At 35.6% G+C, this 72,089-nt stretch overlaps 5 protein-coding genes and 1 non-coding gene across 6 annotated transcripts; 1 reads left to right on the top strand and 5 right to left on the bottom strand.

Annotated features, from left to right (window-relative positions):
* Nucleotides 1-3,896: 3,896 nt before the first annotated feature.
* Nucleotides 3,897-6,976, bottom strand: LOC131612294 (nucleoside-triphosphatase). The gene is made up of 8 exons (XM_058884098.1): nt 6,708-6,976; nt 6,498-6,626; nt 6,286-6,342; nt 6,097-6,189; nt 5,687-5,984; nt 5,383-5,597; nt 5,110-5,302; nt 3,897-4,264 (listed from the first exon to the last, which is right to left on the bottom strand). The coding sequence occupies exons 1-8, from the start codon at nt 6,948-6,950 to the stop codon at nt 4,122-4,124; spliced, it is 1,371 nt and encodes a 456-aa protein (XP_058740081.1). The 5' UTR covers nt 6,951-6,976; the 3' UTR covers nt 3,897-4,121.
* Nucleotides 6,977-24,717: 17,741 nt separating this feature from the next.
* On the top strand, nt 24,718-29,659 carry LOC131609885 (uncharacterized). The gene is made up of 3 exons (XM_058881704.1): nt 24,718-24,967; nt 26,209-28,836; nt 28,924-29,659. Exons 2-3 carry the CDS (start codon nt 26,210-26,212, stop codon nt 29,243-29,245), a joined length of 2,949 nt encoding a protein of 982 aa, XP_058737687.1. The 5' UTR covers nt 24,718-24,967; nt 26,209; the 3' UTR covers nt 29,246-29,659.
* A 10,536-nt stretch (nt 29,660-40,195) lies between these two features.
* LOC131609886 (pentatricopeptide repeat-containing protein At5g15010, mitochondrial-like) lies at nt 40,196-42,846 on the bottom strand. Its single transcript, XM_058881705.1, has one exon. It carries the CDS (start codon nt 42,377-42,379, stop codon nt 40,562-40,564), a length of 1,818 nt encoding a protein of 605 aa, XP_058737688.1. The 5' UTR covers nt 42,380-42,846; the 3' UTR covers nt 40,196-40,561.
* Nucleotides 42,847-43,500: 654 nt separating this feature from the next.
* LOC131609887 (apyrase 2-like) lies at nt 43,501-50,694 on the bottom strand. Its single transcript, XM_058881706.1, has 9 exons — nt 49,910-50,694; nt 49,670-49,798; nt 49,507-49,563; nt 49,288-49,380; nt 45,052-45,257; nt 44,764-44,855; nt 44,337-44,548; nt 44,052-44,241; nt 43,501-43,954 (listed from the first exon to the last, which is right to left on the bottom strand). Exons 1-9 carry the CDS (start codon nt 50,219-50,221, stop codon nt 43,842-43,844), a joined length of 1,404 nt encoding a protein of 467 aa, XP_058737689.1. The 5' UTR covers nt 50,222-50,694; the 3' UTR covers nt 43,501-43,841.
* A 5,110-nt stretch (nt 50,695-55,804) lies between these two features.
* Nucleotides 55,805-59,652, bottom strand: LOC131609889 (aquaporin SIP1-2-like). The gene is made up of 3 exons (XM_058881707.1): nt 59,221-59,652; nt 58,393-58,665; nt 55,805-56,171 (listed from the first exon to the last, which is right to left on the bottom strand). Exons 1-3 carry the CDS (start codon nt 59,533-59,535, stop codon nt 56,016-56,018), a joined length of 744 nt encoding a protein of 247 aa, XP_058737690.1. The 5' UTR covers nt 59,536-59,652; the 3' UTR covers nt 55,805-56,015.
* Nucleotides 59,653-63,718: 4,066 nt separating this feature from the next.
* On the bottom strand, nt 63,719-63,825 carry LOC131615289 (small nucleolar RNA R71). Its single transcript, XR_009287712.1, has one exon. It is a non-coding gene; the product is annotated as a small nucleolar RNA R71 (small nucleolar RNA).
* Between the last annotated feature and the right edge of the window lie 8,264 nt (nt 63,826-72,089).

Genomic DNA, 72,089 nt, shown 5'->3' with positions numbered 1-72,089 from the left:
CATGTTTATTTTCTCAACCCCCTTCACTGACTTGTCTGGTCTAGAAAATCTTGGCAAGTTTGCGAACAACTTTCAGTTGTTAATGAAAAGATTATCCAGCTTAAGCACAAGATTTCTGACTTAACAACGTCAAAAAATCTAGCAAAGACAAATATTCTTGCTCTTTTATCTCGTCCATATAGGATGAAATTCAATATATCTTTATGCTCCTTGAAAAACTTGTATAGCTCCTTTGCCCCCCGTGGAATCTGAGAACTCTGTGAAGAAAATAGTGGTATCCCTATACGGATTTAGATCTTGGAAGTATGAGTTCTCCATGTCCCATATAGCATTTCCCTTACTTAAATGCTTTTAAAGAACCCTAATCCAACCATTAGTTTCATATGCATACTTCTTTCCTTTCTGCATAATCTTAACTCAAGAGGTGAACTAGCTTAAGAAAGTTAGAGAGAAATTGGACTCTCACTACAAGAAACGTGGTCCCCAACGACGTAAAATAGCGACGTAGTAATCATGTTAGTAGTTGCGACGTGATTACTACGTCACAACCAATTTTTATATTAAAAAAATCAAGCCAGCGTTATAATCAGAGAAGTCAGAGTTTGTTTTTTTAAAACAGTTGCGACGTGGGTATCACGTCGCTACCTAAAAGTAAAAAATAAATAAATAAAAACTTTAACGTTGTAGTTGGAGGGAGGTTTGAAATTTTTTGAATTTGAGTCGTGACGTTACTCCCACGTCGCAACATTTTAGTGGGAAAATAACTTTGCCACTGACTTGATTGTTTACAGATGTGACAGAGTGTGTAATTATTATTATGACCGTTTGGTGGTAGCGACGTGCGTCTCACGTGGCAATATTGCGACGTGATGACCACGTCGCTGATTTCTTTATATATCACTTCAAAAAACCAAAACATTTACGTTTCAGTTTAACAAGTTTTCATTTTCTTCTTGTTTCCTTCTCTTCTCCCTCGCCTCGCCCCTGGTTCTTCCCCACCACCATTACAACTCTCTCAATTGCTCTCTCATATACCAAATTAACTCAATCAATCTCTAATATTTCTCCTAACAGGTAACTAAATTTATATTTTATTTGTATAATTTTGTTTTTTAATAATTTTTAAATTTCTGAATTTAATTTAGGGTTTTTTTGTTGTTGAAGTTATATTTTCAAAGAAGATTGAAGAATTGTGAAGAAAAATATATTGGTACTAGAAGATTGAAGGAGATTTGAAGAAGAGGTATTTTAGTAACTTTTTTTAATTTTATTTTTATTGCAATTTATTTAGTTGTTAGTTAGGTTTTAATTGATTTGTCTTTTTATTATATATATAAGTTTAATTTATATTTAAAACAAAATATGTACTTAAATAAATTTATTTAGTTGTTATTGTGTTTTTTTTCTGATTTTTTTGTGGTTGTTTTTTATTTAATTTGATTTTTATGTTTATGAATTTTGTTATTTTTTTAGTATAAAATATATTAAAACAGAATATAAAATATTTTTTTAGTATAAAATATTTATTTAGTATATATATATATATATATATATATATATATATATATATATATATATATATATATATATATATATATATATATATATATATATATATATATATATATATAAAAACAGAATATAAAATATATTAAAAATAATAAAAAAACGAAAAATGTATAAATATATAAATAAAAAATAGAATTATTTTTGCATATATAGAAAATAAATTTTATATGTTTATAATAAAAAGATAATATTTTTATATTATGAATTATGAAAATAAAATATTAAAAAGAGAATATTTTTATACATAGAAAATTATTTTTTTTATAATTATATTAAATTTTTTTAAAAACTGAATATTTTTATGCAATGAAAGTGGATTTTTATGTTTATATAAAGTAATTTATTTTTTTGAAAAATAGAAATATAAACAAACTATAATTAAAAATACATCATTTTTGTATATATTTTATGAAAATAGTTTTATTAAAAAAATTCTAATAGAATATGTTTTACTATGTAATATATATTATTATTTTTAAAAATAGAAATTATTAATAAAAATAATATATATATTAATCTTAATTGATTTAGAAGTTATGTTTACAAAATATTATTAATATTTAAAAATTAAAATTAAAAATAAAATATTATAAATTTACATTTTGTAAATAGAATATATTATATATTTAATAAAATATTATATTTATTATCTTTATGAACTATAATGTTGATTATAATACATTGCTTGCAACTTTTCTGGAAAATAATCCTCAATACATGCCAGCAGAGGGGGAGCCGCTTAACGCTGATGTTGATCACTATATTTGGAGTGAGGTTATTAAAGAAAAAGGGCCTAATGGGTGCTTTTTTGGGGCTGGAAATTTGGCGTTAAGCTATAGAGCTGGTGATCGCAATCTGTTTCAAAGAATTAGAGATGAGAGGGTGGATCGCGTCAACCAATTCTGACACGGGAACAAGCTGAAATAGTAAGGCAATTGGCGTTAAGTGAGGCGAGACGCGAAAATGAGGCCCTGAGGCACCAACAAGAGCAACAGATGGAGATGATGCGGAAGATGCAATCTGATATGGAGAACAGCATGCGCGGCAGATGGAGGGCATTCTGAAGAGGCAATCTGAGATGGAGGAGCAGATGAGACGATTTATGCAAGGTGGTGGAAATTATCGTAATGTTCCTGATCCAGAGCCGGAGGATGACGGAGTGGATGATGATTTTGATCCTGATAATTGTTTTCCGAATGATGATGATGTCTCATAAAAATATTTTGTATTTCATTTGTTTTTAAATTTATATTTATGTAACTTATTTTACATTTTAATTCATTAAAAACTTAGTTTTAAATTTTTAGTTTTATTTAATTGAATTTATTATATAAAATTTATTATATGAATTTATTTTATAAAATTTTATTATATAAATTTTATTATATAAATTATATTTTATAAATTTTATTATATAAATTTTATTATATTAATTAATTAATTAATTAATTATATATAAATACAATTATACCTGCGTCTGTATTTAATTTTAAAAAAAAAAAATTAAAGGTTGCGACGTGAAACTAGTGTCGCTACATTCTGACGTGGTTTCCACGTCGCTAATAAAGTCAATTTATCAGTCTGCCACACCTGCTCTGCGTGCAGGGACATGTTCCCCATATAAATTAATTGCGACGTGGGAATCACGTCGCAACCTTCTGACGTGCTTTCCACGTCGCTATTGCTTTGCCACACGTGTTCCAGCGACATAGGAGCCCACGTCGCTATATTTTGATTGTGACGTGATTTTCAGTGTTGCGGCGTGTCTTCCACGTCGCTGGAGAGCATTTTTTTGTACTGTCTCTCTATAACATAATAAGGGGTATATATGGAAAATAAACTATTAATGTTGCATTGTAAACTAAGGATAATATTTTTTTCTTCAAAATGGGATGATTATTTTAAAGAGCTTAATTGCTATGCAGTGTTAGTGTAAAACTTTTTACCCTATCAATGCATCACAATCACTAAAGTATATTATTTTTTTAAAAAATAAAATAAAAGTCAAACAATTCTAACAAATTAACGGTTGTGATTCACTGACGGTATAAAACTTTTTTACACTGTCAGTATATTCCAATTAAATTCTATTATGAAACGATTGAATTACATATTTTTAATTAAAAAAGATACCCATTCATTTAAATGACAAGAATACGTCAAAAACAACACCAATTCAACGTGACAAAAATTAAAAATAATGTAGATGGGTAATACCATTTTAAAAAATCCAAAAGTTACCTCTCTTGGATAGTAAAAGAGAAGGGATAAAATACTTAGAGAGAAGGTAGAACTTCTCCTTCTAAAAACATTACAATTATTAGAAAAGATATTCATTCATTTAAATTGATAGAATACACCACAAGCAACACAAATTCATCGTCAACTAGCTAGAATTAAAAATGATGTAGTCATCGATTCCATATCAAAAAGACCCAAAAATCATCTCACTTCCATGGTAAGAAAGAAGGTAGGACTTACTTCTCCCTCTAAAAACTAGGGTCAGTTGAAATTTTATTTAGTGGATTGACCTACTTACTATATCTAGAAACTTAAACAAAATACATCAATCGTTCAAATTTAGGTAAAGATGATATGGCTTCTACAGCATTGCCTAGAGGCCATGCAGCTTCCACAATAGCATCTTGGTATTCAATTTCCTTCCCTGATGTAATCTTTTGCAATGGATCAAGACCTGCCAACAAATAGAATCAATTATTTCATGAAAACATAAATAATCACTTTAGTTTACATCTACTCTCATAATCCAAACCAGGCCCGGCCCTGTGGCTGTGCAGCCTGAGCAACAGCACAGGGCCTCATCATTTTGGGGGCCTCACAATTTTTGAGCCACAACACATGTGTTAATTTTATATATTATTTTGTGAAAGTTAAACTGTATGCGTTGATAGATATAGCTGCCCAACGTCAAATATTTACTTTATTGAAATAAGGATAAGGATTGTGGGTTTAACATACCACCACTACATTCCTTCTTAAATTATTTTTTTAGATTTTTGCACGGTGGTAAAATATATCACACACTATTATAAAAAAATTTAATGTATCATTGAGGAATAGAGTTCTTAATATATTATTATATTATTATGATTAAATTAATAATATATTAAACTATTAACAAGTTGTTTTAATATATTTATAATGTTTTATAATTATTTTTACTAATTCAATTTTCTTCATAACTAGCTCCTAGTAATAAAATATACATTTATAAATTGTATATATCAGTATAAAATTTGCTTAAATTTGTCTGATAAAAGTGTAATGGAGTTCTTAGTAGGATATATCTAACTTTTGATGATATCATAAATATAAAAAAATATAAATTTTTAATTTGTGAATTATTATATTATAAGAATAGAAACAAGTGAAATGTGAAATCTAGAAAAAATTATTTGAGACGATTCTATGTATTTTTTGTCATCATTTCTAATTAATAAAATTTTATTTTTATAGGCCCATATTTTTAACTAACACAGGGCCTCCGGATTGATTGGGCCGGCCCTGATCCAAACTTACCAAATCCATCAACCAGTAACACATACTGATATATCAGATCCATGCATACATAAGCAGCTACTTTTTTCTTATCAAGAAACGGATAAACCAATTTTGCATCCTCAAATTTTAATGCACAAGCTTCTATAGCTTTAGTCTCGATATCGACCGGGCGAAGTATGAAATTAGGTGCGCTTGCATCAACCATACCGGTCTAAAATGAAACAAGATTTAAAATTGGTTATCATCAAATCAAAATATTGAAATCATAAATGATAATACATATATACATACATCTTCAGGTAGGTAAAAGAAAGATGAAGAAGCAAAGAGGTTTTTCTGTCCATTTCCTCCTCCACCATTCCAAATTCCACCAAAAGTACAATTCTGATAAGGACATGGAGAATTCAACTTAAGAGCTTTACGAATTGTGTTTTTGCATCTATTAATGTTTGCACCAGAAGTGGAAGCAGTTGCCTTAAACTCTTCTCCGGAATATGTATAAATCGCTTTAAAGACGAAAAAAAAAAAAAACCTAATGTTATTAACATATTTATAATGCAAAAAGTTCAAAGGGAAGCCTGATTTGTGTTATTACCATCGAATCCGGCTAAGAGACAAGGGTTAGGAGAATTCGGAGTGAGCTTCAAAATCTCGGCTCGAGATGCTTCTCTACCGAAGTGTAAGTAACTGTGAACATAGAGATCATATGGTATTCCCTTGAGTACAATTTTCTTGATGTATGGATCTTCTCCATCTGCAACTTTTGGTGCATTTTTGGCTGTTTTCTTTGAAACTGCATATGCCATTTGAACTGATCCACCTCCAAGATCCATTACTCCAACTGTTTTTGTGTACTTTTTTCCCAAATTTTGCAATGCATAGTTAACTGTCACCTATTAGAAAAACATATAGAAACAAACATAGTCAAATGAATGAATAAATGTGACAAAATAGATTAATATCAAACAAAATCTTCAGTTTGGTTAGTTATACACTCATACATACCCATAGATAAGAACCTTCTTGGGTTCCATCAATTATAGAAACTGCATCTGGTTGAACATTGAAGGTACTTCTGTTGCTCAGCATATCCCTTACCTATATAGTAATTAATTATGAACACAAAATTAAGCTTAATCGCGGGACAGAAAACCTGCGAATTATAACATTCGAAAAATAAACTTATAGTTATACCGATTGCAATATCTTTTCAGAAGCATCTCCATTCAAAAGCCTTAAACCTGCTGTTGCCTGCATTATTTTCATATAAAACTCAGTCAAATGAACCCGCGACATTTTACTTTACGTCTGTTTGGATTAACTTATTTGAATTTATCTACTGCTATAAGTTTCGTGATTTTGTTACAGAGAAAATATAAATTTTCAAATATTTTTTTTAAACGCACCCCAAGTCTAACAGGTGTCTTGGGATGAAGTTCGTCAGGGACCACATCTTCTGCTTGCTCTAAAAGTGGAATGAGTGATTTTGCAGCCTGTGCTGGATTATTAGCATATGAACTCAAGCCAGGTGTTATCTACAAAGGAGTACAATATGAGGTAAGTACTTTGTAATAATGAAAACAGTTAGTGATGTTATGTTATATATTGTTTGGTACCTTATTATAATACTCAACACCTTTCCCAATGTGAAGGAGATTCAAGTTTTGGTCGAAATGGTAAACATGAATACGACTACCAGTGCTACCAGCATCAAATACAACAGCATAAGAGGAAATTTCCTCTTGTTTTTGGAAAATCTTTCTATTGGTGAGTAGGTTGTTGTTTCCTAAGTATTGGGAGGAAGTGATAGCAGGAATAGAAAATAGTAGAAAAGTGATAAGTTTAATTAGGAACTCCATTTGTTTGGAAAACTAGGTAGCTACACTGTGTGTTAGGACTTGTTCACAAGCCACTATGTATAGGCGGAAAAAAAAGGAGGGGTGGTAAACAGGCATGCCCGCCCCGTTTAGATATGTCCTGCAAAAGCTCGAAAAAAAATGGGGTGGGGAGCAGACATATTTGAGAGTGCGGATCTAAAACTTTATCCCGTCCCGCAAAAAAGTAAGGGCGGAGCGGGGAAAGCCCGCAGACATTGAACTTTTAGGCCTAAAAATAGTAAAATTATATGAAAAAGTTCATGCCCGCAAAAGCCCAAAAAAAATATGGTGGAGCGGGGCGGACACATTAAAGAGAGCGGACCCAAAACCTTATCCGCCCCGAAAAAAAAATACGGATAAAACGGGCTTTCCCCGCCGGGCCGGGTCTGTTTTGCCAGGAGAAAAAAATGAACATCAAACAATTATTTAATAGACATGTTCAACATGTTCAACTTGTGTTTTGTTTTTCTTTAAATTGTTTATTATACATGTAGCTGTCTAAGAAAGACTAATAAAAAAGTGGGGTATATGCATACTTTACATCAAATTAGCACAATGTTTAATCATGACAGATTTGTTTTAATATTAATTATTTGAAGCATAGTGCTAAGGGCACTTAGGACTCTTTAGAATTAAAAAAGTAAAGAGGGTAATATTAGTTTAAAATAAGAGTGTTTTTTTTTTTGGTGTAGAGAACATTCATATTAGAGAGAGAAAGAGTGAAGGAAATAGTCCTTTACTATTTCTATTTGATTAAAGGACTATTTGACTGGTTTGAACTATGAAGGAAAATATAAGTATAAATTGTTTTGTGGAATGGTAAGATGAAAGGTTGGAATGGTAAGATGAAAGGTTTTCTATTTGTGAAGAAATTTCATTTACCTACTTTGGAATCAAAAGTCAGATTTCACTTTTATAGAAAAATGAGAATTTGGCATCACCAGATTTTTGGTTTTATTCAAATTTAGAAGAAATTATTTACAACCATATTGCTAACAAGACAAATGAAAATACTTAGTAAGATAAGATAAAGTCTTGGTTTGCCTATAAATCATAGTAGAAAATTATTTTTATTGAATAACTTCATAAGTTAAAAGTATATGCAAAAGATTTTTATTTTAGATCATTTAAATGAATTTTTACAAAATTCTTGATTAGACGGTGTTAGGAATGTGTATCAAGTATGTGATGATCAGTTTTATAGATTATTTACATTGTTATTTTTAACACATTTTTAGGTTATATTTTTTGTTTTAATTGAGTCTAGCCTAAATAAAGGATGTGCTCTTTATTTTCATATTATATATTTGTAGCGGCTCTTAGAACAAACAGATCCAACTTATTCTATTTTCTATTTTATGATGAATTATTCATGTTTGTCAAGGCTAAAAAAATCTCAAATCAGGTATATTGCTAACCTTTTGACCATTTTAGTCGTGCCTCATATCTAAATAAAAAAAATTCTCAAGTATCGAGTATTATAATCCTTAAAGATATAATTAAGAGAAGTGATTTTAACTTCTTCGTTTAGAATATGCAAACTCGTTTCACCTTATGAAAAAATGAGATTCTAAAAAAATCAAGAAGATTGAATCTTGCTTAATTTGTTCTTAATTTGATCACATCTTACTATATGAAAAACATATCACTCCCTTAGAGCATCTATAATACCATTGACCAAATGACTAGCCTTTCATCTAGAATGTTAATAGTAACACAAGTATAAACTTGGTGGATCCTCACAAGATTTACTCATCCCAAAATCAGTGGTAACCTTGAAATTCGAAGAGGAAGGATGCCAACACTCCTCTACTTGGAAAACTGTCTGGGACATATTCCAAGAAATTGGTAAGCTTTATGTTAATTTCTTTACTTCATTGTTCTTGAGATTGTATTGAATCCAAAATATATGGTAAAACTTGATTTTCTAATCTATTTTTTACCCAATTTAGGAAGGCAACAATTGACTTAAAATGACCTTTTAGACACTTGCTACAATTGTTTTACTCGAGAAATTTGATAGGTCTTGAAAAATAGAAATTATACTTGGATCTTCTTAGAAAACATCACATTATACCGCATTTTCTTGGTATTCTTCATCTTGTCTTACTTTGACAATATCCGTCATTGGCTCACAAATGAGATACTCTTCTAATGAAGCTCCCTCAACCTATTTTACATCATCATTAATATTAATGGATGTTGTCTCGAGACCCCTACTCGCGCATGTTATGGAGGAATCATATGCAACTCTTCTAGTGCTTGGAAAATAGGCTTTTCAATCTAAACTTAGAATCATGAGATATCCATAAGTCAAATTGGAAGTATCAGATTACTCGATCGAGCTCAAAATTAAGGGAAGAAAAGAAGATAGGATCAACATCAACCATAGAGTTTGGAGGGTTGGATTGCTACTTTTTATCTTATAAACTACATTTGCGAAGGTTAATTTTCATTATTGCAATTCATTTGGAATTGGGGGCAGACGTACCCATAGCGAGGTCGACTGGGGAACGGCCTAAACAAATCCTTGTGTCTTTCACTCTCTCTCTCTCTCTCTCTATCTATCTATCTCTCTCTCTCTCTCTCTCTTTTATGTTTACTTACAAATTGTGAAAATGTTGATTGTGCAATCGATACATAGATATAATTTTCCGTCTAATACTTAAAATTGTTTTCGTTGAACTGATTGCAATCTATGTGATTGTAATTGGTTTCTCATATCAACAAAATCGAAGAAAAAATTGATTTGAATAGGTTGCACACCTAGTGTTTGAAAAATTGCCTAAGTATATTTTTGTTTGATATTTCATTGGAAATTAATTACTATAGTATGATTTATACTCAAACATAGTTGCTGAAAATATATTGATTGTTTCTCTCATCTTACGTATTCGTTTTATCGGTTTAGGCGTATCCGGTCTTTTCGATAGCAGTTCGGGATAGACCATTGTCGATCCGGGATTGTTTTCGCACGCCATAGTTAAACATTTTTTAAAACAGGATTTTTATAAGAAAAATTCATTTACGATCTATTCACCCCTTCTAGATTGTAGTCTATCCTCTAACATTGGTTGTTTTGACATTCTCTGTGATATTATAGAAAGTGCAAATATTCCAAGCTCTTAACTTAATTTTAAGATTTTGAAGCTTCTTGGTTATCACAAACATAGGGCAACCGAAAACCTCCTCCTTCCAACAGGCTTCAATCTAAGTTCAACAATCTTTATGCAAAGCCAAAGTTTTAAGAAGTTTGAATTGAGCACCCACTTTTGGAATGTTGGTTTTAAACTCCAACAGATTATGGAAATGATCGAAACAGAGTTTGGTGAGAGTAGAAACTGAAATCAGTGCACGAGAGTCAAGCCAAAGATGGTTCCCAGTACATCTATCAAGCCTTCTCTCGATGCATTTAGGAAAGGAACGCTTGTTGGACCAAGTGAATAAAGCTTCTTTCGTTAGAATATAAATAAGGTTATTAGCATCAGACCAAGCTTGAAAGTCTTTCATAAGGCATTTAGCTAGAGATTTACTGCCTCTGTGTTCATGTGCCCCCATAATCGCATTGAAATCACCTACAAAGAGCTAAGGGAAACGATGAATGACCAACAGATTGTGAAGATCATTCCACGACTCTTTTCTTTTGGATTGATTTGTGGAAGCATAGACCGCTAGGGAAGCCAAAAGAGTATTATCCATAATATAAGAAAACACCACCAGTTGATTTGTATATTTAATTATAGAAAGGTTAATATCAACCTTGCAAAAACATCATAAAGAATATTGAGGTTTAGAATACCAATTCACAGGAAAGTTATTATAGCTCGTTTTGGGTTTAGCTATGAAAATGAAATCAGGTTTATGAAGGGTAATAAGTCTCTTGAGTGCTAATCAAGATGGAGCATTAGTCACTCCTATGATATTCCAGAACAAGCTCTTCATGAGGAAAGAGTCTTAAGGCCTGCTTTGGACCTAATTTCATACTTTTGGTTGGATTTAGAAGAACTTCTGAGCTAAAGCTTCCCAAGCTTTTTTTTCAAAAAATCTCTATCCAAGTCTTTTCATTGATCCCATTATCTACCATATCTTGAGCTTCTCCCATTATGGGGTTCTTGTATAATCGCCACTTGATGATTGATTAGAATCAGATTCATAACCACCTCCATAAAGGGATTCTACAATCACTATGCCAAAGAAGACTTCAGACAGCGCTTTTTTTGCTTTAGACAGCGCTGTCTATTCCAGCGCTGCTTTAGGTAAAGACAGCGCTTTTTTTAAAGGTAAAAGCGCTGGTAAATACCTCTTCAGGCACCCCTTTTATTTTGAAAGCACTGTTAAAGGCCCCCTTTAGCCAACGCTTTTTTTTAAAAGCGCTGCTAAAGGCCCCCTTTAGCCAGCGCTTTTACTTTGAAAGCGCTGCTAAAGGCCCCCTTTTAGCCAGCGTTTTTACTATGAAAGCGCTGCTAAAGGCCCCCTTTAGCCAGCATTTTTTTTAAAAGCGCTAATAAAGGTCCCATTTAGCCAGCGCTTTTCTGAAACAAAAATTAAAAAATGCCTCTTTACGCAACGCTTTTACTGTAAAAGCGCTGTCTAGAGCCCCATTAAGGCAGCGTTTTTTCAAAGCGCTATCTAATGTCCACGAAATTTTTTATATAATATTTTTCAAAAAAAAGCGCTTTTTGAAATATACAATTTTATATGCACGGATTTAACCATATTTGCACCAGGTTTTAACCACATTTTGCACCTGTATATACCATTACAAATTTCACCAAATTTTCACAAATTGGAACTTCAATCCAATTAAAAACAATACCAAAATATACCACATTTTGTTTGCACTCTTGCACTCTTGTACATATATATACTTTTACAAAAAAACAACACCAAAAGTTATGCCACATTTTGTTTGCACTATTATATACCATTACAAAATCTATTCATCTCTATCTTCTACATCTGCACATATAACCTGAAACAACACCAAAATATCGTAATTCATATCATGATACAAACAAAATATAATTTACCACATGACAAACAACAACAAAATTGCAACACTTGAATATACTCAAAATTCTCATCAATTAAAGTAAGATTACAATATACCTTATATAACTTTCAACTCAATCATGAATTTACACCAATCCTCCTTAAGTTCATCCAACTGAGAACTTGAGTAATAAGCATGCTTGAATTCATCAAAGTACTACATAATAATATAACATAGTATGTTTAAGTTAAAACTATTTAATTATATGAGAAATATATTTTAAATATTAAAATAACTCCTAAGTTAGAAATCCATACCTTGAATGGAATCTCTATTCGATCCATAAGAAGAATTTCTTTCATAAACCTCAACATGTAAAAACCGCAATCTACCTCATTACACTGCCCAGGACACTACACATGAAAAGAAAATATGGATAAGACCTAAGTTTTATCAAGTATCATCACTATTAATATAATCAAAATTGTGATAATTAATTAATATACCTCCACTATATTCCATGTAATGTTGTTGGGTTTACTCTTTGGTACTTGATTACCTTTTTGTGCTCGGAAAACTTGTATGGCACTAAACGCATATTTAGAACAATTCACATAAATAAACAAATAAATATACACACAAATATTTAGAACAATCTCACTTACATGTCACCCATCTTCTTCATAGCTTCGTATGTACTTGGACCATTGTGTAAAAAATCTAGATAATATACAACTTCTCTGATAGGATTAATCGCGACCAACAACCAATGTCCACTGTAAGATTAAACAAATGTGAGATGAAAACTTTCTACACAATTTCAAAATATGAAAAATTATAATAGATGAATTTAGAATAAAAATCTAACCCGTTACCGGTATTAAGCGGTAAAAAAAACAACTTTTCTGAATCTATGTCAGTCATAAAGCGCTTGAGTACATACGCCATGACTTCATCAGGTTTATGTATGATTAACCCTAAGTTGATATTGAAGGGAGCTAAGAAAGCGAATTTTTGCTCCAATCTGGTTTATGTATGATTAACATCTCTTTCTTTTCTTGGTTGAAATGTGAATTACTTGTTTCTTAATAATATCTAAAGCTAATATTTTGTTGGCTATCATCATGAAAAAGAAACATGAGAATCAACTGAGTTAAGCATGAAAATCATTGCCTTAACACTAGAAGCATGTCATCAAGAATTGCAGCAATGGATTATGGCATGAAGAAGGAAGTCTTATTGGAACATAAAGAGCTGCTCAACACACAGTCTATGTCAAACCTACCTTATACTTGATTATAGTTCATGCCACCATATTTTATCAAACATTATGATATCTATTCACTCTCACGTGTTTGTTTTATTGTCACATCAAATTTTTGTTGAAAGCATTCAAAATGGAACTATGGAAGGATTTTATAGGTTGATATCTTATTTTCAAACACAATCGGAACCCGCCTATTGTGGCCTCGCCAGTCTCGCCATGGTACTCAATGCCCTTGCCTTTGATCCTGGCAGAAAGTGGAAAGGTATTCTTATCTTCCTTGCATGCTTACCATTATAGGCTAAAATTTTACATTTTGTTTATTTCACTTTTTCAACTTTGAATGTCGCGTTTATCCAATAGTTTAGTTTATTAATTTAGTTTAGTATCTAGTTGTAATGATTAAGCAACAACAAAGATGCTTGAAGGCACAAATGCTCGAATTTCACTAATTTGTAGTGTAACAGTACCAAATAGGAATCCTGTCAGACGAATTCTAATGCAATTGATGATCAAAGCTGAGAAAATACAGCAAAGGAATTATAGAAGAAAGCCTAAGCATCTATGGAGAAAAGAATGACTCGGGCCAAATAGAAAACTGCAGTAGCAATGTTAAAAGTACCACCATTACAAAACACAAACATCTAAAAAAACCCAACAAAAGCAAGGCCTACAACATTGCTGCAACAAAATTCCCTCTGACTTAAGACAACACCAACTCCAACTTAGTAAAAAGGTCTCCCTTAAATAATCATACTTACACAACATAACAAAGAACTCTACACCAGGAGCTAGCTTCAACTCTAAACTCAAAATAATAAGTTAGAATCAAACTTTTTTTTGTTGAATTTCAAAGTGGCCCTTATTAATTTCATAACATGTGAATGGGAAAACAGGTTTTCATTTTTTGAATTGTTGGTGCCACCAATTCATTGGCAGTGTCCTAGGAAGATGCTAATTTTGATGAACTTTAATTTGAAAAGGTAAATGTTAAGACTTAACTATACTGCCATCAAACATCAAATATATCGTTTGTACTGTGGTGTTGGTAGCAGTGTCCCCTTCAGAGACATAATGATATCTTATATTTGAAGTTTGCATTAGATTAAGATAGTAGTGTGATACTACTAAGATAAAACATTAAAAGATGATTTTGAAAGGTTTGGGAACAAGTCAAAGTTGCGTGTAATGCAACTATAGACAGAGAAGAAGGCGAGTTCATCATTTAGGTCTATAATTACAACCTAGATAATAGATATCTTCCCAAACAAACAAAATCATCGCATACTGAAGTTATAAAAATCATTAACATTGAAATGTTTATATCAGCTCTGTATATTCAAACATGACATTAAAGTTACAATTTCAACTCACAACTCTTGATCAGTTGTTCTCTACTCAAGTATCAATGTCAACACAATATTTTCTATTTATATCTAAGTTCATTTCAATCTATAATCTTCATCATCTTTAGGTTTGTTTACTTCAAGTTTTAAAAGTTTGCAGCACATTCTTCTAACAAAATTCACATACTAGTATGACAAAATCAATAAGTATACTCTGCATTTGAATTAATGGAATTCTAATCATGCATTTATAATCTTCTATAAATCAAAATCATTCTAACTTCTAACAAAGTACTAACAACCAATAATTGAATTAAAAAAATAGACCTGAAGGGTTCTAGGTTCTTGAGCTTCTCAAATGGCCTGAACAAGAGGAGCAGTAGAAAGCGCTTCCACACTCTGATTCCTCAAACAAGTAGTAGAACAACAATCCCTAAACAACTGAAACGCATGATCACAAATAACTACCCCAGATTCAAAATTCCAATGGACATGTATTTAAAAAGCCACAGAAATCCTAGAAATAAAGATCAGAGCTTCACAAATAACAACATAAACCCTAGAAATAGTGAGAATATGTTATCACTTTACCTGGTAATATGAAGAGGAGTAAGATCCTTTGAAGCAACACACACGTCAAAAGCAACCAAAAGAACTGAGTTCAAAAGCAAGCATCCAAGATGAACATCAATCAGAACAATTAAAGATGCAAATAATGATTCAGAACGATTATAAATGCCGTGGTAGAAATTCTTTACCTGAGAACGACGACGGCTATGGAATCGGAAAAATCAGAGTATAGCTATGAAGGATTTTCGTGGGTTAGAGTTCTTAACAGATAGACATAAGAGATTTTCGTGGCAAGAAACAATGGCGTTGGATATAAGAGTGTAGCTATGAAGGATTTTCGTGGGTTAGGGTTCTCAATTTCGTGAAGAAATTTTCAGTTTATCAGCATGAAACTTGTGAGATTTTCGTGAAGAAATTTTCAGTTTATCAGCATGAAACTCGTGAGATTTTCGTGAAGAAAGATGGAAGACGAAAACAGTGGAGAAAAGAAAGTGAGGAGGCACAAGTATAATATATTTTTTTAATTTCAATTTTAATTCACTTAAGGCAGCACTTTCTAAAGTGTGGATTTAGTAGCGCTTTATGTCTATGGCAGCACTTTTTAGTTGGGCCTGTGGCAGCGCTTTTGTAAAGCGCTTTCTAAGGTGAATCTAAGGCAGCGCTTTTGTAAAGCGCTTTCTAACTCCTGCCTTTAGCAGCGCTTTATAAAAGTGCTTTCTAAAGTTACTTTAGACAGTGCTTTTCCTGATAAATATTTTAATGATTTCCGTGTTTTTTTTATTCCAGCTTATAGCAGCGCTTTCAGAAAGAAGCGATGTCTATTGTGTGTTGTCTATTTTCATTTTTGGCGTAGTGGATAGAAACTCTTTGTTTGAGTTTGGCTGAACCTCAGTATCTTTCGGAACTACAATGTAGGGCTTGTGGATGTGGTTGATTGTTTGTTGTTTTGGAGTGTTGTGAGTAGTCTTGTTATTCAACATCTTGTAGGAACTAATGTTATGCTCAGTTTTTCTACAATGAGCACAAAAATCTGAAAGATTTTCATATTCAATATCCGAAAGAAGGCAAAGCCCTCTCTTTCAACAAGAACATTGATTCAGAAAGGACTCAAATATATTGGCCAAAAATTCGGTCAACCCCAAATTTAGAGGAAGCCGCATCAATCAAATCACACTATCCACACTACTTGCTATTGCTAATAAAATTCTGAATTTCCAATATTCTCGTGACAGACCGAAAAATTTACCCAAATATTTTGTTGATAAGATGAATTAAAATCATTTGTCTAGAATTAGGTTGATGGCTGAATGCATTCATTATTACTTCTAGAAAGAAAAAAAAAAAAGAAGTTGGATTTATTTATTAGTACTTTATGTCACACGAGATTCATGAGGAGACAGGTTGATTATTATAAGAAATTTTTTAATATTAAATTGTCATCACATGTCAATGGACCTTCATAAATAACAATTATAAATATCTTTTTAGTATTATACTGAAATTATTCGAACTTATCTTAAGCTTCAATTTATATACCTTCATTCATGCTGACGTTTTAATATTCCATCCTGTTGACAACTGAGTAAAACTTTGTTATTAGAAAATAATAATAGATAATCTATCACTTTCTTCTATAGGTAGAAAAACAAAACAAAAAATTTTACACGAAACATATACATATTAGTGTATTTATTTGTCAATATACTATTCTTAGATTTTAATTTCTGTAAATTTATGATACTTATTTTAAGTTTTCTAATTAAATTACATTTTCTATGCTTTTCGGATTCACAATGTGAGATGCCCCACTGTCTTTCCTGAATATTGAAATAAAATTTGTTGTCGGAGCAAATCAAATATTAGGAATGACTCCAACGACTATAATAATTTAACTAAACAACAGACACATTTTTCTATATACATAATATAATTACTAAGATAACTGTGCTCTCGCACAGAAATTTTTTTTATATTGTAGACACATGTAAATTTAAAATGGATTGATTTACTGATAAATAAATAATAATCATATAAATTCAATTATATAAATAACTATAAAAAAAATTCATGATATAGAGAAAAAAAATAAATGTTAATTTTTGAAAATAAATTTTTTCTCTTAAAGAAAGGTAATTATTGACTAAAATAAAAAAGATATTGTATTTATAATGACCTGTGAAAAAAAATTGATATGATATAAAATATATTTAGATACAAATACAAAATTTGGAAAGAGAAGAAGGATAACGGTAAATACCACACGGGGTGGATGTATAAAGCTTTGGGTGGAGAGTTTTCGCATGTAGATTAGGCAAAAATTCTGCTAAAGAATAATGCTAGACCGCGTGTTTTGTTTATGTTATGGATGAGCCTTTGTAAAATGCCCACAAAGGATAAAGTGGCCAAATTCGATGTACGAGTGGACATGACATGCTGTCTTTGCGACGAGACAGAACTCTTTGAACATCTTTTGTTTGAATGTGAGAGTACAAACAAGCAATCTTTGGCAGCAAGTTCTTAGGTGGATGGAGGTGAACCGAAAACCTCAAACTTGGCTACAGAAGTGGAATGGATCACTAAGGAAACAAAAAGGAAAGGTTTGAAAAGATAAGTGCTCAAGATTGCATTGGCTGAAACTGTGTATAAGATATGGAGGGGGAGAAATGAAGCAATCTTCTCTAACAAGAAAATAGATGAAAAAATAATGGATTTAATCATTCATACTGTTAAAATGAGATGTAATTTGAATAGGAAGTTATGTATACATGTTCAAAAGTATACTAACTTAGATTATCTTGGTGTCCTAGATCCATAGACATCGGAATATAGTGAATGGTTTTTGGTAAAAAAATATTAATGCTTTATTTTCACAAAAAAAATACAAAATTTGAAATAATTTATTCAATTATAAAATGAACAATACTCATATAAAAAGAAGGAAAAAAATTGTGGGATGGAGAAAGAAAAAAATTAATATGTAAAATAAGAATTTTGTCTCTCAAATTAAAACAATAATTAATTAAAATAAAATAGATATCGTGTTAACAGTGACCTGAGAGATAAATAAAAATTGATTATTAGTATATTTAGCGATAATAAATAAATAGAGAAAAAAATTAAAATGAAAGTAAGAAAGTGTGAGAAAATAAATGTGAGACAAATTTGAAATTTTAACTAAAAGAGAGAATGTGTATGTTGGAGGAAATAGTTGATCAATTAGGCCAATAAACATATGACACTTATGAGACAATGTGATATAGAAAAAAAAATTAATTAATATAATTATTATTTATTCATATATTCTTTTATTGATTTAATAATTTTGAACAGAAAGAGGAATTTAGACAGAAAAAAACATGCAATTGATCTTATAGTTAGTTACGTATACTTAGATACAAGATACAAGAAGACTAGATATCGGTATCCCCTTATCTTATTGCATTGGTTCATTAAAAATTTAATATTAGGAATGAGTCCAACGACTATAATAATTTAACCAAAAATATCACTGTTTCAACTTCAATACACAATGGAGTGAATTGTCACTTTAGTCACATGGGGTGATGGGTGTTATAATATGTATTCAATATGGTTTTTTCTTTGGCCACCTCCCTACCTTCTAGTCCACCTCTGGTGAAAAACCCAAACTACCCCTGACTTCGGAAATGCATTTCCGAAATGTAAGAAAAAGGTGTTTTCGAAGATGCATCTCCGAAAGCGCCTTTTTTTTAAAAAAATTTAACTTATTTCGGAAATGCATTTCCGAAAACACATTTTCGGAAGTTCATTTCTGAAATACTGCGCGTTTTGCAGATTAAGCAAAACAGCCCCCTCCCCCAAATCATTTACCCTAATCTTCTTCAAACTCAACCCCAAAGAGATTTTTGTGCAAACCAGTTCCAAGCTACCTCAAAGGCTCCATCTACTTGCTCTATTACATTCTAAAGTCCTCCAATCTATTCAATAGGTAAGCATTTTGATTTTAAGATCTATGATTAAAATGTATATTAGGGTGTTTACAAATAGCAAAAAATGTATTAGGTTAGGTTTATAGTGATATTTAGGATGTTTAGAATGTGTATACATAGGTTTGAATTTTGATTTTGGGGTCTGCCATTGTAGGTTGCAGAAAAGCTCTGCGCAGGGGTGTTTCGGAAGTTCATTTCCGAAAACACCTCCATCCCAGTTTCGGAAATGAACTTCCGAACTGTATCAGAAGTGCATTTTTTTTTGTTTTTTCATTTGTCTCGCATATTAATCGATTTCGATTGTTTACAGGAACATGTCAGGCAACCAGCCAGCACGCATCAGACAGGGCAGGGAGTCCCAGACTGCGTCGGCTAGACGCGAGCGGGCGGCGGCGCAGCTGGCGTCGACACAGGGACGGGGTCAGGGTCGGGGACGACGTGTGCGCGTTCCACAAGACTTGGTGGAGAGTTCATCTGCTTCAGGCTCTATGAGTAGGCTGGCTCGGGTATCTTCTTCCCGCCAGCGAGAGGAGGAGGATGAGGATGAGGAGGAGGTGATACCGGATGTTGACCCTCCAGTCGGGGAGGAGGAGGAGCAGGAGGTGGATAGCTATCCGGGAGGGCCTTTTGACACTTCCCTGCTGATTCACTACCAGGATCACGTCGCTCGGCGGATCTCGGAGGGAGAGGTATTTTTTTTAACTTAGCCGTTTATTTGTCACCATTTTTTATAATTTTACCGTTTATTTCTCGCTTATTTGTTTTTTTTGTAACAGGAGAGAGAGCCATTGAAAATGGTGAACCACTCCAGGAAGATTTTCGGTCTGTTTAAACCAGCAGCTCAGTGGTTTAACGACCATGTGCGAGGTTCAGGGCTTAGCGGGCTCTGCATGACCGGGTACACCACCATCAGCACCGGCATGCAGGGGGCATTTGTGGAGCGCTGGCACAAGGAGACGTCTTCTTTCCACTTGCCGGTGGGGGAGTTGACGATCACCTTGCATGACGTCCAGTGTCTTCTCCACCTGCCCATCAGGGGGTGGCTGTTGGACCACTCCAGGATCCATAGGGTCGAGGCCATTGAGTGGATGATGCACTATTTGGGCATGCCGCACGAGGTTGCTCACCTGGAGTGCGTCTCGACTTCTGGGTGTCATGTCCGGTTCAACACACTGAGCCTCTATTTTGAGTTCCACCTGGACGCGGCGGCCGAGGCCGAGCAGGAGGGTAACGACCTATTCAGGGAGTACCACCGCGGTTGCGCTCTCCGGTGTTGGTACATGCATGTGGTAGGCGCTGCATGCTTTGTGGACAAGAGTGCCAGGTACGTCGACGTGGCCTACCTCCGCTATTTCATGGACCTGGATACCGTTCACCAGTGGAACTGGGAGTCAGCTACTCTGGCATATCTCTACCAGAAGCTGAATGAGGCCTCCAACTGGAGGACGAGGCAGTTGGTCGGATCCTGCACACTGCTTACGGTACGTTTTATTTTAATACATTATCGTATTTATTTATTTATATATGTTTCGTATTTAATTTTAATACATTATCTTGTTTCTGTTTCAGAGCTGGATCATCTCCTACTTCTCCCGCATCCACGGCTACCACCTCGATCCTGCGTACGTGGACGCCTTGCCCAGGGCCGCCAGATAAGATCTCCAGAGGGGGAACGATGCGGTGGGACCATACCGTGGATACCTGGACCGCACTCTCCACGACGACGTCACCTGGAGGCCGTTCATCGACTACGCTCAGATTGTCCCCTTTGACGGCATTGCACTTTATTCTAGCTGGTTGGCTTGCGGGACCGGCATCATGGTTCGATATCTCCCTGAGCGGTGCATGCGTCAGTTCGGATTCGTGCAGCGGATACCCAGGTCACCCTTTGAGGCTGCTCCCGACACTGTGACCCGAGTGCAGCTCACTGCCATATGGGAGCATTGGGAGGATCATGTGGTACCACTGGAGTACCGTCTCACTCGGGTCACCCAGGACTGGCACAGTGAGGGAGGATACGTCACATGGTTCTACCGGGTGTCACATCCTCTTCTGAGACCCGACATTCCCGGCGCTCCTAGGCCAGCACACGAGGAGATCCTGGAGAACCAGCAGGCCGAGGATGATCACGCCATTGATCTCATGCCGATCTGCCAGCTGATATCGATGATTGGGCAGGACGCGTTGGATCGAGGTATCGTGGAGCGGGGCGGTCCAGAGGCAGTCGCCGTGATGGAGATGATCGTCACTGATGCGGGCCGTGCGGCGACATACACGCGGCAGAGGAGGTCTCAGGGCGAGAGGTTTAGGCACACCCAGTAGTGGTCGGGTTTATATATTTTTTGTTATCGGATTGTATCTTTAGCACACTATTTTTATTTTTTTCGGTTTGTATATATTATTTTCATCGGATTAGTATTTTTTTTTGTTTATTTATCATATTAGTATTTTCAGTTTATCTATTGCTTATTTTATTTGGCGTTTACGTTTAATTAAAATGCGAGACTGTTTTAGATAAAACATTAAAAAAAAACACAGTTTCTGCATAATTCGGAAATGAACTTCCGAAACCCCCCAAAATCTGAACAAAGGTGTTTTCGGAAGTTCATCTCCGCAGACACCCCCCATGAGGTGTTTTCGGAGATGCACTTCCGAATTAAGGAAATTTTTTTAAAAAAAAAAGCGCTTCGGAAGTTCATTTCCGAAGCAGAGGTATTTTGGGATTTTCGCTGGGGGTGACCCCATAGGGAGGTGGCCAAAGAAATTTTCATTCAATATATTGTTTTGTTTTTAGTTTTCTATTTTTCTCTTTCTACTTTTAAAATCCTACTAGTACTTTCATAATCTAAGAAAAATTAATCATTTACCTTTCTCACCACCCACCTAATTGTTTGAAGCTATCATGGCCATTCCAACTTGTTTCAAGGTTGAAAGCTCGGTTTTGAAAACGTGAAATTAAACAAGGGTTACTTTATCTACCTCATGAAGTGTAGTTCATTATGACGAAAAATCATTTAAAAAATTAGATTTTGAAAATGTATTTAGCTACGGCAAATCCTTCCTCGTTCTTTCTTTATTTGTTAGACTATCAAAAAACATTTAAAGAGTTCGTGAGGAAGATTCAAATGCGTCATTTTTCAAATTTAAACACTACTTTTACCTATAGCAATCAATCCTAATACATTACATTCACTCCATTCAAGTTTTCGCACAACAACTCTCAATCGGTAAGTTTCTCGTTTCCTTTCTATTTTTGAGTCGTGACGTATATATTAGGTAAAATAGGTTGTTTAAAATGCATTAGTGTATAGTTACATTTAAACTAAGTAGTTTGTATAGACATGCATACACATTTGTTGGTATTTATTGGTGCTTATGGGATTTTATGCATTTTCTTCATTTTCCTCGACCGTGCATCTTTTACGGAGATGCGTCTTTAGATTTAGCCTTTCGAGTTTTACGAAGATGCATCTCCCAATTTTTTCAGATTTTGCTTTCTTGTTTTACAGAGATGCATCTCCAAAATTTACTTGCTTTGATTTTGATATGATTTTCTGGTTTGTATTATAGGAGCAATGGTTGAAAATCGGGACAAATTGAGGCACAATCGTGTATCCTAACATTCATTCGTTCATAGGGAGAAGACAATGCACACGAGGCCACGAGTTAGTGCTAGTTCATTTGACGCGGAAGTGTCGACATACCATGGGCTTAAGCATACTTGATGATTTCTATAATCATAGGTTACCTAATGAGGCACCCAATGTGCTAGATCTTGATCCATGGGCTTATGCATAGGGCTACATCAAATGGTTATATTGATTGTCACATCCTTACATGATACCAGATGCCACTGAAGCACCAACTAGACCAGTTTATCATGTGATAGGAAGAGGAATGGGCTAGGGATGATGACTCAGTGGACTTAATATTGTCGGTCTATCATCGTATTGCGACGATTGCAAGAGGTGCCATAGAGAGAGGAGATTTTGTGAAAGACAATTCTGGTATGGCGCCATACAAACCATCTTACTTGAGGCACGAAATGCCTTAGGCTATAGGCAGCAGAGGAGAAACAGGGGGTTAGATATACGCAGTAGTTTATTTTTATTTGTATTTTGGTAACATTTGTGTTTTCTGAACAAATTATGTATCATGGTTACGTTTTTTATTAACTGATTAATGTTTGGATTTGAATCCTTGAACTACATTAGTGTAATTAGCATAATGTTAATATATTCTTAGTGGAAATGGCCTAAAAAAACAATTTGAGACACTTGCTGACAAGACAAAAACACTCAAATGCTTTCAAGGATTATTTCGCAGATGTATCTACGGAATTACCCCTAAATAATTATAGAGATGCATCTCTTGACATTTTTAAAAAATTTAGGGTTCATGATTCACTTGTGAAGTACAAAATGTATTCAGAGATTAATTTGGAGATGGATCTCCATAATTTTTTTGGGGTGATTCTGCAGATATATTTCCGGATAACTTTTTAACAAATATGGGGTAGATACCTCACTTTTGAAGTGATGTATACATTTTAGGTGCATCTAGAGATGCATCTCTAGAATGTGAAAGACAAAATTGGGGTTTCAGTATTTCACTTCACTTAATGGGATGGATAAATTAAGACCTATTAAATAAACACCAAAATGATGCATAATGCATCAATTCTTTAAGATATAAAGATGATGATATGAATCATGTTATGATTTGTAATTCAATATAAATTTTGATTGAGTATTTAATATGCCTCTTTTGTTGTTTCAATATGGTACAAATGTAACATATACGAAATATGAAGATGAGTACAAAGAATAATTTTTTTAAAAGTTAATATATATATATATATATATATATATATATATATATATATATATATATCACTACAAGAAAAAAGCTGATTTGCTGGGTGAGTTTGCCAGGTGATATACACCTTACAAATTATTGCAGTTGCGGGGTGCGTATCACCTCTCAACCTAGTTTTTTTTTTAAAAATATATATAAATGTTTTTCCATCTCGCAAAGTGTGGAGGGAAGGTTGAAATTTTGAAAAAAAATGTTGCAGAATGTTAACCACCCCGCAATAATGTTCTAAAAAAATTATTGAAAAATCAAGTATTATATTTATTGAAAAGTCAGGGTGGCAGGTGAGCAGTTGATGAATTTACTGACACAAAAGTTGCGGAGTGCAATACACCTCGCAAGTCTCAACGCTTTTGTGCGTTGCGGGGTGTAAATCACTTCGCAAGATTTTATGAAAATTTGGGAAAAAAATAAATTGGGTTATTAATGATGATACATAGCAATAGGAGTGCTTCGTCAGACACAAAAGTTGCGAGGTGGGGCACACTACGCAGAGTGCAACGAATCTTTTTATTCCGGGGTGGAATGCACCTGGCAAGTTTCCTAATAAAATTGGGGGGAAAATTAAATCTGGAAATTAATGGTGGTACATAGTAGTGGGGACATGTGTCAGACAGGTAAATTGCGGGGTGAATAGCACGCGGCAAGTCTGATGGTCAAAAATATTGGCTGGGAGTTTTCCACCCCGCAAACTTTTCCTAATAATCACACGTATCCCTTCCATTTCCCCAGTTTCAGTCTCAGACATTAGAACCATTTCTTCCTCTCTCTCTCTCTCTCTCTCTCTCTCTCTCTCTCGTTTCCTCAAAAAATACTCACCGCAAACCTCACCAAAAACCCTAAAAATCACATTTTTTTCTCCAAATCAACACATCAAGACTCATTGTAAAGTTGCTGGGTTCAAAATATATTTATGTTGCTGCGTTTTAACTCTATTAGGCATTGTGTTTCTTCTCATTTTCTTCATCCAACCCATTATTAAGGTACACATATGAACTGATTTATTTGCAATTGATTGTATGAAGTAGTTTAAATTATTATTTTTATTGATGAAATTTGTATGATTTTTGTTTATAAATATGTTAAAAGGTTCAAATATTATCACTAATTTAATTTAGGGTTTTCTAATTAGAAATTAGGATATGATAATTTTGTTTAAGAAGTTATGAAATTAGGATATGTAATTTTGTTGATGAAATTATTGGGTTTACTTGATAGTTGATGTTCTTGGACTCTGTTTTTATTGAAAAATGGTTGAAGAAAATACTATGAGAGAATATGGTGTCGGTGAAGGAGAGTTGTGCTCCTCACACTACCACGTCACTTAGGTTATCTATCTATCTAAGATTGAATTTAGATGGTTGGATTAAGATTAAACAGTTAGGAATGATTTCCGTTACTACAGGGAAGCTAGGTTCCTATGTGTGTACTTTTTGAGACAATACGTGAGAACGAGGGATGCAAAGGAGTGATCTCAAAGTTTTCATTTTAGAGTTGATCTAAGTCTGAGTGAGTTGAAAGTGGGGTTCAGGCTATTTGGTAATTATATTTTACCCCAAAAGCTGAGAGACTTCATATATTACTTAACCTTTGTTGCATTGCATTGCTAAGGAAGACTTTTATTTTTTTTTTATAATTTTCTTTATAATGAAGCTAATATTAAAGTTTGAGATATAGTTATGAAGATGAAAGCAACATATTTGTAGTAAAGTAATTGTAAGATATGTGATGAAGAACAAACATGAAATGACAGTAGGTAGAATGCAAGAGGGTGTAACATTACTATATTATTTCCAAATGAAATGATGTGAATATGAAAGATTGAAAAGAAAGTTGAAGAAGAAAATGTAGCTATATTTGCTTCATGACTTTAGTTACATGCATGCTTTTGGTCATTTGGGAAAAAGATTCAAACTATCTTTAATCAGTTCAAGTGTTAAATTAATTTTTTCTTTGATATAAGTAAACTATCTAAAATAAAAACACATACTTTTTTTTTTTAAATAATAACTTGACATCTCTTTTTTTTTTATGGATATGGCATTTATGGATAGTCTCTCATGTTTAAACATAGAATTATATAATTGATATTATAGTCTAATATGATTACTATGTTTAAACATAGAATTATATAATTGATATAATTGACCAAAATTCCCGAATTGGTTAATTGATTAATATGTTTTGCGATTATTATAATGGATATGATATTGTAAACGTGCAGTATGGAAAATTACAAGTTCTATCGTAGTTGGATGTACGATCGTATGTATGCTGGGAGACGTGGACTTAAACCACTTTTTGAGGAAGGAGTTAAATTGTTTATTACATGGGCATTTGATCAAGAATGTTGTCGGGAAGAGGGAGGAGTGAGATGTCCGTGTCTTAAATGTGGATGTAGACGTATAATAAGTGATCCGAAAGAAGTAGAAACTCATTTGAAGAGAAAGGGATTTAAGGAAAATTATTGGGTTTGGACATCAAATGGGGAAGAAATGCCGATAAATATGCCAGAGACTAGTAATTTCCAACATGGCTCAAGTAGTCGATCACAGATGGAATATGAAGAACAGTTTAATCTACACGATGACATGATTGGCGATGCTTTAGGGGTTAACGTGGCCTACGATGAACAACAAGATAGTGGCGATGAGGAAGAGTTGCCGAATGAGAAATCTCAAAAATTTTACGAGTTGTTGAAAGAAATAAACACACCATTGTTTGAGGGTTCGTCAGACTCTAAATTGTCTATGTGTGTGAGATTGTTGGCTGCAAAATCAAACTGGAATGTTCCTGATCAGTGTCTGGAATTCTTTTGTCAAATGATGTTGGATGCGACTCCTACGAAAGACAATTTGCCTAGAAGTTATTATGACGCGAAGAAGTTGGTTATGAAGTTGGGATTAGAAGTAACGAAGATTGATTGTTGCATTAGAGGTTGCATGTTGTTTTATGACAATGAGTTTGGTACAAACGATGGAGCGTTAGAGGAATGTAAGTTTTGTAACAGTCCAAGGTATGTAGTTCGCACTAAAACCATTGATCATAAGAAAAAACGCATAGCAGTGAAATCAATGTTTTATCTACCGATAATACCAAGGTTGCAGAGATTGTTTGCTTCAATGCACAGTGCAAGTCAAATGACCTGGCATCATACAAACAAAACAAGTACAAGCACTATGCGACATCCATCTGATGGTGAAGCATGGAAGCACTTTGATCGGATGCATCCTGATTTTGCCGCAGAACCTAGAAATGTCAGACTTGGATTATGCTCAGATGGTTTTACTCCATATGTCCAACAGTCGGGAACTGGATATTCTTGTTGGCCGGTTATTGTTACTCCTTACAACCTCCCCCCTGAGATGTGCATGACAAAGCCTTACATGTTTTTGACTTGCCTCATTCCAGGGCCGTCGAGTCCAAAAGCAGGAATTGACGTGTATTTACAGCCTTTAGTTGATGACTTAAAGAGGTTGTGGATTGGAGAATGTACTTATGACATATCTCGTAAACAAAACTTCAACATGCGAGCTGTTTTGATGTGGACTATTAACGATTTTCCTGCATATGCCATGTTGTCTGGTTGGGGTACACATGGTAAAATGGGATGTCCTCATTGCATGGATAAGACGAAGGCGTTTACATTGGATAAAGGAGGAAAAAGTTCGTGGTTTGACTGTCATCGTAGATTCCTACCAAAAAACCACATACTTAGAAAAAACATGAATGATTTCAGAAAAGGTATAAAAGTAACAGATCTTCCTCCCCCCCGTTTTTCATCAGTTGAAGTATGGAACATGGTACGTGATCTACCAAAATTCACAGACAATGGAAAAGCGATCAGAATTCCAGGATACGGGGACAAACACAATTGGACTAAAAGAAGTATTTTTTGGGACCTCCCATATTGGAAAGATAATTTATTGCGACATAATCTTGATGTTATGCACATAGAGAAGAATTTTTTTGATAATGTATTTAATACAGTGATGGATGTCCAAGGCAAGACAAAAGATAATGAGAATGCTAGAAAAGACATGGAACTATATTGTAATCGAAAAGATTTAGAGTTGAAGACTCTACCAAATGGGAAGCTATTAAAACCCAAAGCTACTTATAGTCTAACTCCACAAGAAGCCAAGCTTGTTTGCCGATGGTTAACTGAATTGAGAATGCCCGATGGTTATGCCTCTAACTTGGCAAGATGTGCCAACGCCAGCACTGGCAAGGTGACTGGAATGAAAAGTCATGATTGCCATGTTTTCATGGAACGACTTCTTCCAATTGCCTTCAGCTCATTGCCAACACAAGTGCTCAATCCACTAACTGAAATTAGTCATTTTTTTAGAGATATTTGTGCATCAATTTTAAGAGTCGATGACCTAATTAAGTTGGACCAAGACATTCCTCTCATTCTATGCAAGTTGGAACAAATTTTTCCACCTGGTTTTTTCGATTCAATGGAACATCTTCCTGTGCATCTTGCATATGAAGCTTTTCTGGGTGGACCTGTTCAATATAGGTGGATGTATCCTTTTGAAAGATTCATGGGTGATTCAAAGAGATCTGTGAAAAATAAGGCTAAAGTGGAGGGTTCGATATGTGCACATTATTTGCATCGGGAAACATCTCATTTTTGCTCTCATTATTTCAATCACATGATGTTAATTCCAAGAATCACAAGGAATGAAGTTAATGTTACAGAAAGAAGTCAATTCACCTTATCCATCTTCGGAATTCCTGGTCGTAGTTCTGGAAAGACGAATGTGCACTGGCTGACCGAAAAGGAATTGCAATCTGCTCATGTTCATGTATTGATTAATTGCGTTGAAGTTAAACCATACATTGAGTAAGTATACCAAGTGAATATTTATTTTGAACATATTGGGTTTAAACTTATTACCTTCTAACTTAGTTTTAATGTGTTTCGATATAGGTTATATAATAACTTCCAATATGAACTCACCGGTGAACAAGCAACAACCACTGACATACATGCTTATTTTCCATCATGGTTTAAGCAACAATTGGCATGTAATGTCGAATTATCTCCACAACTACTCCATTTGAGAAACTTGGCTGAAGGGCCTATTAAACGTGCAAAGAAATGGCACACATACTTTGTAAACGGATATAAATTTCATACTGATGAATGGACAGAAGGAAAGAAAACCATAATTTTAATCTCTTTGCTTTTAATTTTTCTTTTATGTTTCTTTTACTATTTCATCTCTTTGCTTTTAATTTTTCTTTTATGATTTCATCTTTGTTTTTCAATTTTACGCTCAATTTTGGTATCATAATTTTAATCTCACAATTTCATCTCTCCGATTTTTTTAGACTATATGTTTTTGTTGTATTTATATCTGATTCTTTTTTTAATACAAGCATGTTAATTGCTAACTAAATTTTTTAATATATGATGATATCCTTGTTGTTGATGTTTGAATAAAATTGTGTGATGACTTGTTGGTTTATGTGTATCTCTTCATAGAACCCCATGCTATTTATTAAGTTTTGATGCTGCCTCTATTTTTCTCATGTGATCCAATAAGTGCATATTTAAGGTTTCTTGAAGTTTAGTTTGATGGCTTCATATTAAAGGTTATATTTAGTTTTCTTTTCTATGGAATGACATTTAGTTTTCTTTTCTATATTTTTTATGTATGCATTTAATGTATTTATTTATGTATGTGTAGACGGAGTACCAAAGGTTGAAGAAGGAGTTTTTAGCTAAACATCCTGAGTTAGGCGGTCCACGTGGACGATATCCTCTTGATCCAGCTATTGATCAGTATTTGTGGTTGCAAGCAAGTAAGGGAAAGAAGAGAAATGGAAAAATTTATGCTGCAGGGCCTTTAGCTAGCAACTACAAAAAAGGGGATAGGTATTCTTTATTTAGGAGAATTGCAGACGGGGAAGGATCTTCACGTCCTCCGACATTAACCCCTGAAATAACTGAAACAATTAAACAACTAGCTCAGAGTGAAGCAGCACGTGAAAATGAAACATTGAGAAAAAAACAAATGGAGTTGGAGGAAGCATTGAGACTTTCACAAGAGCAAATGATGCTTACTCAACAACAAATTCAACAACAAGTGCAACAACAAATACAACAACAAATGCAACAACAAATGCAACAAATGCAACAATTCTTTCGACAACAATATGGTGGTGGTGGATTTGGAGCGGGTGGTAACCAAAGAGTAGTAGACGAGAATGATGAACAAAACGAAAATAATGCGGACGACCCGGATCCTTTGTGAATATTATTTTGAATTTAAATATTTTGGATAATCATGAATTTCTTTATATTAAATATGCATTTCTTTATATTAATTAGGGTTAAATATGTTTGTGATCCCTCTAAATATAGCGGTTTTCAACTTTAGTCCCTCTAAATATTTTCTTCAATGAATGGTCCCTCTAAAATTTTCCATCCATACTTTTGGTCCCTCATGTTAACGTCCGTTAACAGAGCTGACGTGGCACTAACACGTGGTAGTGACAGCTGTCAAAGATGTTGACGTGGCATGACACGTGGCTAAGGTCAATATTATATTGGAGCCCAAAAATTTTCGTAGCTAATTTGCAGCTACAATCCTAGCTAATTTCTAGCAAATTCAATAATAAAAAAATTAATATTTTTTATATTAGTGCATTAACATTTATTTTCTACTGTTACACCAATTAATATTTTCTTAGATCAGTGCATTAACTTCAATTTTTGAACCAATAAATCAACTATCAGTCCCGCTTCCATTGAGTAAAAGAAATTAACACAAGCAATTGCCACCATATGGTAGAGTAAGATTTAGATTTGATAGAACATGATGTTATAGGCTTTGCAAAACTACATCTAAGAAACAAATATGCATCAAGTAAACTATGAGTAGGACAATGGAACAAGATAATTTCATGTTATTAGAAACAGGGCCGATGACAAGGAAAGTAAAGTTTGAACCCTATATAACATGTTATGAACAATTCTCTGAACATAGAAAATAACATAGCACTGGTTCAACTTCAAATTCATAAATCAAACGCTGAAAATTGAATATATAATATAGAAAGGAGAAGTTGAAATAAAATTAAATGGGGAAACTAACATGAAAGAGTTCTGCAAAGCAGATGAGTAGCAAATACAAATAAAAAGCAGGTTGCAGTGAGAGAAACTGCAAGTGAAGAGATAGACTTGTTATTCGGTCCACAAAACAGATACTGATTAATATTTAGATGCATAGAAAAGATGGGGAATTGGGATATATAAGCATATAACAAAAACACCAACTAGAGGTGCATTTGAAATAGCTTATTTAAGACTTATTTGAACATAAATAACAACACAAGCACCTGTGTAAGAGTTTCAGAGAGTTTATGAAATAGCTTATGACATGTTCATAAATTGTGTTCAACTTATTTCAATAAGCTACTCATGATATGAAAAAAAAACGAAAGCATATACAACAGTTTAAAATGAAAAATACCAGTCCAATTAACACTTGAATGAAGTTATTTATCAACAATACTAGAAGTTTTTTTTATCTATTGTTGCTAGCTATGTTGTTAAATGCGGCAAATAGTGCCACTATCGGGGACAGAAGGTGACCACCCCAAAGGTGTTGTTGGTACCAAAAACGAGTGGCAGTTGAGGTGGCGACGGTATATCACACAATTTGCATTGCTACATATGCGGAAAGAAGACGAAAGAAGAAATCCAAATTAGCCTTAAGAAAAGGGTCAAATAATCTTTTGGTGCTGCTGCTGGTGGTTTGAATTAGGGTTGGGTAGATTGTTGAATATGAAAAAATATTAATTTTTTTATTATTGAATTTGCTAGAAATTAGCTAGGATTGTAGCTGCAAATTAACTACGAAAATTTTTGGGCTCCAATATAATGTTGACCTTAGCCACGTGTCATGCCACATCAACATCTTTGACAGCTGTCACTGCCACGTGTTAGTGCCACGTCAGCTCTGTTAACGGATGTTAGCATGAGGGACCAAAAGTGTGGATGGAAAATTTTAGAGGGACCATTCTTTGAAGAAAATATTTAGAGGGACTAAAGTTGAAAACCGCTATATTTAGAGGGACCAGAAACATATTTAACCCTATTAATTATGCATTTCTTTATATTAAATATGAATTTCTTTATATTAAGTATGAAATTAAATATTTAGAATTAACTATAAATTTAATATTTTTTTAAAAAAATGAATTTTAATTATTTATTATATTTATATTATTCTAAATATTTAGAATAATATAAATATTTTTTTTTACTATATATGTTACTACTTGCGACGTGAATTAAACAAGGTATGTCAAAATAATTGCCAGGTGAAATCCACCCTGCAAATATTAAATATTCAACTATTGCTGAATGCATCTCACCCCGCAAGTTGCCTAACACACTCTCTGTCACATTGTACGAAGTTGGCAGAACTTATTGGAAAGCGTGTTTGCGGGGTGCTATACACCTAGCAAAGTTGCGGGGTGAAAAGCACAATGCAGAATCACCTGTGTCACCTGCTTTGACTCAACTGAACAAAGGCGCCTGGACCACTTGGAAAGCGTGTTTGCGGGGTGCTTTGTACCTTGCAATGTTGCGGGGTGAAAAACACCTGGCAAATTTGCGGGGTGCCTATCCCCTTGCAAAAAGTTGCGACTAACGTTTTTGCGGGGTGGCTAGCCCACCTCGCAACTGTTGCGTTGCTGGGTGATATTGGAATTTGCGGGGTGGCTTTCACTTGGTAAAACTGAGTTTTTTTTGTAGTGTATATATATATATATATATATGGGGACGTACCAAATGAGAACTTTGGTTATTATAAGAATGAGAACTTTTAATAACAACCGTACGATTTAAAATCAATCCTCAGATATGCATTTATGTGATATATATATATATATATATATATATATATATATATATATATATATATATATATATATAATTGTGATTATACATAAATAGTAGTCAAATTTGTATCGGTATTCCTTTTTGGATTGTTAAATTGATCTTCTTAAAAATTACATTCATTTTATATGAGACACAACATTATTATGAATGAGCCTTTGCACTCTCTTTGTAAAAGATCCACTACTTATAGTGATAGAAAACCAAAAGTTTCAAAGTCCAATGGTATGAAAGCAAGTTGATTGTTGGAACAAGTTTTCTCATGCTTGACCACTTTGCTTGAAGTAGTTTAGAGAATTTTTTATCCCAAAATAAAACCTCAAGTCCTCAGTCCCACCAGTGAAAAAATCCCAATCAAATCTACATACGCATGTTTCTCTTGAATATAATGTGAATATTAGAGATTTTTTATTCTCTATTTTTCTTGGTCCTATATTTAGTCTAGATCGTGTTTCCAAGAATTTCAAATTAGCTTTTCTAAATATTAATAATAAAGAAATTTATCATTCTAATATTATCACTGATCAGAAAGATAAATGTCGTGTTAGGTTTCCCTAACCTATGTCTAATGGCTGGGTATAATGGCTTAGGAGAACATTTTAACTTCTTCAACTTTGGTTGAATATAATTTGATTTTTTCTTTACCCACCTCCTTATGGGGTCACCCCCAGCGAAATTTCCAACTTACCCCTGCTTCGGAGATTCATCTCCGAAGTTTTTTTTTTAAGATTTTTATAGATTTCAGAAATGCATCTCCGAAAACACCAAAAAATTGGTGTTTTCGAAGATGCATTCCCGAAATGCATCAAAATTCATTTATTTTTTACAATCAGGTAAGAAAACCATTACAGGACAAAAATTGTAATCAACCTGATTTGAAATTTCGAAGTGCCTTTTCTTTCTCCCCCACCACTCTCAGACGGTTACCTTCTAAGAAATGTGGTAACACTTTCCTACTTAAAAGCCTGGTCTCTCACCCATTTTTCTTCCAATCACATCCAAAATCATTTTCGATCCTTACTCTTTTCCTCTACTCACACATTTTCTCTCTCTTGTAACCGCTTTCATCACAATGTCTCGCCGCGGTCGAGGAAACCATCCCGAAAATTGCCGGAGTCAACCATCTCCTGCACATTCTCAACAATCATCCGTCAATGCTGCAGGATCAGGCCGTGGTTGTGGTGGTCGTGGCTCTCGCGGTGGACGTACCGTCGGTTCTTCCTCCTCCTACTCCTACATATGTTGCAGCTCCGGTTGTTCGTCCACCTGTTGCAGCGCCGTTTCTTTTTAAAAATATAGTACTCTATATATTTATATCTACTATTTAATTTTTTGTATTCCAAAATAATGCAATAGTAGTAATAAAGTGGATTTTGGAAAAAATGATAAATATATCAAATAAATGATAGTAAATATTCACCATTACAGGAGTCATTCTTATCGTTAATTAAGAACTCAAACGATCTTTGTCCTAATACGTAACAAAAATTGGGAAGCTCCACAGCCACGCGCTAATTCCATTTTGTTAGTTACAGTACGTAGTACGTATTTTTATTAAAAGAATAAAAAAACCTTTTGAAATTTCGAAGTGCCCTTTTCCTTCTCCCCACCACTCTCAGACGGTTAACTTCTAAACACTTTCCTATTTAAAAGCTTCTCACCCATTTTTCTTTCAAAATATCCCAAATCATTTTCGATCCTAAGTCTTCTTCTTTGCTTTAACGTTTTCTATCTCTTGTTACTGCTTTCATCACAATGTCTCGCCGCGATGGAGGAAATCATCCCGAAAATCGCCGGAGTCAACCATCTCCTGCACATTCTCAGAACTTTCTAACCTGTTGCAGCATCTTCTCCATCGTCTTCATCCGATTAAATAAAGCGAATCGTTCTTGTTTGTTATTTTTTTTCTGTCCAGACCTTATTTCGGAAGTGCATTTCCGAATTCCTCCAAGGGGGGTGAATTCGGAGATGAACTTCCGAATTCACCAATTTTATGAAAATTAACCTTATTTCGGAGATGTATCCCCGAAATCAATATTTTTCATTAAAATATTCACCTTTTCGGAGATTCATTTCCGAAAACACCTTTTTTTCCAATAAAAGTACATTTTCGGAAATGAACTTCCGAAACAAGGGGTATTTTTGTAAATTCGCCAGAGGTGGCCAAGAAGGTTAGGAGGTTGGTTAAGAAATTTTCTATAATTTTGGTTGACCATGCTTCTTTTTAGCATGTCTATATCAAATCAAATTTCTAATTATATATGGTACCCATCTGAATAATGTGCAGTGGAAACATCTCAATGATGATAGATGTATGTTTGGATTTGAATAATGTGCACCGGAAATCTGATGATAAGAGTATGTTTTGTTTGATTTTTAAATAGTTAAAAGCAATTTGAAATATAGAATTGATTCTAAAATAATTTTGAGGTTTTGGATTATTTTAAAATAGAATTGATTCTGCCTTCAGAATTAATTTTATTTGAAACTACAATTTGTAACTTTTGAGTTTAAGCGTAATTTTTATATTAAAATTTATTGTTCAAGTCACTTTTACATAAATATATCCAAACATCAATTTACATCCAACTCACTTTTAATCAGAACCAATTTTACAAAATCAACTCTCCTTATTGCATAACCAAACATTCACTACATTTATTTGTCTATCAAGTCCAACTCCACCAACATTTATTTTCACCTTTATCTAAAAATAAATTTTATTCCCACTTAGTTCACCAAGGATTTTGAAACTTCTATAATACCTTACATCTGAAATCTAATTAAAGGAGGTCTTCGTTGTCCCGAGGTTTGATGCTCGGATCTAACACAGGGAAATCTTTGCCTTCCCGAGGTCTGATGCTCAGATCTAACACAAGGAGGTCTTCGCCCTCCTGAGGCTTGATGCTCAGATCTAACTCAAAGTGATCTTCGTCTTCCCGAGGTTTGACGCTAATATCTAACACAAAGAGACTTTCTCCTTTCTGAGGTTTGATGCTCAGATCTAACACAAAGAGATCTTCATCATCCCAAGGTTTAATGCTCAGATCTAACACAAAGATATCTTCGTCTTCCCGAGGTTTGATGCTCAGATCTAACACAAAGAGATCTTCGCCTTCCTGAGGTTTGATACTCAGATCTGACACAAAGAGATCTTTTTCGAGGAATGATAAGATTTACAGAGGCTCTCTACAGGGACATGAAAGGTTAACACCAACTCCAGGTTAGTATTTACTTTTAACCGCCAAGTTGAAGGGTCTAATCCAATTGTTCCCTCCGAGAGTAGATCGGTAAGGATCACTAACTTTGTAGCGGTTTGACTAAGGTAACATGTAGGGGATATACCAATCGCAAGATAGATGCCTATGGTGATAGAACTTTGGATAAGCGTAAAATGAACATGACTCAATTTATGATGTATGATTGATTATGCTTTACATTATGCTTGATGCATAAGATGTAATGATCGACAATGCGATGTTTTATGCTAATGAAGATCGAGCTTTTTGAGAGGTGTCAAGCAACATTGGACTTTTATTGGGATACCAAGCAAGGTTGGACTTTTATTGGGTTACCAAAAAAGGTTGGACTTTTATTAGATTAGAAGTGTTTATGAGGCTTTCGGACCTTCGACATATGTGTGATGCCATGATGCACAAGATAAGATGCATGATTTGATGGAAGGGTAATGCTAATGCATGCAAACATGATTGATGACAATGCATGAGGATGATTAGACTATTTCGACCAGTGCCTATGTGGCGTGTAATTGAACGATTAAGACCAAGAATGGCTCTTTTACAATAAATCTTCTGGTCAAGCAGATGTTGTGTTAACATGATCCCCCGACACTCGTTCTGAAGTCAACAGTTATTGATTTACAGTAAGGTCGGGAGAGTGCTTGTTCGTCTGTAGCATACCTTGCCCCAGTGTGTTGGGTCTTTGAAGAAATTTTCTTTGTGAGAAGTTTGAAAGAAACTATGCCGCAATATGACTTGAGATGGCTTACCCCGGTATTTTGAATTTTGAAATTGTGCCCCTAGTTAACCGATTCTTTGAAAGATTTATCGAGCCTGGTCACCAGAGTCTTTTGACTGTTATTGAAATGCACACATATGGAACTTACAGCACAACTAACAAATAAGGATTCCTAGAACCCTATAAATACAAATATCAGTTCCACTTAACACTAGGTATAGGCCTGTCTATTTATAGAATTAGTATTGACTGAATTGGGCCTAAAATCGCAGCAAGGAGGCTGCACAAAATCTGTTGCTTGATCTCCAAGAAAATATGTTTTCCATTCAATTTTTCCTAAATTGTCTCCAATTATAGAGATTGTGAAAACCAACAAATATCTCTGATTGAATCAATCTTGGATGCACATAAGCTAACCGAATATTCCACAATATTTTGTAGCAACAAAACAGCTGATAAATCTTGACAGATCAGCACCAGCAAGCATGCCCCACTAAACACGATGTCATACCTGAATGTTGTGACATCTTGTTCAACATGTTGAAAACTGAATGATATGGCTTTTTGTTCAACATGTTTCAGCTAGGTTGGTTTTACCAAAATGCATGTCAATATTAGAGAACATACAATTTCCCTCTTTGGCACATTTTGGCTAAAACAACCAAAAAACCCTTGGAGCAGAAGAACATCAGCAGCGGAAAGCACAAGCAAGGTAACAAATCAGAGTAGCGCAAGCAAAGTAACAAATTAGAGTAACATAGTAACAACTCCCTCTTAACATATGCTAGCCTGCACACCAAAGTACATTCTAACATAGTAGCAGTAGCAAGTAGACTGCTCCTCAAACATAAGCACATCCTGCATACTCAATTACTACTCCCCTTTTTTAGCCACAAAGTGACAAAGGTAGTAGAACTAAGTAAGGTACCAGAGAAAAAATCACGACGATTGTCAAAGAACAACCAAAAAATAACACTATGTAAAAATTGTTACAACACATAATTTACTCTCAATCACTCAACGGCCCCCAATAGACACGCATTCCCCCAAAGAAAATATTTAACTACATCTCACAACACTCTAATACAAGAGCATAAGAGAAAAGAAAAAGTCAAATACAAATTTAAAGTATTTTTTACTAGTGCATTTTAGAATGAAGAACTTGAATGTTATATATAGCTTTGGACTCCCTCTTCCTCCACAAAACTAAGCGATGTGGGACTTCAAAGAACTTGAATCCAATATATAGCTTTGGAATCTCTCTTCATTCATAAAACTAAGCGATATGGGACTTTTTCAACATGTATATTTTCAACCAACCCCGATAGTAAGCTATTTAGATTTAATATAGAATTGGAAATCGGTTTGGATCAAAATTTAGAGAAGCCAACTGACTTGATTGCTAAGTTATGATCATTACCAACTAGAATTTTGTTTGAACCTTCATAAGAGTCTTTATTTTGTAAATTAGAAGTGTTAGAGGTAATGGGATGGGAAGCACTTGACTCATAAACAAAACTTGAGATTCATGACTTTGAGGCACTTGAAGTAGGGATGGCAACGGGACGTGTCGGAGACGGTTATTACCTCCCCCAAACCCAAATCTGAATTCTCAAACAATCCCCGTTCCCCGCCCCAAACTCAAACGGAGATGGGGAATTAAAACATAAACCCGACCCAAACGAATTCGGGTATCCCCACTCCGCCACCATCCATTTAGTGAAATTAACTTTTTAATAAAAATACTTATTTTTTCTAAAATTAAATTACTTTCTAAATAATAAAATGAAACAATTTCAAAAAAAAATTCATACATATATTTTAAATATTTTAAATAATAAATACAAATCAAAATATCAAAACTTTGGCCATGTATTTAATATTTTAATTTATCAAAAATATATAATAATATACACAATGAAATAAATGAGGCGGGTTCAGAGACAGATTCGGAGTGGATACTAGTGTCCCCATACCCCGACCCATCCTCATATTTTTTAGTCGGGAAAAATCCAAATCCAATCAAAGTGAATTTTCCCCGTCAATTTCGGAGCTGATTCGGATGGGTACCCACGAGTATGGATTTTGTTGTCATATGCCTAACTTGGAGTTCATCCTAATGAGTCAAAAGAGCGATTGTTGGTGTAGAAGAGGTGTAGACTTGATTCTTCTGACTTGAGGATCATTTGAAGAGGAGTGTGTCTGAGGCTTTTGTGTATGCAATTTTCATTGTTACATCTTTAAACTCTTCGGAAGATTCACTAAGCAATGGGCTAATATAATTGGTCACATCTTATCAAGAACAGGCTACATGATTGGCTAGCTCTCATGATTTTGATGCTATGCCACCTTGTATGATTGATTTTATTAATAAAGATAATTAACCTTTTCAACGGCTACATGATTGGAAAACATTGTGTATTTCATTCCAATTACCTGGAAACAAATCCATTCAACGGCAGAATACCCTCCATCTAAAGGTTTAATACAAAGAGTTTAAAGTTACGGTACATTGTTACAAAGTCCAAAATAACATAGTATATAATACCAATTATGGAGAGAGATAAAGCAATTAAATTATACACACAGAGGGCATCACAATGATCCCCAACTACCATAGTGTTTTGAATACTCAGCTATCCCCAAACCTATTTTATATACATAAAGTTATTCTAAGAAACCTTGTTGCATTCAAGTCCAGGATCATAAAATCGATAGCTAGTTCTTGGGCTAACAGCAGGTTTGCAGGGACCAAAGGCTATGCTAGATCTTATTTTGGGACCATGGAGGCATGATGGACCATGAAATGAGATAAAATGAAGATGATATGGAATGCCTAAACTGATCCATGTCATGGGATTAAAAAAGTTTGATTGTTGTTTTTTCTTTTTCTTTTTTTTTCCTTCATGTCTGTGCTAATTTATTTCTAGCCAAGATGCTATGAGCATATACTAATAGGCCCCTACAAGAAACTATAAACTCACATTTCTAATTTGCATGTACAATCAAAGGTATCACAACAGTGGTTTAAGTTCCTAGCTCACTTGTTTGGAATTTATCTCTAATGGCAGTTCTTAGTAGGGCTCAGAGATAAAACAGTTCTTACAAGTTCCACTATTGAAGGAGAAGGCACAGATACCACAAGAACCGGTTCTTGACCGATAACAAAATGAAGCCATTTGTGTAACTCATTTTTAAAAATATACATATTTGACAAAACTCGTTTTAATCTCTTAAACAGTTGCAACATTGGAGCGAAAAGACACTAATGTTCATGATATTGATGTAGCGTTGATTGGCAGACTAAAAGTAAGTTAAGAACTCTAAATTTATTCAACTATTGGCAATGCGCTTAAAGATACATAAAAGCACCTAAATTCAGCTTCCATTTTACAAAGATTAACCAGTACTAATTGAGAAGAGATGACATTTCCATCATTACAAAACCCAGAGTTTCCAATTGTATAACAATTAACAAACCTGGGTTTTTCAAGAGTTGCATCAATCTTGCCACTCTTTCTTAAGCTAGGCAGTTGAAGCCGGGATAAACAAGAAAAATGCATAACAACACCTCTGTTTGGAGTATACAATCAAGTTTGAAAAGTATAGTGGCCAACAAGTGTTACCTTCATCATAGACAAAGGAAGTGCAATTGAACCTCATGTTAGATAAGGACTTACTTCTCCCAGAAAGAAAAGCCTCCTTCTCTTGTTACGCTTCTAGTCTCAGGATCACGAAGAAAATCTTTTTCCCTATCAAATTTACTTGGTATAGGTTTTACATTCTTTTTGAGACTGCCATGTTCCAACTGATTGTATTCTAAATCTGCAACCTGGCCCTCGGTTACTTGTTTCCCCGAAAGCCATGCCTGAAGCATACTTTCGGTCTTTGGTTCAGGAAGGAAACCTTTCTCTTGCATCTCTATATAATATTTGTATGCTTCCTCCACCTTACAATTCAGAAACAGACCATGAATCAGTACAATGTATGAGCTACGATCATGGCCGATTCCATCTTCCCTCATTGCATTCCATATCTTCTTGACTTCATCAAGCTGGCGCCACCGGCAAAACTTTCTTATCAGCATTATATAAGTTTCAATAGTTCGGTCGCACCCATGCTCTTTCATTTTGCCCAAAAGCTCAAATACTTCTTCTTTGACTCTTAATATTCGGAAGAAAGCATGAAAAGTCCGAATAGAAGGGGATATGCGTCGCTTTAACATCTCATCGAAAATCTCTTTTGCTTCATCAATTTTGCGGTTTTTGCATAGAGGCTTGATCAGGGAGTTGTAAGTAATGGCATCTGGAGTAACATTGTTGTTTTCCATTGTTCCAATTAGATTTATAGCTTCTTTCACAAGCCTATTCTTCGCAAGAGAAAAAATGACTGCGTTATAAACCTTTCTATCCGGAGCGATATTCCTTTTCTTCATTTGTTCAAACAGCTGGAGCACCCTATATAGTTTAGAAGACTTTGAATAGCAAGATATGATACTTGCATAGGAGACAACATCGTGTTTGATTCCTCTCTTACTCATTTCCTCCCAAATCCTTTCTGCATTGCGCGCGCTAACGATCAAATTGCACCATCCATTAAGAATGATGTTAAAGCTTTTAGTGTCAGGTGGGAAAACATTTTTGTTGCAGAACAATAAGTGCTCAGCGTCTTGCACATTCTTGTATCGGCAAAGCGCAGAAAGAAGGCCTTGAAATTCATACAATCCAACTTGAATGTTAAACCGTTTAAAAGCATAGAAAGCGTTTATAGCCCTTCCAACATCATGAACAGCACAGTATTTCCTTATCATAATCAAGAGAGTTTGTGAAGTGACAAGAGATTTACCAGTTTTTTTCCCTCTCATTTCTTCTATTAAGGCCCAAGCAGTATCAAACCTCCTCATTTTACCCAGGACAGATATCATTGAATGGTATTCGCGAACCGAATGAGCGTATTCTGGTTGCTTCCCAGCCCACAAGAAAAAAGTGAAAGCTGCTTCCCAATCATTGCGAATTCTCGAAAGAACCTCCACAACCAACTCTGACGATGCCTTAACACTGCAAATCTCAAGCTTGTGCTTAATTTCATGTGGTCCAGAACCCGGTTCGTGAATTATATCCATAACAGTCTTAACATCTTGAACAAAATCATCATCCATTAAATGTAACTGAGTACTATTCTTATCACAATCATCATCGTCTCCGTCATTATCATTATCGTCTTCATCACTCAAGGCCTCGTCCAATCCCAATGCAGGAACATTAGTGGATATTCCAAGGCTTTTGGTTGAGGATTCAGTAGAAAAGAACCTAACTAAGAAACCAAATTTTGGTGGAGCTAAAAAAGTGTCATTGCTTGAATAGTCAAAATCATTGAAAAAACCATTCACAAGAGGCTTCTGAACTATATCACAGTGATTGACATTGACTGGGATTTGCCTTACGCGTAACAGCACAACAGAGACAACAGATAGGTTAGATCTGATTCTGATCATGATTGCAAAATAAGGAAATCAATACATCCAGGTTGAGTGCAAAAATATGATTATTCAATCATTTAAGACTTGAGCCAAAGGTGTTTGTGAAAATGACTCAGAGAAGCAAAGTGAAATAGTTGAATAACCCAACAGTTGGGTTGCACACACAAAATGGTGTACACGGGTTTTATAATGAATGGAATTATTTTGAGAAAGAAAGATCTATTTCGCGGGAACATGAGACAAAGATTGACATACCGAATCTATGTCGACGTGAAGTACGGCAAAGTGAACACTCACCGTGCTAGTATGCTGATCAAAGCTGGGCCAAAGGTATTTCAAAATTAACTAAAATAAGCTAGGCCACACTTTAGTGAGCTTATCATCCCCTATATTTTCAAAAGAAAATCTCAAATTTTCAATTTTAATCCTCCACTTACATGCAGGATGTTTCAGTTACCATTGTGACTACGAAGATTAACAAAATATGTTGATAGGTAAGTAGTCTTTGAATATATAATAGTTATATTACTTTTCCTAATTTAAGGAAATAAGAATTATTTATAAACACCTAAGGTTTTTTTTTCAATTAATCTAGTGATTGAAATTCACGCTTTAAAAGTGAACAAGTTGATTGTCAAATAATTTAGTGATTAAAACATCAGCTCCTCAACAAGTAAGAAAATATACTGAACCATTAGATTAACACAAGTTGTTTTATCAATTACACAATTAGGTTATAAATATACTGAATCATTCAAATTGTCTGTCTTATAAACAATCATTAAACATTCATTTTTGTTTATCATTTAAATTCTCTATACTTCAACTGGCATGCATATGCTTTACTAAGGCGATTTTGAATTAGTTCATACACTAATTGATCAAAATATTTGAGATTTTGATTAAACCATTAGTAAATTTTTGCCTTGGATTACTATGCAAAAAAAATATCTCAAGAATTTGTGGGATTAAAATGGCCTCGTGCGCATTTATAATATGCATCAAAACATTCGTAGTATCGCCAGCGAATTAATGGACCAAAAACGAGAATTAAAGGATCACATATTCCCAAGGAAAAAAGGTAACTAAAATCATTAGTCCCACGCATGACAATCAATCAGATGTTGCTAACAAGAGAAGAAATAAAGGATTAACTATAATCAGGAACGAAACCATCATAAACAAAAATGAAATGGTGTAAGCATCACCATTTTGTTCATCTCTCGAGACAATACATAAATGCACTTAATGAATCGAATGAATCTGCCGGAGCTGTAAATCAGATATATTGTGAATTAATTACGTATGAAAAATAATGAAGCTGCAATCTCCCATTATTCCTGAAAAGTAGACCTATATCCAATTCCAATTTTGCCTGAAGTAATCTCTGATCATCATGAATGACAGGCAGTGTTTCGCTACAAAATCCATGCTGCAAGGTTTCAGATGAGTAATCAAAATCATTATTCTGGTGCTGTTATGTAGCCGATACAGCTTCAATGGCGCTTCCTAGCGGCCAAGCTGCCTCAACAAGGGCATCTTCGTATTTAACTTTCTTTACCAATGTAATCTCTTGCCATGGGTATATGCCTGCAAACAAGTGAAAGCAAGTTCAGGATGATGGGTTACAAAGACTTTGCAGAAACATTGTCATGTATAACTATCCAAATTTTAGAATAAAACCTACCAAACCCATCAACAAGCAAGGTATACTGGTAAATAAGATCCATGCAAAGATATGGAAGGTTCCCTTCTTCAACTCGTGGATAAGTGGATTTGGCATTCTTGAGTTTTGTTTGACAAGCCTGCTTGGCAGCTTCTTCAAAATCCATAGGATGAACTATTGCAACTGGTTTGTTTGGATCAGCAAAACCAGCCTGTGAATAAGTAGAGTGGTAAGATGGGCAATGCAGTAGAATTAGAAGCAATGCAGTCAATTATTCCAAGAACCATTACATGAAAAAGTAATTACCTCAGCAGCCCGGTCAAAGAAAAATGAGGCAACAAAGAGGTTTTTCTGTCCATCCCCACCTCCACCATTCCATATCCCACCAAAAGTGCACTTCATATGTGTACAAGATGACTCATTGACTTTGAGAGCCTTGAGAGCTACGCTTTTGCATTCATTTAAGCCTGCTCCAGAGGATGATGCCTTAAATGATTTTCCTCCATAGTTGTAAGATCCTAAGGAGTTTAAAAGATCCGCTTGTCATCAGAATTTTAAGACAGGAAGAAAAAGCATATAAAAATTGTAATTGTCCGAAGCTCTTTTTCTGTATCAACTAATGAAAGGATATCAAAAGAGCTGAAATGCAACTCAATTAAAATAGTACCAAGCATACAGAAAGGGCAACTCAATCAAAGTAGTACCGGGCATACAGAAGAGGAGTTGTAATTACCATCATAGCCAGATAAGATACACGGGTTTTCAGCATCACCGGTAGCCTTTAAAATCTCAGCACGAGCAGCTAGTAAACCATAGCGCAAATAACTGAAAGCAAGAAGTAAAAGATCTATTAGTCAACTAAAAAAGATCTATTGATGGGAACCCAAAATACTGTCATGAAAAATACTGCAAAGTGTAAGTGTATCTACTAGGTTCATGAGTTAATGCTACTAAAGGCTTAAGGCTGTAAACAAAGATAAATAAAAAAGAAGACATTTATTAGCATTTCAAGTAGAAAAACCTGTGAACATAGAGGTAATATTTTCTTCCCCTCAGGAACATCTCCTTGACATATGGATCATCTCCATCCTTTACTTTTGGAGCCATGGCAGCCTCAGACTCAGAGATGGCATATGCCATTTGAACAGATCCACCTCCAAGATCAACTACCCCAACAGTCTTGGAATAATCTTTTCCCAAGTTTCCCAATAGATAGTTAATGGTAACCTATCATAAAACAAGACAAGGCAACACAAACATACTGCATCAGCTCTTCTGAGGAGAGAATACACTATTTTTTATTCTGTTACTAACAACTAGTAGTTCCTGTAGATGCTTTTAAATATTAAACAATGGACCAAAACAAATGCTTTCTACCAGAATGAATTAGTGGCTAGGAAAAGCTATTGGAGAATATATTTCGTATTTAACTTCAACAAAAATATAGGATTTCTAACTTTCTAGTGACCATTCTTTAGATTTTTTTTTTTTTAGTAAATTGTATTTTTATGATATATCTAAGCACTGCTCATACCGTCCTTCTCATCAAATAGAAAAACAAAATTCAATAATGCTAAAGAAAACTGTAGGTGAAGGAATTTTGTGTATGCAAGGGAACCTCAAGCTTTTCATTGTTGAACTGACTAGGACAAAATTTCATCCAGAGGAAAAATTTGCTATTGTCGATATGAATCATTATTTATTCAAATATTTTGGCTATTTTGCATTATAGTAGAATTATAATCAAATCTTTGGAATCTAACAATAAGGAACAAGAAACAAGCCAACGCCTTATGTCCTTCAGAGTTCAGATCATCCATGTTTTAGAACACTGACGATGGCCGTCCATAAAACTCATAATGCGGTTCTTCGGAGGAATCCACAGTTCCACACTTTTCATTGTTAAGTTGATTCCTAAAATCATCTAGTGGAACAAATGCTTGAAATTTATGTTTTACATTTGTCAGAATGAACTTTATTTTTAAACATCTTGTTTTCCACATATAATTATAGGCAGAATTTTTTAATCTAACTATCAGGAACAAGAATCAAGCCAACAAGCCTTATGCAGTTCTTCAGAGTTCAAATCATCAATCAGCATTATAAAACAATGATAATGCTGCTCACCCTGATTTCAGAATTTCATAAATCTTGTAATGTTGTCCACACTCATCCCTATTTCCAGATTATCTTTTTTTATGAAAACAATCTAGGCGAGTTAGGTTCTAGGGCGGGCTCGTCAGGGTCAAGGTAGAGCTCAATATTCAGAGAGCGTTGACAGAGATGCTTACAGATTATCGACCAATGAGATCCTTATGCTGCCAGCAGGAGTTGAACCCACGCCAGCAGCCAGAGTTGAACTCACGCCCTTGCGGGGTGTGAGTCAACTCCTTACCGAGTGGAACAACCTCCATTGGTTATTCCAAACTCTTAAAGTACAGCAAATAACTATTATCAAACTATTATGAGATGTTGTCAATGAGATATTATTACTGTTGGAATTTCCGCCTTTATTGCAGTCCGCCCCTAGTCGCCTAAATTGCGGCATTTTGCTTGCCTTCATTGCAGCCTCCAACACCTTCATTGTGTTGGGTTTGAAGGGGTGAATTTAGTTCAACATTGCTTAGAGATATGGCATGTGTTGTGTTTATAAGTGGGAGCAATCCTCACCGTTTCAAGCTGATTTTGTAGGGATGAGTTAGGCCCAACCCAAATTTTGATATGGTATCAGAGTCTATCCTAGATCACTTGTTGGGCTTCTTGCACCGTCCATGCTTCGGCCTCAGTGAGGCCCGAGCGTGAGGGGGTGTTGGAATTTCCGCCTTCATTGCGATCTTCCCCTAGTCACCTAAATTGCAGCATTTGGCTTGCCTTCATTGCAGCCTCCAACACCTTCATTGTGTTGGATTTGAAGGGGTGGATTTCGTCCCACAATGTTAACAGATATGGCATGTCTTGTTTTTATAAATGGGGACAATCTTCATCTTTACATGCTGGTTTTATAGGGATGAGTTAGGCCCAACTTAAATTTTAAAATCACCCATCTCTGTTTTGAAACTATTATATTTATGGTACAGCAAAACATTATCTTTAAATATCTTGCTTTCTCCACAGTTGGTCGGCATGTCTGTTTCCCGAAATACAGTTTCAGAAATACAGCATATCTTTATTTTTGCAAGCTCTGCTAATGAAATTTTTTAGACATTAGTAAAATAAAAGTTAAGTAATGAGTAATGACTGAACTATATCTTAATTAATTGGCATAGTTCATTTAATCTAATGTTTCAGTGCAGTGTCCAACAGTTGTTACCTCACACTGCTATGAAATTAGCTTATGCAACATATTTACTAACGGCATTCCTCAAAATAAAATAGAACCGTTAAGCTGGCTAGAAACAAGATATTCTTACCGTACAGTCAAAAAATGTTTACATTATTAATCTCCTTGCCTATCAACAACAACTAAGCCTTATCCCACTAAGTGGAATCAGCTACATGGATCAACTTTCGCCATAATGTTCTATCAAAGATTATGCTTCTATCCAAATCATTAATCTCGAGATCTTTCTTAATAACTTCTCTAATAGTCTTTCTAGGTCTTCCTCTTCCTCTAATTGTTTGTCTTCTCTCCTTCTGATCTACCCTCCTTACTACAGAATCAACCGGTCTTATCTCTACATGCCCAAACCACCTAAGTCTGTTATCCATTCCATCATCTTTTCCACTATAGGCGTTACCCCGACACACTCTCTAATATTTTCATTTCTAATTTTATCATGTTGAGTCTTACCACACATCCACCCCAATATCCTCATCTCTACTAAACTTATTTTATTCCCGTGTTGATTCTATACTGCTCAACATTTTGTCTCGTACAAAATCGTAGGTCTTACCGCAGTCTGATAAAACTTTCCCTTCAACTCGAGTGATATCTTTGCATCGCATAAAACACCCGATGCCCTTCTCCATTTCAACCACCCAGTTTGAATTTGATGGTTTACATCCCCTAGACACTCTATCATATGCTTTATCCAAGTCAATGAAAATTATGTGCAAATCTTATTGGTCCATCCGACACTGCTCCATCACACGTCGTAATAAATAAATTGTTTCATGGCTGACCTTCCAGACATAAAATCAAATTAATTCTCAGTGACTTGAGTCTCTTATCTTAATCTCCATTCAATCATTCTTTCTCATAACTTTATAGTATCGAGTAATAAAAATGATGTAAAAATGTTGGTATGATTCATTCCTGACGGTGAGTTAATCATGTATTAGAATTTATCCCTCTTATCTTTTGTGGTAGAGTTCTCTTTCAAGAGATTGGATCTACTTAGCGCAAATTCATTATTTACAACTGTGCCGCCTTCTTATTTTCGGGCTTTTCTATGAGCACTCCTAAGGCTCATTTTCGGGCTTTTCTATGAGCACTCGTAAGGCTCTTTCCTTGTACTTTATTTTTTATCAGACCTCCAACTAGGTATTGTGTTGAACAACTAAACAAACTTGTCAAATCAATCAATTTCTTGTCTTATATACTAGCAAATAGAGGGACACGATAGCACCTTTTCAGATAAATACAATAGCAAGCCCCAATTGAAAGTTCAGGAATCAAAATCAAAACAGGACTAAAAAATTTAAAATAGTAGCAAAGTGGATTTTAAAGTTAATATTCAAGAACATAACTCTCGCATGTTAAATTTTAACATGAGACGATCCAAATGCAATAAACAGCAGACCTATCAATATTGAGTAAAGTTGTGCAGTAAGACTCAATTATGCATAGAACGAGGGGAACTGTCAAACGGTAAGAACAAGTATGCCTAAAACTTACTTTCATCAACATAAAACATTAATAGAAGAGAGTTCAATTGACCCTTATCTTTCAAATGCCACCCCGCCGCCTCATCTTAGAAAAGGAGAAAAACATAACCCAGCAAAACAAAATCCCATTCTACAGTATTAAATCCCACAATCCCCATAAACCATCAAGCAAACTATGAAGGATCTGGGACTGTTTTTTTAAATATGTATTCCCTAGTTTCAAATATGTATTCGCTTCCCTCCCTATAGTCTACATAGTTAACAATACAATCTGTGAGAATAAAAGCTTGTCAATTCTCCTCTAGTCAAGTTACATTCTAGTCTTGATGCATTCATATATTACTAGTAATTGGCAGCATAAAGCCATAGGAACGCCATAAAATAAAAAACTTAAGTAAATCACTGATAGCATTATGTTCATAAATCATACCCATTGAAAAGCACCTTCTTGTGTTCCATCCAGCACTGTAACCGCATCAGCATCAGATTTCAACGAGCTTCTGTGCTTAAGCAAATCCCTTACCTTAAATCAACAAAATGCAACGCAACAAAAAGTTAACATAAAACTAAATATGCACAGCTTCTTAAAAAGCAATAGTTGCACATCTTCTTAAGCCATTGAAATTGAGAAAAACAAAGCAATAGTTACCGCTTGCAATATCTTATCAGATGCATCCCCTTCCAAAGACCTCAAACCTGCAGTTGCCTGCATCACCATACAAATTCAATTCAGTTTCCTTTCAAAGAAACTAAAAAGTAAAAACAACACACAAACAAATCACAAATGCAATGCCACACAAAAAAACACACACCCCAACTCGAACTGGTGTCTTCGATCTCAATTCCCGAGGAACAACACTCTCAGCTTTGTCTAAGAGTGAAATCAGAGATTCCGCTGCCTGCTTCGGATTCTTAGCATACGCACTTAAACCTGGTTTAAGCTGCAAAAACAAACCAACATTATGTAAGATAAGATGCATATGTATATTTATTAAAATTATAATTATTTTATATTACTTTTCATGTATAAAAACGAAAAAAATTGTGTTGACCTGTTCAAAAAGTTCGAGATCTTTGCCAATATGAACGAGATCTAGCTTATGATCGAAATGGAAAACATGAACGCGGCTGCCAGAGCTACCGGCGTCAAAAATGACCGCATACGAGCCACCGGATTTTTTATCAGGCGAAATTTTCCGACTAACGAGAGCGTAATCTCCGGCAGACTCATAATTCGAGCTCGAAGGCATCATGTAAAGAACAAACGTGATGAGAACGAGCGGGATCGAGACAACAAGCAGAGTGCCTCGGAATCTGTAGATCTTATCGGAGAGCGACTCCTGACGGCTAGGACGCTTCAGCATTTTGCTAGATTCGAACTCCGAGGGATGTTGATCGGCGGTATGCGACGGTGGAGAGTTGTTGCTGGACTGACCGTCGTAGAGCTCGGTGGAGGAGGGGGATCGGTAACGGATCTGACCGTTGGAGGATGCGGTGGCAGGTGGAGCCTTCGATTGCTTGGGATCTTGTAGAGGCTCCAGCTCTGTGTCTTGGGGGTTTTCTCAATGAGGATGTTGGATCTGTGAAACGACGTCGTTGTGTTGCGTTGGGTGTGAGGCTCTTTTGAGAGTGTGGTTTGGTTTGTTTCACTCTCTATCTTGATGTTTAGTGATAGAGGAGAGAAGTGGTGTTGTGTGCGGGAAAAATGGTTAAATGGTGTAACTGTGTAATGGAAAATTGAAATGGAAGGAAATGAAGAGTACTGAGTTGGATTTCTTGGAATGCTGAGTCGGACTCGCCGAGTTGGTGTCGTTGATTTCTGAATCTTTCCGCGTCGTGGGTCCTGTAATAAATTATGTATACGTAAATTGTAAGTGAATAAGTTACGTATCATGTAATTGTCAAAACAAAAAAAGTTACGTGTCATGTACGCTCTTAAATACAAAGAATGAATTTTCACTTTTTAGGTATTTTATATTCAACTTTTGATATTTTTTAGGAAATTTCTTATCTTATTGAATTATTTCAGATTTTTAGGAAAATCAGGTAATTTCATTTATTTGATATTTTCTGAGAATTTCTTATCTTATTCTTATTTTATTTCTTAGGGTCTTAGATACCATGTGTTTCTAAAAATATCTCTGTCTTCGTAGAAGTATTTCTGGACGCACATTTTTTTACTCAACGTCATAATTTTCCATAAATGCATCTACGGAATTTATCTGTATATATATTTACGGAAGAAACTCAGAAACAGAAAACTAGAAAATCAACATTGCAACAATAAAAACAACATTCATAAATTAAAATCGGCGTTACATTGATGATTTCAACCGAAAATTAAATATTATATTTCAATAGCCTGGTGGACGCTTGCACATCTCTAAGATTTGCTCGACCGTTCTTCGTAATGTCGCTACCAACTCGAGCGGGATTTTCTCTTCAAAATCGAAATATGTTCGCCACATCGCCAAAACATCCTCTCGATTATTGAACTCAAAGTTATTGTAAACGACGTTGCCTTCGTTGTCAACTGAAGGTGAACGATACTCGAGCTTCACAACCTTTCGCTTGTCTCCATAAGGTAGACAATAGTGGATTCCGTCAATGATATCGTCGAACGTGGTGTAATCGCTGAGTTTGAACGTCCGCCCGGGTGTTTTGCCGTCGGAGTAGGAGACACTTGCGACATACCAACGAATCTTAATATCATAATGAGACATTTTGGTGTTTGTGTGAAAGACAACACAAGAAACCCCAAATTTATAGAAAACCTAGGTGAATATGGACCACCCATTTTCTGTCACAGAATTTTTCATAGTTATATCCACGGAAAGAACCCAGATATTTTGGTTTCGTAGTTATATATACGAAAAATACCCAGAGACTGCATCTTAAGAACTTCCGTAGATAACTCTGGAATTTTCGTTGTTACAATCTTTTGCAGCAGAACCGAATAATAAGGAAAGTGAGTATATTGCAATTGGAAAAAATTGATAATAATAAGGAAAGTGAGCATATTGCAATGTTAAAAATTGATTATATTGCAATGTTAAATAGTGAGTATATTACACTTCCGAAATTCAAAACAAATTAAAAACAAGTGTCGCCGGCTAAATCTATTGGTGGTTCCATCTTAGACTTTTCCGCATTTGATTCCTTTTCAATGTTGTCTAATCTTTTGAATTTGTGCATCCTATCAACAAAAAGATTCGGCCACGTCTCGGCATTTGCGTATGATGAGTCGCCCATTCCGGTGACGTAGGTGGTATGAGACATCCCGGTTTCAATTAAACTTGTACAAAATGACTTGATTTTGTAAGTCATCCAATACACACGATGCGATCATTTGGATTCCTAGGTGGTGCGGTGGGGAGCGGGAAAAAAGGTTTCTGAAAACCCATATCGCGTTAAGTCAATGCATATCCTACCATATGCACATGCAATAAGATGCCTCATTTCCAGGAATCTCGTCCATTTTGACATTCGTGCGTGACCGCTCAACCAAATAACAAGATATTCGTAAACCGCTTCAAATTTATCTTTCTCTCCATATAACCGCGTGTAAGAGTCTATATGTGTCTTCAACTCTTGGATAAGTTGATGACGGACAAGCGCGTGATTATCCTCTCCCTTACCAAGCAAAGCCGAAACGACCCGGTAACCGCAATTACCATCCCTCCTTAACATTGACGATTCGCTCGATGTATTTGTGTATAAAAACTAGGATCTCATCGATGAATAGAATTTTTGGTGGAATCGGTGTCGGAGGCGGTTTGCTTATGCGAGCTCCTTTCATGGAACTTTTTTGAGATTTAGGAGTCGGTGAGTCGGGAAAATTTTATCAACGTGCTCACAAAAAGAAGGAGACCGTGTAGTCGAGTTGTCGTTCAGTGTAAGCTTCATTTTCTTCGGAGCACCCTTTGTCTTTACCGATTGATAAGGCGGTTTCATGTCGGTTGTTTCGGGATATCCAATTTTCCTCAATTGTTCTTTGATGCGGAGTTTCATGTTGTCATTGGCCTTCGAAAATCTCTCTTGTATCGCTTCCAATTCGGTAAAAATAGATATATTTGGTTTACCTCCTTCCATGCAACCATCATCATCAAAACTAAGTCTTTTCCAATGAGGGCTAACTTCGTCCATTCTTATTGGCTCACCTAGTTTCATCTTTTTAGCAATAACACAAGCACATAGAAGACCATATGTTTTAAAAATAATGCAACCATATTTTGCGCTATCGGAACCTACATTTTCACCTCGTTTTCCCTCGTGAAAAATAAAGTTCAACCCTGTAATGCTCCGAGACATATTGCCGACCAATAGAATAAAGAATGTTGTCCTTAAATCGATGTTCCAACACTGTAATGCTCCGACCAAATGTGGTTTGTATCTCATTAAGATGGTTTTTAATCATGAGATTTACGGAGTCTCAATCTCCACACAAGTCAACTTGCTATTACCCAACCAATTTTTTCAAACTAGGATGTGCCGACTTAACTCTGTTGGTGGTTGTAGTCCCAAGGTGTCGGACATTATCAGTCCACGCACATACAAACTTCTCCTTCACCTTATCAAGAATGGTACTTTCAATATATTTCAATCAATCAGAATACTTTTCACACACTTTCCGAAATTGAATGACGGCATCAGCATAAATTTCTTTTGTCGAAGAATTGACAATATGATTCCATGCATCCATTATTTGTTCAACAATCACACCGGGCTTCACCAATTTTCCACCTTCAATCTCTACTTGTTTAACCCCTATCGCAGGTTTAACCTTACTTCTCACATTACATGTTATATGATACCGACAAAGTAATGCATTAGAAGAAGGAAATATCTCTGTCACTTCACTCATCAACTCAGTATCGCGGTACGTAACAACCGCCTTAGGCATCTCGACTTGGTCCTCAAAAGTGACTGACACACCTCTAATGTCCATGTAAAATTATCCTTTTTTTCACACTCCAAAAAAAGAAAAGCCAACGACATATATCTTCTTAGTAAATATAACACCAACCATCTCAAATAATAGAAGTCTATACTTGTTGGTCTAGTAGGTAGAATTGAGAACGAGCACTATCAAGAACGTATTGAACAACTTTATCGAATCTGAATGAGTCCAAAAAATATCTCGGATCGTAACTCTATTGTCGGAAGTTTTGTACCAGGACACGAAACTGTTATCATCTAACAATTTCAACAGTTGTTGCATCTCACTTCTATCTCCCCTAATCGCCTTGTTAGTGCGGTACCGAATGTTATACACTTGCCTTATATTTGATACGTTGTCGGGTTCCTTTTGTTTCAATGTGGCACGTATATTTTTCGGTTGGACAAGATTCAAGGTCATGTCACTAATACATGTCTTCTCTTTCGGTTTGAGCTGACATACACTAGGATGACCTTGTAACTTTGAGCACAATTCATGGTTGTGCAAAGCACAAATAACACTAAATTTTCACTTCTTACTAGCCAACATATAACCACGAATTTTAAAAGGACACTCACATTTTCTACTACCCGTGTCGTCTCTTTTAAATTTTTGTATAGGAGTATGGTATTTCCCGCTCCTTTCGCACAACATTGTTACAAAAGCGTTTCTTCTTTTCGAACCATTATCTCATCTTCCTATTACCACACCAAAACCAAGTCTAGTTGCAGTCCTACGAATCCATGTGAGCATACTATCACGATCATCAAACTCTTGCTTGTTATTAAGGTCACTGCCGACATCTACCGCCAATACAACAACCCCTTGAACATTCGGAGAAACGTCGTATGTAGAAACTAATTCTTTTGAGATATTGTCAGGGTGCACCATACCCATTTGTAAACAATAACAAAAATAACACCAAATTACAAAACTATTGTAAAAAACAGCACAAACATGTTCCAGAGATGTACTTACGAAACGTGTTCGTCTTCAACACGTTCCGGAGTTGTACCTACGAAAGCAACATTACTTATTTTTACAAAATTTTGATGATTAATGTGAGCAATGTAATGGACAAAGTTGAATATTTGCCTTAAATTCAGTTTTCTCTTGCTCCCTTTGATTTGTTGGACCAAAAAGTTGAAGCTTTAGAGTGAAAATGATATTGATGATATAGGATTTTTTAGGTTGATGAAGGTGAGTGTTGAAGAAGAAAAGAAACAATGGGAAGTAATCATGCTGGTTCAAAGTATAGCAGAATATTTTGTAGATATATCTACGGAATATTCTGGCGCTAAGAAATTTTGTAGATGTAGCTTCGGGAAAAAAAAAACAAATTTTGACAAAAGAAATGTGTTTCTTGATATGTATCTTCGAAATCAAGGGGCATAAATGAAATTGCGCTAGGTGTCAAAGGTATCAAGGGGGGTAAATAGATATATTCTCTATTTTTTATCGTGCTTTTCAAAAAATCGATGTAAATCTACCGAGTTTTACTCAATATTTAAAAAATCTGGTAAGAATATAATTGTGTAACCGAATATTTTAAAATGTTTGGTATGTACAGGGGGTGAGACCAGAACGCACCAGCAATATGGGGTTCGAATTTGTCTACATATGGGACCTCCCACCTACATGCATGGGCTTGAGACACTTACAAAGAGCCCTCATACCGAACCTCTTTTGACTCAGAAATGGAGGCTAACATTTCCTCCCTTCCTCCCTACCTGAAGAGGAGATGACAAATTTCTTCTACCACAACACCGTTTGGAGAAACCTGGATCTCGTCTCTAGCGCGATGTCAGGTAGTTTGCATGACATGTCCGACGATCAGGCTAGAGGGGGTCATGACGGGTCACGGGTGTATCTAAAGTAAAAACGCCCCTGGTAGAAGGCGTGTTCAGAACTCTGACCGAAATAGCAGCAGCCTGAATTTCCTTTCTTAACTATTGCGTGGCATTTGTAAAAACAGAGTTGGAGTTTTGCTAGAAAAGAACCAACAATGTGAATCAAATCAATACACAGCCTAGATACTGCTTAAATCTTATTGAATTTTTCCAATTAGAAACTGAATATATGAATTATCCATTTATCAATGACTCCAATAATTTAGCACTACCAATTTCAAATTAATATCATACTTAATGAACCATGTTCCATCATGAGCTGAAACATGTTTCATATTTGACAAATTGACGCGAGAAAAAAAAAAACTATCATGCTTTCTTTTTCTTCTGCTTTACTTCTGGTGGAGGGAAGATGGCGCGGAATAGCCAAGCAGCCAATATTGCTCCAGTGAAGGGGCAAATCCAGTAGACATAGAATTGGTCCCATGTGTTGTGCCAGTTGTTCAAGTATGCCCAACCAAAGGCCTGCAGCATAGTCAACAACCATAATGTTTATCATTATCATTATATCAAAAGGATAAAAACAAATGTGTAGTTCAAAAGAGAAATACAAAGAATGAATCACTAATTTTGTCTTGGAAAGCAACGGAACTTCAACTACATTAGCCCGTTTAGGTCAATTCCAAGGACTAAATTGACCGGTTCAAAAATATTAATGTAATTGAGAATTTTCAATTTCAAGAATCACACAATTTTGAGGACTAAAATGGTGATTCAATCTAGATATAAATTATCAGACTTCAAGAAAATAAATAGAATGAAAATCAAAGAACTAGGAATCCAATGTGGAACATCAAATTGCTGATGCTAATATTACTATTACTACTTGGAATCAAACCATGAACGATACGGTAAGACAAGTTTTTCTGTCATACTATAAAATTCATGTGAACCATAGTATTCCAAGAGAAACACGGCCATTGAAACTTTTTCTGACATTCTATTGTCAGGGGAAAATCATGAGGGTGCCATAGATGTATAGAATGAATCAAGGTTATATATATTCCATATAAGAATTTCTGAGACCTGGCACGTTTATGTACATAATCAAGATTCTAGTTTAGGATGCAGATACTAGCATTACTATATGTTCCATTATGTTGACTCGAAAATTGTAATTTCCAAGTAGTCCTTGAAAAGACCATAAGCAGTCTAATTCGATTGAATATCTGAATAACTTGATTACTACAATGACCAACATTAAATATACGATGAAAAAAATCATACACTTAACTGATCTCAACCAATAAAATTGAATTTAAGAATGACCAACATTAAATACATGATGAAAAAATCAAACACTTAACTGATCTCAACCAAAACAACAGAATACATAGGTACACAACATTCAGAAAACTACTTTCATTGAAAGTATAAACAACATCATATTGTCTAGAAAAAAAATGGTAATTGCTTTTATCAGCATCGTGACCTACTATGGCTATTGATCAAACTAAAACATCAAAAAGGGGATAAACCATTTCAAACATAAGAGAAATTTTTAGGTGAAAGGGTGGCTAACACGTCAGTTTTAAACGCAACTGTTAAAAATTTACAAGTAATCAATTCATTGCTTAAGTTTAAATAAAAAGTGAAAATATAAAAGGAAATGCACAAATATGCAGAAAAAGAAAAGCAGTTGTTATTTTGTTTACTCGAATCCCAATGGCTAATCCCACTACTCCCTTCTTCCACTCTATACAGGTTGAAATTATGCATTAAAGTTGATGCTGAGGAAATTCAGATCGTGAAAATAACAGCTCCACCAATATAATTTTATTTTGTCTCTTCCTCAAAATGTTCTGTTGTCCACTTATTTCAGTGAAAAATAATAACCTTCCAAATTCCAATTCCCCCAAAACCATAATCCTCCAATCAAAAATTAATGATTGAGTCGTCATCGCCCCCTGGTTGCCTTTGTTGAAACAAAGTATCACATTCAAAGTAAGGAGTTTGAATATATTCATTAGGTCTTCTAATACTGGTTGTCTTTGTTAAAGAAAGGATCACATCCAAAATTAATGTATTCCATAATGAAGATATTCAGCCTCCTTCCTTTGAATGTGATACTTTGTTTCAATAAAGGTAACCAGGGGGCAACGACAGATCAATCTCAGTGCTCTTTGATTCAAAACACACACTGTTGTCCTAACACGCACCCTGTCAAAGATTCGATTTGCCAAATTTCACCATGCACTGTCATTGCTGTTAAGTCAAGTTGATACAGCAGTACCAAAGTCCGTTAGGCAATTAGTTGAGAAATAATAACGGATGGAGAAAAACCTAGAAGCAGTAAGGAAGGAACGGTGGAGGCTAAGAACACGTGAATTTCAAGTTATGTTTTTTACATCTATTTAATTATTTGCAAATTTTTTATTGGTTGCTTTTAAAAGTGACAAGTTACTTGCGCTTTCACCTCAGAATTTACTTATGCAAAATGTTGATGTTGACCAACCGATTATGACCAAGTCAAAAAGGAACAGAGTCAGTCAGTATGGAAAAAATCAACCGTTTTGAAACCAAATTCACATAACATCAACCAAACACTGGTTCACGGAACAAATGCATGCATGCAAAAAATGATTTTTTACAAAATCAAATTCACATATGCTTAACCAAACAGTAATTCCAGTAGCACACGTGAAAACAACGATCTATAAATAAATGCAAGAGAATATTGACTCACATTGGCTGGGTTCATAGACGGACCAGTGTAAGCAGAGCCAACCATGACCAAAGTGACGGTTGACATGGCCAGCAACCAAATCTTCAATAAATCATTACGAGGCCCCTTGATGAAAATGCAGAGGACTGCAAAAGTAATCACAAATGTCAAAACCAATTCAGCAGCAGCCCCAGTGTGCAAGTCCACTTTCAAAGAAGGACCCCCAATCATGTGTCTATATTTCGGATGAATCAACTCCGCAATTGCCATTGCACCACCCGCAGCACCAAGAGCCTACACAACAATTATGCATGTTTTTGGGTAAGTACTGAAATTTCGATTGGGATCCAACTGAGCTTGAACAAAGAGAGACAGAAGTTAAATTTAGCTTGAATTTCAAAATTAGCTAGATAGAGTAAATAATCAATTTAGTCTCATCAATTCAAAATTCTATAATGATCCAAAATAAATAAATAAAAATCTCCAACACATTATCGTTGAAACAGTGTCATAACTAAATTGACCAATTCAAAGGTCGTGTAAAAGTCTAAAAGATGATTTTCAATTTTATACATCAATTTCATTAATTTCAGTTGACCTAATTGACCAATATCTTCTGTAACCAAAAAAGACCAGTATCTTCAACATACAAAAAAACACATTTTTATCACTTCACAAACTAGGGTTTGAAAGCTAAACACTATTTTCACTACAATTACATTTCAAAATTTAATTGTAAAATCAAGTCAAACACAAACACCCACTGAAAATTTCTTCAAGAAAAAGTTCAAAGATAGAATTCTAAAACAAAAAATAAGAATACTAAAAAAAGAGAGGAGTGTTGAATACCTGGGCAGGGAAACGAAGAGCCATGGAAAAAAGCGTATCGGAACCAATACCAACGGAGTAAAAGGCAGCAGTACCAGTAGGGTTAAAGCTGGCACCACCCATTGCAGCACCGATCAAGGTGAAGAGAAAAACGAGAAGAAACACAACGGTAGTGGTGACAATCAAAGAAGGGTAAGGGAAACCGTTGTACGAAACGTCTTGAAGACCAAGTGCTTGTGTTATTGCCTTTGAAACTATACCCAACATGGAAGAAGAAAAAACCCACATGAATGTTAACACTGCGTCACCGAGAGCAGCCTTGATAGCACCCACCATCTTCACAAGGTGGTTTGTTGTGCCTCTGTGGATGAGAGAGAGAGGGTCGTTGGGTGTTGAATTTATGAAGAAGAGGAAGATAAAGAGAATGATTCACCTAATCAGATGTGTGGAATGGAATCTGGTGTGGATTATATCATATTTTATGAGTCAGCACAAATCTTCGTGTCTTTTTTTTTTTAATTAAAGTTTCACGATGAAAAGGTTGAGATAGTGTTTTAAAAAACGGACCGGTCATCGAACCGGTGAGGGTACTGGGTTACTAGTTTATCGATCGAACCAGATGATTCAGTCTCTAAAAAAATATAATTAGTTTTTAAATTTTTAAAAAATATCATATCATAAATTCACAATTTCATAACTTAAATTCAAATTTTAAACAAAGGTATTACACATAATAAAATAGTAAAAAATTATAAAGTCTAATTGCAAACAAAGTCTAACTACAACATAATCTAATTGAATAGTTTATAACAAAATAACTCTAATGTGTACCAAATTTAATTCAAAATAGGATCCTTCTAAAAAGAAAATCAAATAAAATTCAATATGTTTATGCTATTTAAGAAAATTTATTAGCAAAGATAACAAATAGACAATAAAGTTTTTAATTTGTCACTAACGAAAAAAATTATGTGAGAATGCTATTTAAGTAATACACTACTAAATATATTAAAAATAAAGTTAAAAAAAAATTAAAAGAAATGTTAAAAAAAAATTTAAAAAAAAATTAAAAACCATATGCATTTTTCTCTTGTGGTTTAAATGACTGTTAACGTAAAAATCACTCAAATTGTACCGCGAACATCCCTCCCTGATAAAAGTTAAAGCATTTCATTTACTAAAATCAACTACCTAAGGTTATAAAGTTGTCACTAAAACTACCTAAGGTTATTCACTGTTTTTCAATATTACACTTAAAAATGTAAGTTGTTTTTTCAAATTAGTAGCCAATTTTCCAACTTAATTTTTAAAATAATCGATTTTTCAGTTATATACTAAATTACCTATATTTCAAATTAAAAAAATTTATAAGAAAGAGTATGTATCAGATCAGTTGGCGTCTGCTCTTAGAATTGTACTTGGGCGTCAATCAAAGTGGCGATTACATCACCAATGTGTCAGTCCAATTGACGCTAATGTTGTAGGACAAAGAGGAGGTGTCAATAGGTCTGGCATCTGTGTGTATTTCCTCTTTTTTAATAATTAAGTCATTCATTTCCCACCATTTTCACACCTCTTCAACTGCTTTAGTCCTCGTCCATATTTTCCTATACGAGGGAGTATAATTGTATTGTGTAATGATAAGGGAGATTATTGTACTCACCTCCAATAATGGTTTCTTGCTAACGATAGGCAAGATTTCTTGGCATATTATATGAGAGTTTGGTTTACAATGATCCTGCATCATATTGGTGGTAATGCATGTGTGAGGTGGATCCAAGAACTTATTTTCCAAGAATCACTTCTCTTCTTGCAAGATGCTGCCAGTTGAAACATGCAGAGCTCGTTACGATAGCGAATGATGTATCTCCCTGCATCAATCCAATCTACAATATAATCAACAGAGTTTTCCATGTGAAACCTTTTTATAGCTCTCACACAATATTCTTTTACACGTGTACATAATTTTTCCGCATGTAGTTCTATTTAAATTAAATAATATTAGTATTTAATTTTTACGTCCCAAATTTTTAATTATTATTTACTGTAAATTTAATTTTAAAAATAAAAGAAAATGCATACACATTGGCTCCATACCAATTGGTGCATGCATATAGCAAATTGATAACACGATTTTATATCGTATATTTAGCTTAAAATCCATAGATATTTATAGCATTTTTCGTTTATTATGTTAATTTATTATGATATTACGCGAGTATTTGCTTTGTTTCAGGTTTTACACTCTAATTACGACTATTTGCGAAAAGGAAAGAAAATGGAGCTTAAATGACCAATATTTATGCCTAAAAGATGAAAAAGGAGTGCTGAAGTGAAAGAGGGGTGCAATTAGGACCCAAAAGGCCCAAAAGAGACAGTCCAGCCCACCATGGAACCAAAGGCGTGTGGCCCAAACCTTCCCAGCAAGTGGAGACGCACGTCTCCAACGTTCCAAAGGCCACCTCAGCAAAAGGAGACGCACGTCTCCAAGCCTTCCTACATCTTCTCCACTTGAGACGCACGTCTCAAGTCAGTCAAGGCTGCTTCCTGAAGAAACGGAGACGCACGTCTCCACACCCAGTCTGCAAAGTCCCCACTTTTCACGCAACGTCACAACAGAACCTGCCCTATAAATAGAACCTGCTACCTCACTTCCAAGGCGTCCGATTTCCTGCCAACGAAGTGCTGCCGAAATTGTACCGCGAACCGTATTTCTTTATTCTGCTTTCATTCAAACACTTATTTTCTCACAACGATTTCTACACCGGAAATTGTTGTGAACTTTTTATAGATCTAGCCTTACGTTAGATTTATCGCTTTTATTTCCTTGTTTATTTTTTCTGTCCGTTTAAATTCCGAAGAACGATCCAGCCAACCTGTGGTGGAAGTTCAGTACTTGAAGATCCAATTACCATTTATTTAATTCAGGTTTTTTATTTACCGCCTTATTTATATTTATTTGCATGATATATTGTATGCCATTTACTATGCCTATTATTATGAACCGAACCGATTTATGCATGTTTAACCATATTGATATGTCTGGCTAAATTATTAAGATATCGGTATGTAAAGTAAGTTAACCGTAGGGATCCGAAATAAATTGGCTTAATTATGTTTTGTTAACTATCACTTGTTTTTGGTCTGTATGTCTAATTTAATTAGTAAGTCTTAAAACCAATAGAGCGAAAGTTTGAGGGGTTAAGACGGTCAAAGGTTAAAATCAATAGAGCGAAAGTTTGAGATCTTTAACTGGATAGTAGACATAGGACATTAGTTTTAAGGATGGCGAAAGCGTATTAAAACTAATTAGAACTTATTTATTTTCAAAAATTGTTTTTACACCCGAGCGGGATGGCGAAAGCGTACGTTAGGGATATTAGCATGTTCCGAGTCAACAGAGCGAAAGTTTGAGATTAGGAGATTTAAATAGATAACAACTTCATAAAACGGGCATTTTATTAATTACGTTGTTTCCAAAAAGCTTTTCTAAAATCTAATGGGATGGCGAAAGCGTACATTAGGATTAGGACAGTAATCTAAATCAACAGAGCGAAAGTTTGAGACGAGGATTTTTAATCAATTGAATTAGTAAAGATTTTTAATTAAATTATGCAAAAGCCAATGGACCTTCGGATCACCTTAAGTTAAACGAAATACATACTGATATCTGTCTTTTATTATATTTCATTTCTCACAATCACTTTCCCTTAAGAACAATCGAAATATTAGTAGCCCTAGCTTTACATAGTAACCTTAGATAACGGTAGGTCGATTCATAGTCCCTGTGGATTCGATATCTTTTTAAAACTACACGACACGACTATGCACTTGCAGTCATCAGATTAATAGACACGTAAAGTCGCGATCAAGTTTTTGGCGCCGTTGCCGGGGACTATTTAAGTCGATATCGTAACTCACTGTTACACCGTAGAGACTAGGACAATTCTTCCTTTTCTTTCTGAACGATTGTATGCCAAATACTCGTTCACAAGGAGGAGATTTAATACAACGAATTAACGAGATCGAACGTTTCATTAACGTCAAACGTCGAGCTCGCAATCTTCCCGAAGTAGCACCAATTCCGATTAATCAGGAATTGATTTTTACTGATCAAACCAATCAAATTATCCCGAAGTTAGAGATGGCTGCTATTCGTCCTCTTAGAGACTATGCCGCTCCTTCGCGCGCTGAACCGCATTCAAGTATCGCACCACCTGCGATTGAGGCAAACAATTTCGAACTGAAACCTTCATTGGTCCAAGCTGTTCAACAGAATCAATTCTCTGGAAGCCCTGCAGACGACCCCAATCTCCATTTATCCGTGTTCGTGCAATACGCCGACACTATCAAAGCCAACAACGTTAGTTCCGAAGCTATTCGATTACGTCTCTTTCCTTTCTCCTTAAGAGATAGAGCGAGAGCGTGGCTTCAATCCCTGCCTTCTAATTCCATAACTACATGGGACGAATTGAAAAGAGTATTCTTAGCGAGATACTTTCCGCCTAGCAAAACTGCTATGCTCAGAGGTCAAATCAACGGATTTACCCAGAAAGATAACGAATCACTCTTCGAAGCTTGGGAACGTTACAAGGACATGCTTAGAATATGCCCTCATCATGGACTCGAACCATGGCTGATCATCCATACTTTCTATGGTGGTCTCTTATATAACACCAAAATGACTATAGATGCCGCTGCTGGCGGAGCATTAATGGACAAACCCCATGATGAAGCATACAAACTCATAGAGAACATGGCACAAAACCATTACCAATAGGGTGGAGAACGAGCCGCTCTAGAGAAAGCCCAAACCAAAGGAGGAATGTACGAAATAAGTGGTATAGACCGCGTTAACGCTAAAGTAGACGCTTTAACTCAGAAGATCGAGAACTTAACCATCACTCCTTCAGCCACCGCTGCCGCTGTAACACCTAACTGCGAGATTTGTGGATTGACTGGACATGCAGTTGCCGAATGTCAACTCTTGACTGGAGTCCCATCTGATCAAGTAAACTATGCTCAAGGAAACCCTTATTCTAACACGTACAACCCTGGATGGAAAAACCACCCGAACTTTTCTTATAAGAACAACAACGCGTTGTACGCGCCTGGACAAGCACCTGCTGTACCACCTGGCTACCAAAAAGCGCCTGTAGCTGCTCAAAACACCCCTAGGAAGTCAAATCTAGAAATCATGATGGAGAACTTTATAGCTTCCCAACAACAAACCAATAAGGACTTCCTAAATCAAAACATCCACAATAGCGAGCAACTAAAACAACTATCGAACAAAGTAGATGCCTTAGCTACGCATAAAAAAATGTTAGAAACTCAAATCTCACAAGTAGCTCAACAACAAGCACCTACTGCTGCCCCTGCTGGCACGTTTCCTGCTCAACCTCAACCCAATCCTAAAGGACATGCGAACGCAATAACACTACGAAGTGGAACGAATTACGATGGACCCATAGATCCTAGAACTCAAAACACGCCCATGTCACAACAAGAGCCGAAGGAAACCCAAAAGAAAACAACTGACGAACCAACTGCCAAGACTGATGAGAACAATAACGAAGTGGAACCTGAAAAAGAGAAACCTTACGTTCCACCACCACCTTATAAGCCACCAATTCCTTATCCTCAGAGATTAGCTAAATCAAAAACCGAAGCGCAATTTAAAAGATTTGTAGAACTTCTGAAGCAATTAAACATAATCATACCATTCACAGAAGCCATAACTGAGATGCCTTCGTACGCTAAGTTCCTAAAAGAAATCCTATCAAACAAAAAGAAACTCGAGGATAATGAAACTATAACGCTTACCGCTGAATGCAGCGCTATCATCCAAAATAACATGCCTCCAAAACTGAAAGACCCTGGTAGTTTCTCTATACCCTGCGTAATAGGAAAAACCATCATAGAGAAAGCCTTGTGCGATTTAGGAGCCAGTGTTAGTTTGATGCCTCTTTCGACCTGTAAGAAACTCAATCTAGGTGAGCTTAAAGCAACGAGAATGTCTCTTCAACTAGCTGACCGTTCTGTCAAATACCCTGTAGGAATGTTAGAAAATATCCCTGTTCGTGTAGGTCAATTCTACATCCCAACTGACTTCATCATTATGGATATCCAAGAAGATTCTAACATCCCGATCATACTAGGAAGACCATTCTTAGCAACCGCTGGTGCAATTATAGATGTAAAGCGAGGAAAGCTTACTTTCGAAGTAGGAGAAGAGAAAATAGAATTTATCCTTTCCCAATTCCTAAAAGCACCTTCTATAATTGACACATGCTGTTCTGCTGACATAATCGACGAGTGTGTCAAGGAAATAAAATCCGAACCAAGTAAGGAAACTGAGATCCTAAGAATTCCTATGCCGCCAATTCTTGAAGATGACAACTGGCGTGAGGAATATCAAGATAACCATCTGAGTGAATGTCTAGCCTTAACTCCTGATCCTATACCTGGACCGAAGAAGCCTGCTATAGAGCTAAAAACACTTCCTACCGATCTTAGATACAAATTTCTAGACGAAGAACTAAACCGACCAGTTATAGTGAACGCCAACTTAGGACGAACCGAGACTGAAAAATTACTTAATGTCCTGAGAAAATACCCAACCGCTTTAGGATATAACATATCAGATTTGAAAGGAATAAGTCCTTCCCTCTGTATGCACCGCATTATGCTCGAAGACGATAGTAAAACCTCTAGGGAACATCAAAGGCGGATAAATCCTATTATGAGCGATGTGGTTAAAAAGGAAATCCAAAAACTGCTAGAAGCTGGAATAATATACCCTATATCCGATAGTAAATGGGTTAGCCCTGTTCACGTCGTACCAAAGAAAGGAGGAGTTACTGTAATCACAAACGCTAAAGGCGAATCTGTAGCACAACGTACCCAAACTGGATGGAGAATGTGCATTGACTATAGGAAGCTAAACAAAGCCACCCGAAAAGACCATTTCCCTTTACCTTTCATAGATCAAATGCTCGAACGCCTAGCTAAACACTCACATTTCTGTTATCTGAATGGATACTCCGGATTTTTCCAAATTCCTATTCACCCTGACGACCAAGAGAAGACCACATTTACCTGTCTTTATGGTACATTCGCTTATAGACGAATGCCTTTTGGGCTCTGCAATGCACCCGCGACCTTCCAAAGATGTATGATGGCAATATTTGCCGACTTCCTAGATGGAATAATGGAGGTCTTTATGGACGACTTCTCTGTCTGTGGAGGAAGTTTTGAAACATGTTTAGAAAACCTTGAAATGGTACTTAAACGATGCGTAAGCGTAAACCTAGTCCTTAATTGGGAAAAATGCCATTTCATGGTTCGACAAGGAATTGTACTAGGACACATCGTATCTGATAGAGGAATCGAAGTTGATAAAGCAAAAATTGAAATTATCGAGAACCTTCAACCTCCCAAAACCGTTAGAGAAATAAGAAGTTTTCTAGGACACGCTGGTTTTTACCGACGCTTCATTAAGGATTTCTCTAAAATAACCAAACCGTTAACCGAATTACTTATGAAAGACGCCGAATTTATTTTCACTGATAAATGCACTGAAGCATTTCAAACGCTTAAACGAGCATTAATCTCTGCGCCAATTATGCAACCTCCCGACTGGAATGAACCTTTTGAAATAATGTGTGACGCAAGTGATTAAGCTGTAGGAGCCGTTCTAGGGCAAAGAAAAGATAAGAAACTACATGTCATATACTATGCGAGTAGAACCCTAGACGAAGCTCAAATGAATTATGCCACGACAGAAAAAGAGTTATTAGCCGTCGTATTTGCATTAGACAAGTTCCGTTCTTACCTGGTAGGAGCCAAAATAATCATATACACTGACCACGCCGCCATTAGGTACCTCCTAACCAAAAAGGACGCCAAACCAAGACTTTTGAGATGGATCTTGTTACTACAAGAGTTCGACCTGGAAATTAAAGATAAAAAGGGCACTGAAAATGTCGTAGCAGATCACCTCTCTCGATTGGAAAATCTAAAACCCGAACAAGTACCAATTGACGATGATTTCCCTTATGAAAGACTCATCGCTCAATTAGAAGCAGATGAATTCGAACCATACCATCCAAACGCTGAAACCAACAACTTAGCTGAAATAGCTTTAGCCCGATCTGACACACCTTGGTATGTAGATTTCGTAAACTACCTAGCTGCTGGTGTGCTTCCTCCTGATCTAAGTTACCAACAGAAGAAGAAATTCTTCCATGACCTAAAACATTACTATTGGGACGACCCGCTCCTGTTCAAAAGAGGCCCCGATGGAATCTTTAGACGTTGTGTACCCGAGGAAGAGATAAGAAGCATAATAACACACAGTCATTCTGCACCGTGTGGAGGACACCATAACACATCTAGAACCTGCGCCAAAATCCTTCAATCTGGACTCTTCTGGCCCAACTTGTGGAAAGATGTATATTTTGCTGTATTAAGCTGTGATAGATGCCAACGAACCGGAAACATTTCAAGACGCGATGAAATGCCTCAAAAAGGCATTCTGGAAGTAGAAATATTTGACGTCTGGGGAATAGACTTCATGGGACCGTTTCCGTTATCGTTTGGAAATCAATATATACTCGTAGCTGTCGATTACGTTTCAAAATGGATAGAAGCTATTGCTTCTCCTACAAACGATACACGAGTAGTTATCAAACTTTTCAAAAACGTCATCTTTCCTAGGTTCGGTGTGCCGAGATTGGTAATTAGCGATGGTGGTTCCCATTTCATTTCAAGAATACTTGAGAAACTCCTTCGAAAATATGGAGTGAATCATCGAATAGCCACACCATACCATCCACAAACAAGCGGACAAGTAGAAGTATCTAACCGCGAAATAAAACAAATATTGGAGAAAACTGTCGCTATATCTAGAAAAGATTGGTCAACCAAGCTGAATGAAGCTTTATGGGCTTATAGAACATCTTTCAAAACTCCAATAGGAACTACCCCATTCAAACTCGTTTATGGAAAATCATGCCACCTCCCGGTAGAGTTAGAACATAAAGCCTATTGGGCCATTAAGAACTTAAACCTAAACTACACTGCCGCTGGTGAGAAACGACTTCTAGACATAAACGAATTAGAAGAACTTAGACAAGACGCCTACGAAAACGCCAAAATCTATAAAGAGAGAACGAAAAAATGGCACGACAAGCGTATATCTAGGAAAAATTTTAGCATAGGCGATAAATTACTTTTATTTAATTCTAGACTAAAATTATTTCCTGGTAAGTTACGATCTAGATGGTCTGGCCCTTTCGAAATAACTAACATATTTCCGAGTGGAGCGATAGAAATCAAAGGAGAAACCGTCAAACCTTTTGTCGTAAATGGGCAACGTCTTAAGTATTACCATCATCTCGAACACGATGAAAACATCGAAGTTTTTAAACTTGACGAACTGCCCGCTCTTTCGAAAAAATAGTTTTCTATTTTAAAATCGTCGAGCTTACGACATAAAACAAAGCGCTTGGTGGGAGACAACCCACATTTATTTATTCTTTTATTTTATTTTATTTTTATTTTTAATTTTTAAACTTTTGTTTTTCATTTAAATAATCTATTCTAATTTTAATGTATTTTTCCATTTTTCCTACATTTTATAATAATTATTATAATTATAACTGTTATCTTAATTCGAGAAAATATTTCCTTTTTATAATTATAATTATCATTATAACTTGTTACTTAATTTTATTTCATTTACTTTATTTTATTTAATTTTATTTTTAAAATAAACACTAGCCTAGTTCTAACTTAATCTTAATATTTTCAACTTCTAGGTTTTTCATTTAACTACTAACTACGATGCAAGAAGTTGATAATATGGAAGTTGTGCTCCGTGGTAGAGGACAAGAAGCAAGATTTAATAAGCTGGCTGAACGACACATGGATTTGACTTGCTATCCTCACCAACCAACTATGGTGAAACTTGGTATCGAAGAGAGCATCCTACACCTACTAAACCAAATTGGTTGGACTGGTTCTCACCTGTTCCGCAAATGTAGTACTTACTGGAAGCTCACTCTGGAATTCTTGAGCTCCCTGACCTATCTTCCAAACTGTGGACAAGGACTGAGAAAAGGAGTTATTCTCTTTAGACTCTTTGGTATGGAATTTAATTTCTGCATCCGAGATTTTGCTGAAATGCTAGAACTACCTCATGGATCAGATGCATACACCAAAGTAACTGAAGACAGTCTTGCTTACTGGGAGTTGGAACGGTATTGGGGCAAGATCACTGGAAACGATAACCCTGAAGAGAATGAATTTCAATCTGAGAACATCCATAACCCCGCCTTCAGATACTTCCATAAGATCCTTGCTCACTACATTTTTGGTAAACCCGATAATGTCACTGAAGTCTCTAGAGAAGAGTTGTTCATCATGTTTTGTACCTCTCAGAATCGCCCGGTCAACGCCATCGCATTCATGCTAACAAACTTCGAGCGCATCACGCAAGACGAAGTTTCACCTATTAGGATCGGCGGATTCGTCACTACGATTGCTAATGCTATAGGAATGAGAGTACCTTTGCTTAGATTGACACCTCTTGGCTCCCACAATTCTATGGACATTCACTTCTGCTTTAACCGAGGTATCATCGGTAACCTTGGACCTGATCAGTTTGATTTACTCATTGATAACAAAGTATTGGATCAGTTCACCTTACCGAGTCCTAGGACGAGTGTGCACAACCCTGCCAACTGGCTTTTCTATGATCAGATTCCTGAAAGAGAACCCTCACCTGAAACCCCTCAAGCCTATGAACATTTTGATGAGGAAATGCATGTATCCGAATCTGAGCCTGACACTCCTCCTGGTTACTATGAACCTAATCCTGAAGATGAACTCATTCCTGATTATGAACCTCTTTCTGTAGATGAACCTATATCTGAGTATGAGCCTGAAACTCGTTCTGAAGATTCTGTTGATGATTACACTGTTGATATGACTGATGTCGAGCTCGAGCAACAACAACGCGCTACATCCACCGCATCAGTAAATCAAAGAATACCTAATCTGAACACGCACGAGCAAGCCATCACTGCACTACAATAAGATGTCCAACATGTGCGCAATGAGCTACACACTTTGCAAATGCAGTTCTTCGATTTTATCGACACCGTAAATGCTCAGTTCGACGAAGTTTTCAAACACATTCAGTCTAATGAGCATAACTATAGACGTGGCTAGATGTTACCGTATTAGATTATTAGATTTTATTTCTAGTTTTAGCAATTTTTATTCATAAGTTTAGACTTTCATTTTTCTGCATTTTACATTCTGTTTATGTTAACACTCAGTACCGGTTTAATTTTAAATGCAATATTCTTTTGATTACTGCTACTGTGTTATATTACACTGCTATTGACTGCTATATATTTGCCTGTTTATCACTTTTTGCTGTTAATAGTATTAAAATTCGACACTGCTCTGAACTGATGGACAATTTATGGTATCTGTCAGCACTGTCTGGTCCCTTGCATGCATGAACCACTTGCCTACAACAGGAGACGCACGTCTCCATCTGTGTGGGACCAGCAGGAATCATTCAGAGGACAGGAGACGCCCGTCTCCATGCTTTGTCCCCTAGCAGACTGACTGCCTGAGACGCGCGTCTCCCAAGGGCAGCAGTCTGCATTGCTGACCACGCTGCAGCACCCCAATAACTCCCATTTTGAATTTTGAATTTGAATTTCAAAATTCATCTTTCAATCTTCCTCATTCTTCCCCTTATTTATTCCATTTAAACTCCATAAACCTCATTCATCCTCCATCATTCACCTCTTAAACTCTATTCATTTCCCACTTCTCTACCCCATTCAAACTTCAAACACCACCATTAATCCATTTTAATTCTCCATTAACCACACCATTTTCAAACCTCACTATAAAACCACACCACCACCACTCTTCTTCTTCACAACCTTCATACCATTCTCTATTCTTCTACACTACATTTCTATTTTTCATTTTCATACTCACTATGCCTCCACGTTCATTCATCCGTAGTGAGCGTCCCGAGAGACCATCTCCCGACCTTTCAAATATTATCTTCCGAGATGATGACAATGATGCTCAACGAACAAAATATGTCGCCTTCTACGAACGTTCGGTCGTTCCCACAAAATTTGTGAACACCGAGTGTCTAGAAGCTCTGGGTCTCATTGATGGTGTGACCCGTTTACTCACTAAATCTAGCCTACACCATCTTTGTACCGAACCCGTACCTACTTATGAGCCGCTCGTCTTAGAATTTTTGAGTTCTTTCAACTACGACACTCCCTCTAATCAACCACTCTCAACCGGTAGCATCCAATTTCGGATGTTCAACCGTGAATATACTCTAGATCAAGATGTCGTAGCTTCATATTTGCATTTTAATCATGCACCAAATGCTCACCGCTCAATCTTTCAAGAACTCAATGGTCGATCTTGGGAGGAACTCGCTTTTGAATTTTGGTTCAATCTCACTGGAGAAAATCCTACCGGTTGGAGAGCTCTACATGCTTCTCACATTCAAAACCCCGCTATACGTTATTTTCAACGTGTTTTGGGGCATACTATTTTTGCGTGATCTAACAACCACAAGGTAAACCAAAATGAACTATTTTTCCTTTACTGTGCGCTCAACAATATCCGTTTCAACGCCGTACCGTTCATGTTCCAACACATCCAAGGCTTAGTCAACGCCCCCGCTACAAACCCATTCTTGCTTGGCGGAATTATTACTTCCTTGGCCTGTGCTTTAGGTCTTGGTGACGAGCTCCTCTCACTCTCACATCTCATGAAGCCTGCTCAGTCACTCGATCTCACCTACTGCCGTGACTCCCACTTGGTTTCAC

The sequence above is a fragment of the Vicia villosa genome, linkage group LG6, assembly GCF_029867415.1.
Source record: "Vicia villosa cultivar HV-30 ecotype Madison, WI linkage group LG6, Vvil1.0, whole genome shotgun sequence".
Lineage (NCBI taxonomy): Eukaryota > Viridiplantae > Streptophyta > Magnoliopsida > Fabales > Fabaceae > Vicia > Vicia villosa.
This window is presented reverse-complemented; position numbering and strand designations above follow the sequence as displayed.

Coding starts and splice junctions, on each gene's coding strand:
- LOC131612294 (XM_058884098.1), bottom strand. CDS start 6,950: ATGGAGTTCCTAATTAAACTTATCACTTTTCTACTATTTTCTATTCCT. Junction 6,627..6,707: donor GTGTTGAGTATTATAATAAG/GTACCAAACAAT, acceptor ACTCCTTTGTAG/ATAACACCTGGCTTGAGTTC. Junction 4,265..5,109: donor GTTACTGGTTGATGGATTTG/GTAAGTTTGGAT, acceptor ATTTGTTGGCAG/GTCTTGATCCATTGCAAAAG.
- LOC131609885 (XM_058881704.1), top strand. CDS start 26,210: ATGGAAAATTACAAGTTCTATCGTAGTTGGATGTACGATCGTATGTAT. Junction 28,837..28,923: donor GAAGTTAAACCATACATTGA/GTAAGTATACCA, acceptor GTTTCGATATAG/GTTATATAATAACTTCCAAT.
- LOC131609886 (XM_058881705.1), bottom strand. CDS start 42,379: ATGATCAGAATCAGATCTAACCTATCTGTTGTCTCTGTTGTGCTGTTA.
- LOC131609887 (XM_058881706.1), bottom strand. CDS start 50,221: ATGCTGAAGCGTCCTAGCCGTCAGGAGTCGCTCTCCGATAAGATCTAC. Junction 45,258..49,287: donor AAGAAGGTGCTTTTCAATGG/GTATGATTTATG, acceptor GTTTTATGATAG/GTTACCATTAACTATCTATT. Junction 44,549..44,763: donor TATCTTATCTGGCTATGATG/GTAATTACAACT, acceptor TAAACTCCTTAG/GATCTTACAACTATGGAGGA.
- LOC131609889 (XM_058881707.1), bottom strand. CDS start 59,535: ATGGTGGGTGCTATCAAGGCTGCTCTCGGTGACGCAGTGTTAACATTC. Junction 58,666..59,220: donor CTCTTCGTTTCCCTGCCCAG/GTATTCAACACT, acceptor ATTGTTGTGTAG/GCTCTTGGTGCTGCGGGTGG. Junction 56,172..58,392: donor CGTCTATGAACCCAGCCAAT/GTGAGTCAATAT, acceptor ACTATGCTGCAG/GCCTTTGGTTGGGCATACTT.